The following is a 72089-nucleotide window of genomic DNA, read 5'->3' as shown; positions in this document are numbered from 1 at the left end:
ATTGATCATGAAAGTGTTCTCAAAGCTGGTAAAGGTGCAGCTAGTTTGAATGACTTTGTATACTGCAGGGTAGCTTGTGGATTTACTCCAGGTGGAACTAAAGTCTGATTTAACACTTGATTATATTTCACATCATTCATCCACATCTGTGAAGTAACTAAAGGTATTAAATACATGTAGTGGAGGAAAAGTACATGATTTACCTCTGAACTGTAGTGGAGTAGAAGTACAAAGTAGCATAAATTGTACCTAAGTACAGTACTTGAATAAATGTACTTAGTAACTTCCCTCCTCTGAAATCAGATATGACTTCAAGTCATGTGATAATTTCTTAGTATTTGATCCTTCAACTTGGCCTCAGGAAATGCAAGGACTTCACAGTTTTGGCAACAAGTTTTGGAGAAAGCAAATCGGAGGCTTAAAAAGAGACAGGGAGGTGCATCTTCATCATCTAGCATGCAAGAAGTGTAAATAGAGGACAGTGAAGGAGACACTGAGGAGGACAGTGAGGAAGACTGCACTTATTAAAACCACGCTTCATGTGGGGTGAGTACCAAACGCTGTCTCCTGGTACTCATCTGAGTAACTCACTAAAAAAGTTATGTGCACCCCTGTCTATAAGTCACAGAAGGTTTCAGAAGATGGGTCCTGAGTTTAGGTGCCCGGAGATGGCCTGATGTAGCTTGTCTAGTCCAATGGTCGTGCTCGTCTCTTGTGTAAACTGTTTGATCATAAAAATACAGTGTTTTTTTGCTAAATTGGACATTTTTTAGAAAAGTGATAACACGAGATTGCAGACGTTTCTCAACTGGAAGCCATGATAGGTTTCTATGCATAACTCCAATATGAGTGCGCTTCTAACAGCGGAGAGCGAGTCTGGCAGCCTTGTTTTGAGCTATTTGTAATTTCTGTATATGTGTTTTTGCTGCTGATGACCATATGACCGGACAGTACTCAAGATGTGACAAAACCAGAGACTGAATGACTTCTTTCAAAGTGGTTGGTGTTACATACTTTGTACATTTTCTCGTCACAGCTATGCTCCTTCCCATTTTAGTTACGATACTGTCTATTTGCTTTGTCCACTGTAAACCAGAATCAAGAACAATGCCAAGCAACTTAGTCTCTTTACCTGTTCCATGGCTGAGCAGCCCGAGTCAGGCTCAACTGAGGATTGCTGCTTAACATATGTCTGGATCCGAACACCATAGCTTTTGTTTTTGCAATGTTGAGTAGCAGTCTGTTATTGTTGACCCAGTCTGCTATGGCTTTCATCTCTATTTGAAGTAGATAGTGTAACTCACTGCATGTTGATGCTGTACTGTACATTGTGGAATCATCAGCATACATTATTACACTGGACTTATTTAATACGTAAGGAAGGCCATTTGTGAATATAGAATACAACAAAGGCCCAAGCGAGCTCCCCTGTGGGACCCCACACTGCAACGCCTTACTGTCAGAAAAGCTCCCATTGAAAAAGCCTCGCTGCCTTCTCCTCGTCAGGTAGCTCTCCATCCAACACATAGCAACAGAACCAAAGCCATAGCATTTGAGTTTGTTCACCAGCAGACTGTGATCGATCACATCGGAAGCTGCGCTAAAGTCTAACATGACAGCTCCTACAAGCCTCCTATCATCTGATCCAGATTTGAACACCGTCCTGACGTCAGGACAGTGTTCAAATCTGGATCAGTTTTTATCAGATCCGTTGCAGCCCCTTTTTTAGAGATTTGGGTATGGAGGAAAATAGAGAGGGTTGTGTTTTCTGACACTTGGTGAGTTCCCTGGAACACCGGGGACACATATTCATGTATAAAAGACGTACAAACGTGCATTTTGCATGATAGGTCCCCTTTAACTGAAGTGAGATGCACCTATAGATACACAATTGCAACGGCAGCGCAGAGACGCTTTGCTGCGTTTAAGGCATCTGTGTTACTTGTTAAATGAAACTCAACTAGCCACTGCCAAAATATCACATAAGAAAGGACTCTGGAAGAACTGTAACGGTTAACTATGGCTTGAAAATGCACTATTTAGTTGAACTAGACAAAATATACATAATAATTAAACCCTTTATATAAAATACATGCATTAACCAAGTCATACGAAACTAAATAAGGTTACGCTATTGTTACATCCATGTGCAAAAAAAGCTAACGTAATGCTAATGTTAGCTAGTTTAACCAACTCCATGCAGTCTTTGCTATTTTACTGAAATATAGATGTTACAAAGACAACACAACCGCCCCTCTAAATTGACAACGTTCACGGTACCTTCTGCCAACATTAGTCTAGCTCGCTGTTAGCTAGTTCTTGTAAATAAATGCTCACATGTGTAAGTTAGCCATCTACTCCGTCACTTTAGCACTTTGGAACTCGGTATTTTAAAGACACAAAACCAACTGGAGTGTGTGTTTAACAACAATATCAAGTTATTTTGAAATGCTGCATTTGTTGAAATTTCTAAAATAATTGGTTGAATAGGTGATAAGAGAGAAACTTACCGATACAGTCCTGGTCTGTCAGAAGCGAGGTGGGCGGGGCTTTTCAGAGCACTTTTTACACTACGTCTTTTAACCCCGAAGTTTTTCACCAACACTTTGGGGCTTGCGGCGCATTTGACTCTAGTAGGTGTTGTAATAACTCTGAAAGAGTCTATGAACTTTGACAATGAATATTTAACACTGGGGAATTTACTGTGTACGGACATATTTTACCAAAAAAGTCCTGACGTTTTCCATTAGTTTCACTACAAATGTGAGCTTTCATCAGATCAGATCATGTCTGCAGTGAAACAGGCGAACTCGTTACACCTCCAGGTATCAGCTCATACATATCAGAGCTAAGTGTTTTTGTTTTGTATGTAGCTTGATAAACTCACAAAACATACTCTCATGTAAACAGTACATTTACACATATAAAGAACTATCCATTTATGTATTTTAATTTTAATTCAAATATATTGAAAGTAGAACAAATAAAATAGAAACAATGCAAAATCAGCTGTTTGTCCGTCTGTCTCTAAACGGGACACCTCCCATCAGTCATCACTTCCGTAAACACTTCCACAAAAGCCTGTGATTGGTCCCGGTCACTATTAGTCATCCCAGGATGCATTGCAAGATCGAATCTGTTTGTGTCTAACGCCTAAAAACGTCTAAATCCACTTTAAATAATCATCAAATGTCAGTTTATAAGCTTTATAAAGTCTCCAGAAGACACTGATGATGCAAATACAACCATATGTGAGAGAGGTTTATCAGTTTAAAATGAGTCTGTAACTTTCTTGGCCTTGGAGATCATTTTCCACTTTCATCATACACTTTTACATCCTGGTGCTTTTAAACTCTATATTGAAATGGGATGAAGGACATCTGGATCTGAAGTGTTCAGAGAAACTAGCTGAGTTAACGTTAGCGTCAGCTGGACAACGTGCATGGAGAAACTCTATTCACTATTTGTATAGCTGTATATGTTTATATCAGAGGAGATATATGACAGATTGTATATTTAATGTTATTGAACGGCTGGAGGTCAGCGGGGTCACAGAGGGGGGGGGTCGTCATGTTTCCTGTCTCCTCCGACACTAACGAGCCCCGGTGGACCCCCTGGGTCTGTGTGGACACTCGGACACTAACGAGCTTCTCTAACGGGCTAATTAGCACACATTGCATCTTGGGAGGACAACTTGTAACCATGGTTACTGCTGTAAACAGCTGTGTGTGAACTCCTGGAGGCCAGTTGAATTTCAGCCAAATGACCAAGGACCTGATGGGGGGGCTAATTAGGTCTCAGTAATGAGCAGCAGGTAAACAACTCTAATTCTAATATTAAATAAAAATGTAACTTAATGTTTTTTTAGTAATATGTTGGTGTACGTATGTAAGAGTTGTAAAGGGATAAAATAATAATAAAATAACAAAAACAAGATAGAAAGGAAATGAGGAAGTGACAACTAGTTTAAAATGAATAAGGTATTTCACTGTTTGCATATATCAAATTATTATTGTGGGTAAAAGTACTATATACTATATGTGAAGTGAAATCAGTCAGATGTTGCAAAGTCATTTGGGGATTTCGGTTGATTTTAGAATATCACACTTTTATCGCCAAATGATAAATAGCTTGTAAAGACAGGGTGACAACTCCCTCCCTACGTCTCCCTGAATTAATGATTGACAGGCTGACCATAACGAGGCAGGGTCCGAGACTGGGGGTTACATCAGATCTCAAATAAACAGTAAAGTCTTGCCTTTCAGAATATCAAAATACTATCGGCAAATTCAGATAATAAATACGGTGTTCAAGTTAGTAAAGGTACGGTGACAAGCTGAACGACAGAGGCATTACAACAGGCTGTGTTTTTAGAAGAACCACCGGACAAAAACCTGCCTCTGCACAACATGGAAGCTCCTGTCAGCCATCTTTTCAGATAAGATGAGTAGGCGAACACCAGCTACTGGTTGACAGAGCAGTCACGGGAGACAGTTAGACCAGACACAGTAACTATGGATACTGGAATGCTAGGAGCTGTAAGAGGTCAACAGGACACTAATGGCGCATTTCCACTGCAGGGCCTCGTACGGCTTAGTACGGTATAATTAGGCCTTGGTAGGCCAGGCTCACTTTATGCTGCGTTTCCATTACAGTTTAGGAACTGGGGTAGTAACTATAGTAACGCAGTGTAGGCGGAGCCGTGACGTCAACTTCAATGCAAACCACAAAACCAAACATCAGCCGTTAGCTGTTAGCACTCAGAGCTCACAGCTCCTCATATCTGTTCAGAAACTAGACAAAAGTTAAACAAGTACAAACCACAGACTGCCTGTGTCATGGTGAATACAGTCGCTGCTTTATTTATGTCTGTATAGGCCGTTGTTGTGAGTGTGGACGGTCGGAGCATATACTGCGTTAGCTTAGCCAATCTCCATCTAGAAAACAAGCATTTTAAAAGGTGTTTCTCCTGCCGTCTGTCTGCAGACTTGTCAAAGCATTAATTCATGGTTTTTACTAACCGGTATCAGTATGTTGTTACTTCATAATTTTGAAACGTGTATTACAATTAAATCACGGTAAAATATGTTCATTGTGTTGTAGTTGTAGCCACTCATGTCACTAGTTTAGCATATTCAGCCTGGTTGTTGGCCCGGAAAGAACCACGATTTTGGAGGTACCCGTTAGTCGGAACTACCCCTAGTGGAAACGCAACAACAAACGGGCCGGGTTTGGCACGGCACGCTTAAACCGTGCTACGCGCTGCAGTGGAAATGCGCCATAAGATCCTTCATCCAGAAAGCAATGTGACTGAGGAAGACGACCCTAGAGGCCAACTCAAAGCCAACTGCACAAGTCACCATAAAGTGTGACATGTACCAAGGAGATGTTCTGTCCCCGCTGCTGTTCTGCAGAGGGCTGAACCCCCTCAGTCAGATCATCAACAAGAGAGGCTACAGATACCGGTTCCAAAAAGGATCGACCATCAGACACCTCCTCTACGTGATGACATCAAGCTGTACGACAGGAATGAACCAGACATCGACTCACTGATCCACATCACTAGGCTCTACAGCAACGTCATCTGAATGTCATTGGGACTAGATACGTGTGGTCAGATGGTAGCTGCAACATGGCATATGTATTTTTTCTTCTATGATACACTGTGACGTATTAAATGTAATCCTTGTGATTTTTTAATGCTGATAAAGGTATAACCTTGTATGTGATCAATAAGTAGATTTTCTGTGATCAATAAGTAGATTTTCAAAAGATTTATTGTCATATTCACATAAGCTACAGAGTAGGAATGGCAATGCAATTCTTATGACCCGAGCTCCTCCAACAATGCAACGTAATATGATCAAAAGGGTGGAATGTAATGGGAAATGTTATCATGCTGAGTGAGCCTTCAAAGTTCACCATGTGCTCTTCTTCAGCAGTTAAGATAACTTCTATCTATTGTGAGAGGGTGATGACCTTTAACCTCTACGGAATGCAGACATTAAGGCTCTCCATGCAGCAAGCAGATGTTTCCTGGACATCTTGACCACTCCCCTTCTTCCTTTACCTGTCTGATTTTGTGAATATAAGACCTTCAGTAAATCTCCTGACTTTTGTATTTCGCTGCAGACTGCTTGACAATCTGTAACGTTTTACCTTCTTGTGAGAATAAACTCTAAAAGACTGTCTTATTTCAAGAATCCTAATTTCAGTAAAACGGAAAGGTTTCTTCACCATTTTTTATAATTTGTTAGTTGGTCTCGGTTCATTTCCACCACACAGGTCAGCCTGAACCAGCCCTCACTGTAAGAGGAGAGTCTTCAGTCTATAGCAGCAGAACTAGCAGCTGGTCCCAGGTCAGCCTGAACCAGCCCTCACTGTAAGAGGAGAGTCTTCAGTCTATAGCAGCAGAACTAGGAGCTGGTCCCAGGTCAGTCTGAACCAGCCCTCACTGTAAGAGGAGAGTCTTCAGTCTATAGCAGCAGAACTAGGAGCTGGTCCCAGGTCAGTCTGAACCAGCCCTCACTATAAGAGGAGAGTCTTCAGTCTATAGCAGCAGAACTAGCAGCTGGTCCCAGGTCAGTCTGAACCCTCACTGTAAGAGGAGAGTCTTCAGTCTATAGCAGCAGAACTAGGAGCTGGTCTCAGGTCAGTCTGAACCAGCCCTCACTGTAAGAGGAGAGTCTTCAATCTATAGCAGCAGAACTAGCAGCTGGTCCCAGGTCAGTCTGAATCAGCCCTCACTGTAAGAGGAGAGTCTTCAGTCTATAGCAGCAGAACTAGGGGCTGGTCCCAGGTCAGTCTGAACCAGCCCTCACTGTAAGAGGAGAGTCTTCAGTCTATAGCAGCAGAACTAGGGGCAGGTCCCAGGTCAGTCTGAACCAGCCCTCACTGTAAGAGGAGAGTCTTCAGTCTATAGCAGCAGAACTAGGAGCTGGTCCCAGGTCAGCCTGAACCAGCCCTCACTATAAGAGGAGAGTCTTCAGTCTATAGCAGCAGAACTAGGAGCTGGTCCCAGGTCAGCCTGAACCAGCCCTCACTGTAAGAGGAGAGTCTTCAGTCTATAGCAGCAGAACTAGGAGCTGGTCCCAGGTCAGCCTGAACCAGCCCTCACTATAAGAGGAGAGTCTTCAGTCTATAGCAGCAGAACTAGCAGCTGGTCCCAGGTCAGTCTGAACCAGCCCTCACTGTAAGAGGAGAGTCTTCAGTCTATAGCAGCAGAACTAGGGGCAGGTCCCAGGTCAGTCTGAACCAGCCCTCACTGTAAGAGGAGAGTCTTCAGTCTATAGCAGCAGAACTAGCAGCTGGTCCCAGGTCAGTCTGAATCAGCCCTCATTATAAGAGGAGAGATCAAACTTTAGTTTGATCTTGATTTGATACGATGGTAGAGGGGGCCTGGCCTGTTGGGCTCTGGTGTTCTGGAAGCTTTAAAGCAGCAGAAGTCTCTGCAGCTGACAGAAGGGACTGCAGCAGTCTGCAGCACAGCAGGTGAGACACACTGCACTGTGTGATGTGCTCATGTTGCATTCATTTACAGTTCCTAACACACTCTGGGGGGGATGGTAAGTTAAGACTGTGAAGTTCAAATGTGCTCAGATATATCAACGTTTAACCTCTAAGAATGATGTCCAATTCAACTTCAGAAACTGTATCATATTTCATTCTTGGAGCTTATTTGAATATTGGATATTTGAGGTACTTGTGTTTCATGATAACTGCCATGGTGTACATTGTGATTGTTGTTGCCAACACGTCTCTGATTGTGGTTATCTGTGTGAACAGGAGCTTACATGAACCTATGTACCTTTTTCTGTGCAGCCTGTTTGTAAATGAACTGTATGGTAGTACAGGGTTGTTTCCATTCCTTCTGGTTCAGATCCTCTCTGACATTCACACTGTTTCTGCTCCGCTCTGCTTCCTGCAGATTTTCTGCTTGTACACATATGGAGGTATAGAGTTTTGTAATTTAGCCGTCATGTCTTATGACAGATATCTTGCTATCTGTTGTCCTCTGCAATATAACACACGTATGACTTCTAACAAGGCGCTTATCCTCATTATTCTGCTTTGGTTGTATAGTTTTGTGAAATCATTGATACCTTTATCTTTGAACATCCGTTTGACACTGTGTGGGAACATCATTAATAGTTTGTATTGTAATAACTACCTTATTGTAAAGTTGGCATGTTCTGACACTCAGGTGAACAACATTTATGGAGTGTTTGCTATTGCTCTCACCATCTTAGTCCCTGTGCTTCCAATCCTCTTCTCTTACATGAGGATCCTCAGAGTGTGTTTCTCTGGTTCCAAACAGACCAGACAGAAAGCTGTCAGTACCTGCACACCTCACCTTGTTTCCCTCCTCAACTTCTCTTTTGGCTGCGGCTTTGAAATACTTCAGACTAGATTTGATATGAGCGGTGTTCCCAGTGTGCTGCGTATTATTCTCTCACTGTATTTTCTCATCATACAGCCACTAATGAACCCCGTCATGTACGGACTGCAAATGTCCAAACTACGAAACATATGTCAACATGTGCTCTGTTCTAAACTGTTGTCTGGTAGGCCTGATAACTAAAGTGTGAATGACTCCTAAAACCATGTCTTAAATGTGCTGATTACAAATTGAATACATGTGACTGTGTTCATAGTGTTGATTATAATGTGTTATATATCCACATGATTTACAGACAGATGTCACCTTAATGTTTACACTGGGAAATATAAACCTATATTTATGGAGAGATGGAGATGAAAAAAATGCTTAAAAAGAAAATGAAATGTAGAATGTTTATAAAAATGAATTAACTTTATGAAGTTAAAGTGGCCAACACCTCTCCAACAGCAACCAAAGCATTAAAGTAGAAATGTGCACATTTTTGTATCTAGCTGCTGTTCATTTGCATTCATATTTTAATGCAATGTATTCATGTAAAGCCTTTGTTTGAATTGTAATGTAGTACAGAGCATATTACATTACATGTTACTTGTTAGACGCTTTTATCCAAAGCGACTTACATACTCAATACTGTGGACAATATATGTTGAAGGTATATCTTATGACATGTTTTTTATATGAAATAAACTCACTGGAAACGGTAACTGAGTGAATTGTGTGAGCAGGGCCAGGTTGCATGTTGATAAAACACTTAATGATATCTTTATGATGATTCATGTTGAAAGTCATCTGTAGGTTCACTAATAAATCATTAACAGATAAGTATATATACTGTCTATAAACTGTATATATACTTATATACAGTATATAGACACTTTAACAGGAAATGCACACACACAGAGATCTCTGTCCTGAGCCTGAGGGAAGGAGTGTTGATATACTCGCACAAATATATATATATATCAAAGTCAAAGTCAACTTTAATATCAATTTCAAAATATGTTTGTACACACAGAAAGATCGAAATACTGTTTCCCACAGTCCCGAGGTATAAAAAACACACATTAAAATACAAGAACACTCAATAATTACAAAAAAACACAAAATAACCGTTTACTTCAAGTAAGCAGGATATATATAAAAAAAGATGATAGTGCAAATGAGTGCAAACATTTCCATAGCAGCGTCAAAGTCACTGGTGCTGGATTGTTTGTGTGTGTGGGGGGTGATAAAGTCCCGGTCCAGTGGGGGCAGGTCGGAGAGGTGAGATATATGAATGTATAATAATAATAATAATGGGTTTCATTTGTAACGCACTTCATATTTGAAGTCAAGTCCCGAAGTGCTACACGCAGTGAGCATGGAACAATATAAAACAGCACACAACACGGTAGAATGAAGAGTACAAAAAAGCAGTAAAAAGAAACAATAAAAAAAAAAAAAAGGTCTGGGCTCTATTGAAGAGATGGGTTTTGAGGCCTTTTTTAAAAGCGTCCACGGTCTGTGGTGCTCTCATGTGGTCGGGGAGAGCGTTCCACAGACTGGGAGCAGCTGAGCAGAAGGTCCGGTCTCCCATAGTACGGAGCTTAGTCCTGGGGCGTTTGAGGATGTTGGATTTGCTGGAGCGGGAGGTCCGCAAGGAGGTATGGGGGGTGAGGAGTTCCTTGAGGTAGGGAGGGGCAGTTCCATGGACACACTGGTGGGTTAGGACGGAGACCTTGAATTCGATCCTCAGTTCCACGGGGAGCCAGTGTAATATATTTGTATAAACGTACATGTATTTATGTTCATCTTCTCTACGTTCCTGTGCAGATCAGGAAGGACTGTCCAGAGAGCGGGACTCAGATAAACAGCAGACTGACTCTAATGGCCACTACTGAGCACCCATTTGCTGTCGTGGGGAAGGGGCTACTGCAGCAGCGACTGTATTGTCAGTAAGTTACGCCCGGGATGGAAACAGTGCCTTGATGTTGTTCCATCTGTATTTATTTGCCTCTTCGTCCAGAGCCGGCAGTGATGGCCGTGTTGCCCGAGCCGAAAGAAGGAGGAGGAGGAAGTCTATGTGTAAGGCCCTAGCCAGCATGTTGATGTTTTTGTTATTATTCCTGTTTTTATTTAGTTTCTCTCATTTCAGTTTCAGCTTTCCTGCCCTTGATTGAACTCCACCTGCTTCCCATCCCGAATTAGCCTCACCTGTGCCCCATTATCATCACTCCCCCCGACTATTTAGTCTTTGTCCACATTCCCCTCAGTGCCAGTTCGTCTTTGTTACTCCTAGCGTTCCAGCAGTGTTTATTCCTAGTATCTTGATTCCACGTGTACCTGACCCAGCTTCGTGTCCTGACCCTGTTCCTGCCTCGTCTGTGTTGGTTGCCTTACTGACTGATCTCCCGTGTACCGAACCTCTGCTATAAAGACCCTTTTGCAACCTAAGCCTCTGTCCCTGAGTCGTGCTATTGAGTCCTCTACTGGTGTTCATTCAGTCAAGTAGTTATACAAATTCAGTTTCAATCACATTAGTATGCATAAAAAGTGACAGGTGCTGTGACAGGTCACACCTACTACTACTTATGCTAATGAGCCCCTTTGATATGCTAATGAGCCCCTTTGTTCGAGGTGTTATCGCGTGTAGGTGTGATATCACAGATAGGTGTGATATCCTTTGATGTGAGGGGTGAGGTGTTGTAACATGTAGGTGTGATATTCCCCCTTGTAGTAGATCCTTTGTTGTCTAATCTAATTAGCCTTTGATGTCTGCCATTTGTTGTCTAATCTAATTAGCCCTTTGATGTCTGTCCTTTGATGTAAGGGGGGTGAGGTGTTGTAACATGTAGGTGTGATATTCCCCCTTGTAGTAGATCCTTTGTTGTCTAATCTAATTAGCCTTTGATGTCTGACCTTTGTTGTCTAATCTAATTAGCCCTTTGATGTCTGTCCTTTGATGTAAGGGGGTGAGGTGTTGTAACATGTAGGTGTGATATCACACCGGAGTGTTATAAGCCTTTGATGTCAATCTAATTAGCCCTTTGATGTCAGTCCTTTGATGTAAGGGGGGTGAGGTGTTGTAACATGTAGGTGTGATATCACACCGGAGTGTTATAAGCCTTTGATGTCAATCTAATTAGCCCTATGATGTATGTCCTTTGATCAGTGTTTGTAACTAGTGTTAAGGTAGTCTCTTTGAAGTTGTGTGAGACTGTCTCGCACCCCCGTCCTCCTCCCACCCCTTCTGTCACCCTTCCTTTTGCTGTGATGTCAGAAGATAGAGGTGGGGGTGGAGTTAGGTAAAAAAGAAATCCGTGCAAACTAGATAAAAAGCCAGTAATTTCCACTCACCAAGTCACCTAAACTTTCAAAAACGAAAATGGCAAAGAGACGCATCGATATGGGTTTAATCAGCGAGACGCCTGTGACAGTCGGGAGCGCCAGTCAAGAAACGGATGCAGTATCTGTGCCGGGTTCAGACCCTCCGTCTGAGGTTCTTCATGAAAAATGGAGTCTGGATGTGTGAGACTGTCTCCCCTCACACCGCCTCCCACCTCTCCCCTCCCCCTGCCTGTCACCTCCTGATTTTGCTATCAGCCATTAATTCTCATTCACTAAGTCACCTAAAAAATTAGATTAGTTTTTAATAGGATTTGTGTTAACTATGGATGTTCTCTTAAGTTGTATGGCTTGTGAACTAATGTTTAATTACTTTACTAACTACAAGGGACTCTCTTTTTGAAAAGTTGGTAATACTAATTAAAAAATATGTTAATGACCCCCTGATATTGTATTTGTAATGTTTAATTACTTCACACAACTTTAAAAGCCCCTATGAAGTTGTTGTTAACTAAGGATGTTCTTTTGTCAACTAATGTTTAATTACTTTAACTACAACGAAGTCTCTTTGAAGAGGGTAATAATAATTTAAAGATCTTAATGACCCCTTGATCTTGTCTTTTTATTGTTTAATTACTTTATTAACTATAAGGAAGATTTACTGGTGTGCTTCCCTAGATGATGTAAATAGTCTAAGTGTCATGTTAGGGGGACATTACGGAACTCAGGAGTCCGCCCTTGGAGGCTTGGAGAGCGGATAAAGAGAGGTGTATTTACTGGTGTTGAGCCCTGGATGATGTAAATAGTCCAAGTGCCATGGTAGGGGGACATTACGGAACTCAGGAGTCCGCCCTTTGAGGCTTTGTTAACATTAATGCTTTTTGCTTTTGTTTTTGTTACTAAGATACTTTTTAGATACACTTTTGAAGTGAGCAATACTTTACAACTGGTAGAAAGTTAAGTACTTTGTATGGAATTGGGTTTTCTTTAGAGCTGTTTTCAGTGAGACAATGCAGTTTCTGATCATTTTAAGTTTCAAGGCTTTATGGCTTTATGGCATATGCCCATTAGCTACAGTGTAGATATGTCAATGAAAAACATAGGTCACAGGCTCCTCCAACAGTGCAACAAATATATATATATATATATATATATATATATATATACATATAGAGCACATAAAACAGATAAAATACTGCAATAGAATGTTTTGATATGACAGATTTGTGCGTAATTCTCTCACAAAGGAACTGTAAGATACACGTTTATGTATGGAAAACTTTATAACTTGGTAAAATATTCATTCATTTGTAATGAATTACTTGACTAACATTACTTTTTTTAAATATATGTTTTTAGATGCTTTACTTTGATTTCTTTCATGTTATTTTAACACAACATTACTTTTTTCATATTTTTCAACATACTGTGATATTTGTTTTTCTCTCCTTTTTCCATTATATTTTTGAATATACAGTGATTTTTATCAAAATACAACATGCAACTATTACATTATACAATATTACGACTTTTTGCGATATTTTCAACACAATATACTTGTACCTTTTTTTTTTTTTGTAGGGCTTCAGGATATTTGGCATGTCATGCATAAAACCGGTGTCATCTTTCCTGAAACTGACGTGCTGTCCGTTTTACAAACAAGTTATTTTTCTGCTTCTTCACCCTCTGAATTTTCCTCCCCGTCCCTCTTCCTTCAGCCATCACAACAACAATCAAGTCAGATCTGTAAAAATTAAACACCTCTTCCCAAAGCGTGACTTCCCTATTGAGGGGGTAGGGCAGTAGGGCCTAACCCGATTGGCCAAATATACTAGCATGCAGAACCAGAACGTATGGTATGTTTGAAAAAGACTATAGCTATAGTGTAGATATGTCAATGAAAAACATAGGTCACAGGCTCCTCCAACAGTGCAACAAATATATATATATATATAGAGCACATAAAACAGATAAAATACTGCAATAGAATGTTTTGATATGACAGATTTGTGCGTAATTCTCTCACAAAGGAACTGTAAGATACACGTTTATGTATGCAAAAAGTTAAAACTAGAAAAAATGAAATACTTTGTCTAAATAGATGTTATTTAAGAATGTGACTCTAAAAGGCAAGTTTGTGATTTTAACACTTTTCTACTGACACTAGGCAGATTTAGCTTGTAGGTCAGAGGGTGAATACAGGCATACTTGGTCATAGTATTTGGGGTGAGGTGAGGTGTTATCACGTGCAGGTGTGATATTCCCCCCTGTAGTCGATCCTTTGTTGTCTAATCTAATTAGCCTTTGATGTAACACATTTATTTTCTAAAAGACTGTGACTCTAAAAAGCAAGTTTTGTGATTTTAACACTTTTCTACTGACACTCGGCAGATTTAGGCTTTTTTCTCTTGCCAAGATACTTTTAGATACACTTTGAGGTATGCAAAAAGTTAAAACTAGAAAAATCAAATACTTTGTCTAAATAGATGTTATTTAAGAATGTGACTCTTAATGGCAGCTTTTTGATTTAAGTAAGACAATCCAGCTAAACAATGTCGTTGTTGATGACTTTACTGATTTTTGCTTTTTTTCCTGCTACCAAGATACTTATAGTTACACTTTAATGGATGCAAAACTTTACAACTGGTAGAATGTCAATCACTTTGTAACACATTTATTTTCTTAAAGACTGTGACTCTAAAAGGCAAGTTTGTGATTTTAACACTTATTTACTGACACGAGGCAGATTTTGGCTTTTTTTTCTCTTGCCAAGATACTTTTAGACACACTTTGAGGTATGCAAAACCTTAAAACTAGAAAATGAAGTACATTGTCTGATTAGATTTTTTCTTAAAGACTGTTTCTCTAAAAGGCGAGTTTATGATTTTAACACTTATTTACTGACACAAGGCCGATTTTGACTTTTTTCTCTTCTTGTGTTACCAAGATACTTTTAGATACACTTTGATGTATGCAACACTTAACAAAAGGGTATAATATGAAGTACTTTGTAAGGAATGGGGGTTTCTTTAATACCCCGTTTTTTTAAAAACACTTGTTCAGTTAAACAATGTAGGTTTTCTCTGATATTTTAGTTATTTTCAGCTACCAAGATACTTTTTTTGATACACTTTTATGTAGGAACATTTGACAACTGGTAGAATGTCCATTATTTTGTAACAAATGTATTTTCTTAAAGACTGTGACTCTAAAAGGGAAGTTGGTGATTTTAACACTTTATTTTTTCTCCCGTTGTCTTTCACTTACTTTTTGGATACAGTTTAAGTATGACAACTTTACAACTGGTAAAGTTAAGTACTTTTTCTGAACAGATTTTCTTTAAGACTGTGACTCTTAAAGGCACTCGGGGATTTTAGTAAGACAATCCAGTTTTATGGAAATAACTTAAATTATTTTTGTTTTTTCTCCGACAAAGATACTTATAGTTACACTTTAATGGATGCAAAACTTTATAACTTGGTAAAATATTCATTAATTTGTAATGAATTGAGTTTCTTTTTTGTTTTTGTTTTTCAACATACTATTGTACACATATATGTGTATGTGTATGTGTTTTCCATATATATATATTTTTCTGACAAACTATACTTTGACTTTTTCCGTAAAATCGTGACAAACTATTACTTATTCTTAAATTTGACCTCTTGCTGCTTGGTTGGAAATGATAGATGAAAAAGCTTTAAAGAACTTTGCTAAAAACTCTCAATTCTACAGATGACTCCCCCCACTCAACGCAATAAGTCCACCCCCCACTCAGCAAATCATCTAAAACGAAGGACCCCACTAAGACGACCGTTGAAAACTAGCCAGGGATCTGAGAAAAACCAAGTCTCCCCCCGCGAGTTGCAGCCAGGAACAAACTCCTGGACTACTATCATCACCACCATTGTGGACACCCAAATCTTGCAGTACTACTGCTGCTGATGTTACTCCTTGGGCCAAGACGTCTCTGTTTTTGAACATAGTGAAATCGGAGTTGGTTGATATTCTGGAGAGGGTGCTGCATCTGTACAGAGAAGAAATCTGCAATGGATGCCGAGTCAGTCACCCCGGCCAGAGGCAACACGATTGTCTGAATGACATTCCAGAATATTTCTTCAGAAACAATTACAACGCGTTAATGAAAAGACTTTGGCTCGCCGACTTCATTACTGCGATTGACCAGAGTCTTAATGATAAAAACATTTACACGGCTGAATGGAGGATCCAAGGCGCTTCGGAGGCTTTTCTGCACAATCTCAAAAACTGCAGACGCCTCACGGAGAGACTTGAAAAGATCCATGCCGAGCTGGATGGAGAAGAAGAAGACTAATAACCAGCGGTTGATTGAAGCCAGGGATTTTTTTTTCTTTTTTCGCTACTTTGACTTTTCTTTAAAGTAAAATAAAAATGGGTAACTACTATGGAAAACAATCTGTATATATCTATCAGAATGCAGTCAATACCTGTTTAATAAGTGTGTTGTTGATGACGATTGAAAACAGAATGAATAGTGATCCCCGTGTAAACAGAACGGCTGAAGTTTGTAAACTAGAAGACATTTTGGATATCGTTCATTCTGGCAGTACTATTCCGGGTCATTGGGAAACGATTGTAAACGAAACATTTAAAGTGGTACTGGAATCTTCATTTTCCGAAACATTCTGTAACATTACCGAATAAATGAAACAAACACCAAAAGTGTATCATGTGCTCGCATTGTATGCTCTGTTTGTAGATGTAATGCATCTTTGTGTCAAAAACAGCATACACATGAATACTTTGGCCGAAGTGCAAAAACTCCATTATAATATTTCCCTTCATCTGGGGGATTCTGTGCTGGAGAAGATCCTGGGGATGTTGCAATCAGTATAAATGTATTATTGATTCCTATGGGGTGAAAACAATAAATTGTAAATATGAAATTCTGCAAATAAAAAAAGTGTTTTTTTACATTTTAAAAAACTGTTGTCTTCAAATCATAGTATAGTATTTCCTATATATCATTTTTAAAAAGAGTCACAGTGTAGAATGTCCGAACATTTATTTTAAAAGTACTGGTAAAGTATGTTAAAAGTATCTTGAAAAAAGTCCAAGTATAGTATGTAGTTAAGAATTATATTATATAGTTTGTCTGCAATGTCAGTATAGGATCTATAAAAAAAAAAATGAGAGAAAGTCCTAGTATAGTTTGACAAAAAGATCCTGAAAAAGTCATGACATTGTGTGTTGAAATGGTTTTGAATAAACACATCAGTATTTTAAAAAGTAAAATTGTATCAAGTGCATCAGACAACTCAAATTACTCCATTTTAACCATATTATAAATAAGTAAAGAATGGTCATAGTATATAGCAGGGCTGTTTAATAGTTTTCAGTGTTTCAGTGTTTTGTGTTTAAGTGTTTCAGTGTTTCAGTGTCTCAGTGTTTTGTGTTTCTGTGTTTCAGTGTTTCAGTGTTTTGTGTTTCTGTGTTTCAGTGTTTCAGTGTTTTGTGTTTCTGTGTTTCTGTGTTTTTGTGTGTCAGTGTTTCAGTGTTTCAGTGTTTTGTGTTTTTTTGTGTTTCTGTGTTTCCGTGTTTCTGTGTGTCAGTGTTTCAGTATTTCATCTATCATTTCAGTGTTTCTGTAAGGCTACAGAAGTGGCTATAGCATTTGATGCAATTCTAAAAGATAGTCAGATTCCTAAAAAGTTACAAACGGATGCTGGAAAAGAATTATTTGTTTCTTCAGCAAGGCTTCAAAAAACTTGTTAAATAATTCTTCCGACCCCATAATTAACCCCGTCATGTACGGACTGCAAATGTCCAAACTACGAAACATATGTCAACATGTGCTCTGTTATAAACTGTTGTCTGGTAGGCCTGATAACTAAAGTGTGAATGCGTCCTAATATCCTGTCTTGCAATGTACTGATTAAAAACATTTGACTAAACATGTTTACACAGAGCAATATACAGATCTATATTTGTAAAAAGAGATGAAAAAAAAGCTTAAAAGCGTAATGAAATGTATTAGTTGTAGAATGTTTATAACAATTGTTTTAAGATTAATTAACTTTTGACTTTATGAAGTTAAAGTGGCCAACACCTCTCCAACAGCAACCAAAGCATTAAAGTAGAAATTTGAAAGTTTTTTATCTAATTCCTATTTTCAATACATTGTATTCATCTATCTATAGCTATCTATATCTATATATATATATCTATATACATATATATAGATATATATTATGACATGTTTATTATATGAAATAAACTCACTGGAAAAGGTAACTGAGTGAAATGTGTGAGCAGAGCCAGGTTTTGCACTCAATGATATCTTTATGATGATTCATGTTGATAGTTTAGTTTAGTAGCCGGGGTTGATCAGACTAGACACCGCTTGTGTCCCAGCATTATTCACCCTCAGATCTACCCCCTAATCCAAAGCCACAGTTTCCGTTTCCTCTGTAACATTTCTTCTCGTTTTCCTCTTGGCCCCCCCGGTGATGCCCAGTAGCTTAAACACTTTGCAAAGTGAGACCCTGAGAATCCTCACTAATGAATAATTAATACATACAATATATACATATATACATACAAACAACACACACACACACACACACACACACACACACACACACACACACACACACACACACACACACACACACACACACACACACACACACACACACACTGTATATATGTACAGTATATCTAAAGTATATATATATATATCTGTTAATGCTTTATTAGTGAACCTAAAGCTGGAAATTAGCGATGTTGGCTAAAGCTGCCCCATTTACAGTTTTTTGTGACAGTTGATCAACGGGGACTGCCAACGACACTTTAAACAAATAAACTATACACTATATTGACAAAATATATCCTCTTAATCATTGAATTCAGGAGTTTCCTTCAGTCCCATTGCCTCAGATGTTTAAAAGCAAGCACCTAGCCATGCAGTCTGCCTTTACAAACATGTGTGAAAGAATGGCTCGTTCTAAAGAGTTCACTGAATTCAACGTGGTTCTGTAACAGAATGCCACTGTTGCAACAAGTCAGTTTGTGTCTTCTCTCCTAGATATTCCACGATAAAATGTAAGTGGTGTTATTGCAAAGTGGAAACGTTTAGGATCCACAGCAACCAGGAAGAGGCATATTAGTCAACCAGAAATATGTGTAAAATATGATTTTAAAATAATTTGCGCAAAATATATGCTTTTCCTATACACTGTATGACTGAAATTCTGTTCTGGGGCGATGGAAAAATTGCCCCACGGAGGCGGGTCTCTGTAGCAGGTTAACCAATCGCTGATTCAAGATATGAATATATGCAGGGGTGCACATAACTGGTACGCAGGTACGCATGCGCGGCAAAAATCTGAAATGCGTAACGTCACTTTTGTCACTGTCCAAAAGACATTAAGCAGCTACTTTGGCGTTTTGCTCCCTGCTAAAAATCTTCTGACTTTCTTGGACTGATTGTACGGAGCCGCGCAGGCCTCAGGATTATCAAATACCTCCATCAGGATTATAAAGACCCCCATCAGGATTATAAAGACCCCCATCACCCCCCGTCTGGCATGCGGTACCACAGCATCAGGACTAAAACCACCAGACTCAGAGACAGTTTCATCCCACAGGCAATAAGACTATTAACCTGTTAAGCTCTGAGCCTGTTTTTCAGGTCTCAGGCTCGAAAATGACATTCGCAGAACAAATGACCATATCTTCCCTTCTAAAAGGGTTACATTAATAATCTTTATTCTCAAAGTAATGATAAACCTGTGAGTTGGATGTAGAAGAGTCAGAATCAATATAGATGTTTTTTATTTTAAAGAAAATTCAGATTGAACATAGTAAAAAACTGTAAATTATAGTGTCCGTCCAAAAATTATTTTGTACTTATAGTGAAAACTACCCTTGGATGATGGTAAGGTAGACTAAAAGCTTTAGGAATCCAAAGTACAACATATAATAAGTACCCTGTATCAAGATTGATGCAAAACAAGTGAAATTTGACCTTTTTAGAGAGATTTAGCCAAAAACCCCCACTTCTGGGGTCATTTGGGTGGATTTGACCTATCTCTGGCCCCCCTTGCTCGATTTTGATGAATGAAATCTCTTTATAACCGCTAGAGCCAATAGAATCGAGGGAAAGTTATATACACACCAAAACGTTAACAAATAAGGAGTGAGAGTGACGCGTGACCAAAACCGGAAGCTGCATACACTCTGGTGGCTACCATTAGCAGCTAACTTTTCCGCTCCGATTTTTACATAAAAAATTGAATTATGGATTATAAATAATTTGTTCAAAGGCACAGGTACATTATCAACCTATGGATCAACAGTTGTAGCATTTTTTTTCTTCGTTTTAATGCCATTGAACACGTCTTTTGACCTAATTGACAGCTACAGTGAGACGATCTGCCGTAAAAGCTCCGTAAAGGTGATGTCTGAGTTTGCTTCCCCTGTCGCAAGTTCGGATCGCTCAGTGATGATACTATACCTAAATAATCAGTGGAGTCTCAGCTTTAATCTGCTATATTGTATGTGCAGCTACGATAAGTAATAAGGGTATCTTTATCTTGAATTGTGTGCCACAGTGCGTTAGAATTTTTTCGCTCAGGGGTCATTTAGACGCTTCTTATGAGACTTGTGTTTTGTTTTGGTAAAAATGGTTCATATCTTCAGTTAGCTGAGATTCTTCCCGTTAATCTGGTGCTACAGATTAATAGTTTCATAAATGTTAAGAAGCCCTGAGACATTATCTCGAAAAAACAAAAACGGTGGGAGGGGTCCAATGGGGGGACCGCCGTGCTTAAGAGGTTAACTGCATGGAGACTGGCGCGTTCGGCTTCGGGACCACCATTTTTATTGTAAAAAAACAGGCTAAAGATTTGCTGTTGTGGGGAAGGGGCTACTGCAGCAGCGACTGTAATGTCAGTAAGTTACGGCCGGGATGGAAACAGTGCCTTGTTGTTGTTCCATCTGTATTTATTTGCCTCTTCGTCCAGAGCCGGCAGTGATGGCCGTGTTGCCCGAGCAGAAACTGTGGGAGGAGGAGGAGGAAGTCTATGAGGTTCAGCCTTCTCTCCAGGTGTTCAGATGGCTTGCTGGCGCCGAGTAGAGAGGAAAGTCAGACGGCTAGCTCAGCGGCGGAAAGTTTGAATGATTTCAACAGGTGGGTTTTAAACGTTTCATATTTATTCCCTGCAGGAAGGTTTTTGAGAAAGCTCGTTACTCTGGATGCTGTTGAACTGCTGAGGGCCGACAGCACATTAACACTTGGTTATGGCGTATCATATACACCGTACCAGTCTGCATCTTACACCCTGCTGTTATGTGCTGGACTGTCTCAGGGGCATCTTTACCCACCTGGGGTTCTGTCAGGTATGGTAGACCCTCTGCCTCTGTGCTATCGTTCAGACCAGCCTTTTCCAGCCAGAGGTATAATTTCTGGATATCAGCCTCTTCTTCTATCAGTCGGTAGTCTTGTAGGGTCTGGTCCTTCCATGATGGTTCCTTCCCCCTCCCTTCATTGGGTTTCTGCTGCCTGAGCCATTCACTCAGCATGTTGTCACTTTTGGCCATCTTCCCTATATACCAAGCGGCAAACTCTGGGGCAGAGCTGGGAGGCCAATAAGGAAGTGCCTCAAACTGCAGTTCATCTAGTGGCCAGTAGGAGCAGTCTGCAGAAGGGAGCAATTTCCATATACCCCCATGTTAAAATGCCCAACTTTACAGCAGAAATAAACATGTTTACATTGTGGTTCAAAAAAACATATTCTCTGTATAGTTAGATTAGGAATTGATATTTGATACTCCTGGTACCTGTCTTTGTTAATGCGTTTGTAAATTGTACCCCTGTCATTATGTTGTATGTGTCCTTTTTTGTTTTCTGTTACATGTGTAACCAATGTGCGGCAGGTCTCCCTTGAAAAAGAGATCGTTGATCTCAATGGGATTTTTACCTGGATAAATAAAGGCTACAAACAAACAAGATTCCCCCTTCATGACTTGGGGGGTGAATCTTTTCTCAACTCATCTGTTTGATTAATATTCAGTCTTAAAGTTATGCATAAAATAGGGCGTGGTCACTTTGAGTGACAGGTACGAGCCTCACTGTCGGCTAACAGCAATTTGTCAGCTCTGCTAGGCTCATAGGCTAGGCTTTGCTAGTTGTATTTACCGAACTTCACCCGACGGCCGTGTCCGTGGATTTCGTGTCTTTTGTTAAGTATAAGACAATTAAAATGTCTTGTTGTGCGGTTGATTGTACTAACCGACATTCCAAGATGTCTCCTTTGCACTTTTTTCGGTAAGTATAATTGTAATATTTTATATATATATATATATATAAATATGTCCAACCCGATAGCATTGATTAGCAGGTGTATTTGTTTAGCTTAGCTCGTTAAACAGCGAATTAACCGCGGTTGGTAAAGCTATGGCTCCGGCCGGTAGGTCTACCGACTGCCTGGTAGTTGCAGCCAAAGGAATTATGTTGAATACGCCACAATTGTTCTTATATGTTTGTGTACTAATTAGATATTATTTACGGGTGCAAACCTGTTAATATGTTAAGTAGGGGATAGTGTGCAGCAAGTCATTATTGAAGAAAGCCCGACGCGAGCTCCTCGCAGCTTCGGCTTTTTCCTTCATTAATGACCGCATTGAAAAAAAGAAAAAATGCGGACGTAAGCGTAAAGCTATGTATGGCTCGCAAAAAACTGAGGTTGAAAGGCCAGCAGACACTGAAGGCACAAGTTTCTTCCTTGGCAGGTGTTATAAAAGTACTTCAGAAGAAACTCCTTATTTCAACTGACTGTGCCTCTCTTCTTGATGGTCTTGATGAGGTTCCCCGAGAGGTCTTTGAGAGAATACAAAAAAAATAAGAAGTCAGTGTTTTCTGAAAACATGAAGCAATTTGCCACCACATTGCACTTCTACTCTCCAAAGGCCTATGACTATGTCAGAGAGAAGTTTCACTTGTCTTTGCCTCATCCTCAGACCATTCGAAAATGGTACAGTAGCATCTCGGCAGATCCTGGATTTACTGTTGCTGCATTCACAGCTTTAAAAAGTCAGGTTGCTGAAAGGAAAGAAGTAGGGAAATACACAGTTTGCTCATTAATGATGGATGAAATGTACATCCATAAGCAAACTGAGTTTGGGGGGGACCAAATTCATGAGTATGTTGACATTGGCTCTGGTGAAATTGAAAATGTGATTGCAGCCCAAGCATTGGTCCTTATGGTTGTTGCAATCAACGAATCTTGGAAGATCCCCATTGCTTACTTACTTATAAACAGCATGACTGGAACAGAGAGAGCATACCTCATCCGAGAGAGCCTTGTTAGGCTTCATGCAATTGGAGTAAGGGTTATCTCTTTGACATGCGATGGACCCTCCCAAAACTTTGCCATGATCAGGGAGCTTGGTGCCGAATTGGACATTTTTGACATGAGATCATTTTTTCTCCATCCTGAGGATCACACACCTGATCCTGGATCCATGTCATATGCTCAAGCTTCTTCGAAATGTCTTCTCAACAGTTGGGGTTCTGGTAAGAGAAGATGGCCAGCAGATAATGTGGAAGTACATTGAGGAGCTCCACAAGCTGCAGGAGAAGGAGGGCTTGCGTCTTGGCAACAAGCTAAAAATGGCGCACATCCAGTGGAGAAATCAGAAAATGAAGGTCAATCTTGCAGCCCAACTATTTAGCAGCAGTGTGGCAGATGCCCTTGAATATTCCGTAAAGGAGCTTAAGTATCCTCAGTTTACTGGAAGTGCAGCCACAGTTCAGTTCCTGCGCACAATTGATTTAGCTTTTGACGTCCTAAACAGCTGAAACCCACTCGGAAGAGGACACAAAGCACCCATCAAGCCAGCAACTAAACACCGTGCCACAGGTATTCTAGAAGAAGCTGAGTCCCTTCTCCGTGGGCTTAAAATGAAAGGAAAGGACAACAAACTTGTTCCTTTACATGCCAAACAGAAGAACACAGCCATCTGTGGTTTCATTGCTTGTGGGAGAAGTGTTATTGGCATCTACGAAGACCTGGTAGAGCAGCCAGCTGCCCCCTGGTACCTTCTGACCTACAAGCTAAGTCAGGTTCATTTGGAGCTGTTTTTCTCTGCAATCAGAGCGCGTGGAGGTTACAACAACAACCCCAATGTCAAGCAGTTCCGTGGGGCATGTAAGGCACCAGGTGAAAACTGTCTTCTTCGTGACAACACAACCATCCTTGACTCAATCCCTGCAAATGTGAACATGGCACACAGGTTGGGTATTGAGCCGGTGGAAGAGATTGTGACTGAGGATGACACCCTTGCTAACCTTCCTGAAGTTGACCATCTATATGAGTACAAAGAAGCGGCGATCTCATACATCGCAGGCTCCATTGTCAAAAAGATAGAACAGAAGATCACCTGCATGCCTTGCCCACATGCACTGACATCAGCTGACTCTGTGCATCCATTTGTAACTTTGAAGAACAGAGGTGGCCTACAGAAACCATCACCAGGCATCACTTCAGTTTGTCAAGTTACAGAAAGATGTTTTCAGCGGCTTCTAAATACCAATGAAGAAAAGGCTCCACAGGGAAGAGGAACTGAGTGTTCTGAGAAAAATCTCTTCCCACAGCTGCACAACCACATGTTTGACATGTGTGTTAGATTTGTTTTAAAGGGCCCATGTCATGGCCATTTCCACTGATCATAATTACATTGTTGAGGTATACTAAAATAGATTTATACTGTGCAATTTTCCAAACTCACATTGGTTTCGCATACAGCATCTCTGTCAAGCATGTGTATTCAGCAGTATTCACTTTCTCCACTAAACGACTCGTTGGAGCTCTTGCCCCCCCCTCCCTGTGAGCCTAGTGTGCTCCGATTGGTCAGCTCGGCCACTCGTTCTGATTAGTCAACCACCAGAGAGGCTGCGCCCATGTCAGTGCTTTTCCCGGCTGCTCTCAGCGTAACATCAGTCTTATCATGGCGTCGGTACAGCGGTATATTTTATATACATATATATTTTTAACTGTTGTTATAGAAGAGTGTGACGGCCCCAGGGCCTTTGTCTTACGGTGGAGCTGAAGAAGCTAATCAGCACGATCATGGACACCTCCGGACACTACGGCCCCAGTCTCTCTCCAAAGCGGCTGCAGGAAGACTAACTCTGCGATCCTCTCAACCACCTATCTTTGCATTTACCACAATAAATGTGCCGTGGTTTTGTAAACTCGTGTATGTCTCCTTGTCTTTCCGTTGTGGCCTACGAGCTACTCTCATAACAAAGAGTAAGTTATTTTTACCCGTTATAAACTACTACTGTTTGATGAGAAATCAAATCATGGTTTGCTATATATGAATTCAGGGAAGAAAGGATAGGCCTACTAAGTATTTCCATTAAACTTTATTTTTAGAAATGTACAAAATGAACATAAATATACATATATACACGGTATATCATCCATTCCTCCTCCTCTTGCCTGCGCACAGCCGGTGCGGTGCGGTGCCTTTTAGCACGAGGCCTCAGTAGTAGTAGAATCCCTTCCCCGTCATGGATTGTCCGCCAGGATCTGGCTGGACGAAATCAAATGCAAATCACAAAATATTAGAGAAACTTAGTTGTTTTAGATTCGTTAGTAGTAGTTGTGTAATGAACAGCTTGCCTGCTAATATGCTAACCTAGCTTTGTTTACCTTGGTAGCTAACACGATATGAACGTTAGCTTGGAGGAAAGGCAACTATAATGCAGTGTAATAAAACTACTATGAACAAAAGCTAGTGGTTCATATTAGGCTAGCAATAACGTGTTTATAATTGCAATCGTATACGGGTATTCTGCTACCATACAATGTAACTTGCATGAATACATTGTTTTGCGCTAGCATACAGCTAGCCTCGTTAGCTACATGCAGTATATGTACGGTCACAATGTACGGTAAACCGGAGTATACTGTATGAGTATTCCGTGTGTGTGACTGCAGACATTCTCCTGCCATGACAAACATGTAAGGCCATCTGCTGACATTGTAGTTGATATATTTAAACGCTAGCAACGTAGCATCACAAAAATGTTTTTCTGACCAAAACTAGCTCAAGCTCCGTGTGTTAGATCGCTACGCCAGCTATAATGTAATTACGTTTCGCGACTGACCGGCAAATCACCCGCAGTATACTGTCAATAGGTATTTTGTGTGTGAATGCAGACATTCTCCTGCTATGAGATACATGTATGCAAGGCCATCTGCTGATATTAGAGTTGATATATGGAAACTCTAGCAACTTAGTTAGCACAGTTAGCACTGTGTCAATGGCTTAGCAGTCCAACACAGTTTACACATTTAAACAGTCTTGTTTGATAAATACACAAATAACAATGCAAACTTACAGGTTGTATACCCAGATCTTCCCCTGCTCCAAACGGTCCAAACAAGCTGTGCATATCCGGCCTCAAACTGGGCAATGTTTTGGAAGCTTTCGTCTGTGAAATGCCGGTTCTTCGAACCTCTGGAGGAGGAACACGCCGCTGCTGGTGTGGCCATAGCTCTTCGGGATTGGTCCATTTCGTTCCGGGTACCGCATGACATCAGGCGGTACCCGGAACTAAATGGAAGACTCAAATGGGCAGTGACGTATCTCCAACGAGGCGTTTTGGGGAGGTATTTTCTGTGTTAGAGTTTTACTCGCTACAGGGTGTACTTTGAGGGTTTTGACTCTGCACACCGTTTACATGCATAAAAACCTTCATAACACACAAGGGGACGGGTAATAACCGGAAAAGCATGACATGGGAGCTTTAACATTTTAAAGTAAAATGCTTCAATCTGGTGCACTTTGAACGCCCAATTACTAGAGACCTGATCTAGGGGAACTCTAAACACCCATATGAAAAAGATCGGTTTGCATTTTATTAATCAAATAAGTATGTGAACATAGCCAATAACCTACCATAGCCAATAATAAATAAATGTAAGTTATTTAATTTTTGTGGTTCATTTATATCTTATTTTACCCAGTTAACATTTATTTATGCAACATTTTTAATATCTCCAGTTTTAAACGATATGTTTGGTTTACTGTCCTATAGTATACACTGGAATGATTTCAAACCTGTTTTTATTTATCCTAATAATTATAAAGGAGTGCCTTGGAAATATTTGTTTACATAAATTGTGACCAAACCGTTTGAGACCCACTGAGATAACTTAGACTATGAATTAGACTTAAGTGAACTATCTAAACTACAACTTTATTGAACATACAGTAACACAAATACTACAAATCCACATAATAAACAATCAAAAATCAAAAAGGGTCGCCTTTTTTTTTGGTACCTGGCTGGCGCCCCCTAGCAGCAGCGCGCATATTTCAGCGCTGCACCGCCGCTATTTGTATATAGGGGAAACACTGCTGTATAGTATGTTTGTGTATAATGTCAACCATCTGAAGTAATGTAAAGTAAGCCAGGAACATCAACTTACAGGCTGTGCAGTTTGGCGTGGAGGAGGTTGCCATCTTATTTTTCTTCTCAATGCTGAAATAAATAAAAATGGTTTAATCAATATAAAAGCGCCTTTCTTTTTCTACAGTCATATTTAATTTATACTCTCACAGCGCTGTTGAAACAGAAACAGTGAAATCTTGTGCTTCCCATTCGGCCGACTCTTCAGGACCTGCATTACTCTGTGAAGGTACTTAGCTATGGCTGCCTTTCTTGTGGCCTCGTCATTGGTTCCTATCTGCCTGTGGGATATTTGTAGCTGTCCTGAACATCTGCCATGTTGCCTTCGGGTAGAGCCACCCCTTCAGTTGGGACCATCTTGCCTCTCTTAGCTACCATCTGACCACACGTATCTAGTCCCAATGACATTCAGATGATGTTGCTGTAGAGCCTAGTGATGTGGAACAGTGAGTCGATGTCTGGTTCATTCCTGTCGTACAGGTTGATGTCATCACGTAGAGGAGGTGTCTGATGGTCGATCCTCTTTGGAACCGGTATCTGTAGCCTCTCTTGTTGATGATCTGACTGAGGGGGTTCAGCCCTCTGCAGAACAGCAGCGGGGACAGAACATCTCCTTGGTACATGTCACACTTTATGGTGACTTGTGCAGTTGGCTTTGAGTTGGCCTCTCGGGTCGTCTTCCTCAGTCACAATAGCCGCGTTCACACCGGAGTACTTTTCCCCGTACTTTTCGCGTTTAGTTCCGTTAGTACCCCTTATGTCGCGTTCACACCAAAAAGAGTACTTAGTGCCGGGAACTTTTACCCCCATTTTTAGTGCCTGCTGAGAGATGGTACTTTCCTGGGGGAAAAAAGTGCCCCAGTTCTGATTGGCTGGGCGAATTGCAAACCACGCCCCGTAAAACTCTGAAATGTTTTGTAGAGTCCCCATTTTATTATCCTCACATTAGCATTATTAGCATTAGCATTCGCCCAGCGCACAAACGCAGAGAGACTAACTTATGGCAACACTAAAAAAAACATGGGAGCGGTGGAGATGAGGAGGTGTCGGCGTTCTGGCGATTTACTCGGAAGGCTTCAGTGGAAGCTGCTGGGAGTCCCAGCAGCTTCCACTGAAGCCTTCCCCAACTCCGGGGACTTCCGGCCGGGGACTCCGGGTGGCAGTATACACTGTGAAGTGGTTTGCAGCCTGCCAGTAAACCCAAAGCAGAAGAAGACGAAGTGACGTCAGCGGCTCATTTGCGTAATCTTCCCTCAGGGAACTTATTCTGGTGTGAACGCGATCTGTACTAAGTGCCCTGGGGTAATAAGTGCCGGGGCACTAAGTGCCAGCACTAAGTACGGCAAAGTACTTGGTGTGAACGCGGCTATTGAGTTCTGGATGAAGGCTCTTAGTGTCCTGTTGACCGTACAGCTCCTAGCATTCCAGTATCCATAGTTAGTGTGTCTGGTCTAACTGTCTCCAGTGAAGGCTCTGTCAACCTGCTGGTGTTCGGCTACTCATCTTATCTGCATTCCCCCTTGGGAATTTTAGCCAACTAATCTAGAAGAGCATTTGTGAGGTCAGATGTTGAACGGGCCTGGTTCTCCGTTCTAGTTCAACCCAAAGGTGTTCAATGGGTTGAGGTCACGGCTCTGTGCGGCCAGTCAAGTTCTTCCACACCAAACTCACCCACCAGGCCTTTATGGACCTTGATTTGTGGGGCACAGTCATGCTGGAACAGAAAAGTTCTTCTTCCCCAATCTTTTAGATTTTTTTCTAGGTAGGGCTGTGCCACATGCAATCAATTTCAGCAAACATCCCAGTATGACTTAATGCAAAAAAACCTGGAGTTTTCAGTGTTGATTTACCAGTCTTAAATTGAAATGCCTCCATAAACAATTTAAGCATTTGAGACTATATGTACAAAAACATAAAAACAATGGCATTAGCAATACTTGCATTCATATATATATATGTATATTACAGAACAACGGTATAATCAACAGTAATACAAAAAGCTGAAGATGTAACAAACTAATAATAATTATTCTTATTCTTAAGATGTGGTGTACGTCTTTGACGTGCCTTTATAAACGGTGGCGGTCTTCAGGTGCTCCTCCAGCACAGTGTGCAGGAAACTAAATCCACCAATCTGTAGCGTAGCAGTTGCTTACTTGGGGCGATACAATAATCGCCCCTCCAGTAGTAGTTTTGAGGACGCTGATTGGCTACATCAGCGGTTCCCAACCTGTGGGCAGCGCCCCCTAGTGGTCCGTGAAGGCATTGCAAGTGGTCCGCCAATATTTAAAAAAAACAATTTAAATTTAAATTTTAAATTTTGTACAGGCTAAAGATACAAACATGGACATAACAATAACATATAGGAGACGACATTCCCATCTCAGACAAAAACACACAAAAACAGAAGAAATAAAGATACAGTCAGTAGGATCACTTCCACATTTCACAAACAAAAATAGGTTGACAACCAAAAACCACCAAAAAAACAACATGGCATGCATATTTATTGTTCCTTTAATCCCACTCTTCGTTAGAGCTAATTATTTCCCATTTCATGGCGTGTTGAGCCTTTGATTTTTTGTGGCAATAATTCTTTCCAAAATAAATTGTAATCTGTATCTACTCTTCAAACACCTTAAATTAAGATTACTCCTTGATTGACTTTTAAAAATATATATTTTAGCCAGAAGAATAGTTGTATTTATTAACTGTGTGCGGTCTTCATCTAAAAGCCCAAATAAAAATATTAAAGGGTGTAAATGTAAATTCAATATTTGCCTCCAAATCATTTGCAAAACATTATGATTGGTGTGGAAACATTTTCATTATTAAGATTTGTTTTTATTTGAACCTCTTTTCCTTTCTCTTTCTTGCTCTTCCTTAGCAACGGTCATTACAGTCCTTAGCAACAGTCATTATAGTCCTTGACAGCTCTCTTCTACTGGATTTACATGTCACATGTTCTGAATCGAACTTTATTTAGCCTCCGTATTGTTTAAGGTTGAATGTGGGCCGCAAACATTTTTTTGATTCTTAAGTGGGCCCTGAGTTGAAAGAGGTTGGGAACCGCTGGGCTACATTTTATGACATATATTCAGGGGTGCACATCACTTTTTTAGTGAGCTACTCAGATGAGTACCAGGAGACAGCGTTTGGTACTCACCCCACACGAAGCGTGGTGTTAATAAGTGCAGTCCTCCTCACTGTCCTCCTCAGTGTCTCCTTCACTGTCCTCTAGTTCCTCTTCTTGCATGGTAGATGATGAAGATGCTGCTCCCTGTCCCTGTTTAAGCCTCTGATTTGTTTTCTCCAAAACTTGTTGCCAAAACTGTCCTTGCATTTCCTGAGGCCAAGTTGAAGGATCAAATACTAAGAAATGATCACATGACTTGAAGTCATATCTGATTTCAGATGTGGGAAGTTACTAAGTACACTTATTCAAGTACTGTACTTAGGTACAATCTTGAGATTCTTATACTTTACTTGAGTATTTCTACTTGATGCTACTGTGTACTTCTACTCCTCTACAGTTCAGAGGTAAATTGTGTACTTCTACTCCACTACATGTATTTAATACCTTTAGTTACTTCACAGATGTGGATGAATGATGTGAAATCTAATCAAGTCTTAAATCAGACTTTAGTTCCACCTGGAGTAAATTCACAAGCTACCCTGCAGTATACAAAGTCATTCAAACTAGCTGCACCTTTACCAGCTTTGAGAACACTTTCATGATCAATCATTATAAAACATATCATATATATTATTCTGAAATGGACCAATCTGCACAATGACTACTTTTACTGTCTCTACTTTAACTATATTTTGATGATGATACTTTTCTACTTTTACTGTCGCTACTTTCACTATATTTTGATGAGAATACTTTTCTACTTTTACTTGAGGAACATTTTTAATTCCTACACAAGATCTGAGTACTTCTTCCACCTCTGTCTGATTGCAAACTCTTCCATTAACACCCTGAGTAAGTTTGCACCTGTGTGTTTGGTTTTGCTACACCTTGTTGAAAATAAAACTGCAGCAGCTTGACCACAGAGCGTGAACGTTGTGATCAGCTTTTGCGTAGTTCTCCAGTGTGTGCGGGGGGCACAGAATGTGCACAGGGGAGTCTCCCTCCGCAGCCAGTTGACGTAGTTTTGGTACAATTCTGTTGTTCATACCGACGTTAACATCAGCCCTGTCTGTGCACACGGTGAACAACTCTGTCGTCCAGTGATCTAAGTCTCTGCCTCCTGTAAAGCTTCTCAGGTCCGTCGGTTATGGCCTGCGCGGCTCCGTACAATCAGTCCAAGAAAGTCAGAAGATTTTTAGCAGGGAGCAAAACGCCAAAGTAGCTGCTTAATGTCTTTTGGACATGTTTACTCCACTGAGTGTTGACAAGAAACACGTGTAGACGAAATATGTGTTTTGTTTTGATGATCAATCAGGTACGCAAATCAGTGACAAAAGTGACGTTACGCATTTCAGATTTTTGCCGCACATGCGTACCTGCGTACCAGTTATGTGCACCCCTGCATATATTCATATCTTGAATCAGCGATTGGCTAACCTGCTACAGAGACCCGCCTCCGTGGGGCAATTTTTCCATCGCCCCAGCACAGAATTTCAGTCATACAGTGTATAGGAAAAGCATATATTTTGCGCAAATTATTTTAAAATCATATTTTACACATATTTCTGGTTGACTAATATGCCTCTTCCTGGTTGCTGTGGATCCTAAACGTTTCCACTTTGCAATAACACCACTTACATTTTATTGTGGAATATCTAGGAGAGAAGACACAAACTGACTTGTTGCAACAGTGGCATTCTGTTACAGAACCACGTTGAATTCAGTGAACTCTTTAGAACGAGCCATTCTTTCACACATGTTTGTAAAGGCAGACTGCATGGCTAGGTGCTTGCTTTTATACATCTGAGGCAATGGGACTGAAGGAAACTCCTGAATTCAATGATTAAGAGGATATATTTTGTCAATATAGTGTATAGTTTATTTGTTTAAAGTGTCGTTGGCAGTCCCCATTGATCAACTGTCACAAAAAACAGTAAATGGGGCAGCTTTAGCCAACATCGCTAATTTCCAGCTTTAGGTTCACTAATAAAGCATTAACAGATATATATATATATATACTTTAGATATACTGTACATATATACAGTGTGTGTGTGTGTGTGTGTGTTGTTTGTATGTATATATGTATATATTGTATGTATTAATTATTCATTAGTGAGGATTCTCAGGGTCTCACTTTGCAAAGTGTTTAAGCTACTGGGCATCACCGGGGGGGCCAAGAGGAAAAGGAGAAGAAATGTTACAGAGGAAACGGAAACTGTGGCTTTGGATTAGGGGGTAGATCTGAGGGTGAATAATGCTGGGACACAAGCGGTGTCTAGTCTGATCAACCCCGGCTACTAAACTAAACTATCAACATGAATCATCATAAAGATATCATTGATTGCAAAATCTGGCTCTGCTCACACATTTCACTCAGTTACCTTTTCCAGTGAGTTTATTTCATATAATAAACATGTCATAATATATATATCTATATGTATATAGATATATACACATATAGATATAGATAGCTATAGATAGATGAATACAATGTATTGAAAATAGGAATTAGATAAAAAACGTTCAAATTTCGACTTTAATGCTTTGGTTGCTGTTGGAGAGGTGTTGGCCACTTTAACTTCATAAAGTCAAAAGTTAATTAATCTTAAAACAATTGTTATAAACATTCTACAACTAATACATTTCATTACGCTTTTAAGCTTTTTTTTCATCTCTTTTTACAAATATAGATCTGTATATTGCTCTGTGTAAACATGTTTAGTCAAATGTTTTTAATCAGTACATTGCAAGACATGGTTTTAGGAGTCATTCACACTTTAGTTATCAGGCCTACCAGACAACAGTTTAGAACAGAGCACATGTTTACATATGTTTCGTAGTTTGGACATTTGCAGTCCGTACATGACGGGGTTCATGAGTGGCTGTATGATGAGAAAATACAGTGAGAGAATAATACGCAGCACACTGGGAACACCGCTCATATCAAATCTACTCTGAAGTATTTCAAAGCCGCAGCCAAAAGAGAAGTTGAGGAGGGAAACAAGGTGAGGTGTGCAGGTACTGACAGCTTTCTGTCTGGTCTGTTTGGAGCCAGAGAAACACACTCTGAGGATCCTCATGTAAGAGAAGAGGATTGGAAGCACAGGGACTAAGATGGTGAGAGCAGTAGCAAACACTCCATAAATGTTGTTCACCTGAGTGTCAGAACATGCCAACTTCACAATAAGGTGGTTATTACAATACAAACTATTAATGATGTTCCCACACAGTGTCAAACGGATGCTCAAAGATAAGGTTATCAAGAACTTCACAGAAGAGTACAACCAAAGCAGAATAATGAGGATAAGCGCCTTGTTAGAAGTCATACGTGTGTTATATTGCAGAGGACAACAGATAGCAAGATATCTGTCATAAGACATGACGGCTAAATTACAAAACTCTATACCTGCATATGTGTACAAGCAGAAAATCTGCAGGAAGCAGAGCGGAGCAGAAACAGTGTGAATGTCAGAGAGGATCTGAACCAGAAGGAATGGAAACAACCCTGTACTACCATACAGTTCATTTACAAACAGGCTGCACAGAAAAAGGTACATAGGTTCATGTAAGCTCCTGTTCACACAGATAACCACAATCAGAGACGTGTTGGCAACAACAATCACAATGTACACCATGGCAGTTATCATGAAACACAAGTACCTCAAATATCCAATATTCAAATAAGCTCCAAGAATGAAATATGATACAGTTTCTGAAGTTGAATTGGACATCATTCTTAGAGGTTAAACGTTGATATATCTGAGCACATTTGAACTTCACAGTCTTAACTTACCATCCCCCCCAGAGTGTGTCAGGAACTGTAAATGAATGCAACATGAGCACATCACACAGTGCAGTGTGTCTCACCTGCTGTGCTGCAGACTGCTGCAGTCCCTTCTGTCAGCTGCAGAGACTTCTGCTGCTTTAAAGCTTCCAGAACACCAGAGCCCAACAGGCCAGGCCCCCTCTACCATCATATCAAATCAAGATCAAACTAAAGTTACACCCAAACAGATGCATTAGAGATCTTATGACTTTATTTCTGATAGCTGCATGTCACCAACCTCGATGCTTCTAAGTGCCGGCGAACTGTCCTCAGAGCGAGGGTTTATGTTAATGTCCACAAACCACTTGACCCAAGACTCTCCTATAGAGCGTATAGTGAGGTCTGGTTCAGGCTGACCTGGGACCAGCTGCTAGTTCCGCTGCTATAGACTGAAGACTCTCCTCTGTGTCTAAACTTGCCTTTAATATTAGTAGTAGTAATGATACCCCTTCCATCACATTAGTATGCATAAAAAGTGACAGGTCACACCTACTACTACTTATGCTAATGAGGCCCTTTGATATGCTAATGAGACCCTTTGTTCGAGGTGTTATCGCGTGTAGCTGTGATATCACAGATAGGTGTGATATCCTTTGATGTGAGGGGTGAGGTTGTTGTAACATGTAGGTGTGATATTCCCCCTTGTAGTAGATCCTTTGTTGTCTAATCTAATTAGCCTTTGATGTCTGCCCTTTTATGTCAGTCCTTTGATGTAAGGGGGGTGAGGTGTTGTAACATGTAGGTGTGATATCACACCGACGTGTTATAAGCCTTTGATGTCAATCTAATTACCCTTTGATGTCTGTCCTTTGATGTAAGGGGGGTGAGGTGTTGTAACATGTCGGTGTGATATCACACCGGCATGTTATAAGCCTTTGATGTCAATCTAATTAGCCCTTTGATGTATGTCCTTTGATCAGTGTTTGTAACTAGTATTAAGGCAGTCTCTTTGAAGTTGTGTGAGACTGTCTCGCACCCCGTCCTCCTCCCACCCCGTCCCCCTCTCACCTCTTCTGTCACCCCACTTCCTTTTGCTCTGATGTCAGAAGATAGTGAGGGGTGGAGTTAGGTAAAAAAAGAAAATCCGTGCAAACTAGATAAAAAGTCATTTCCACTCACCAAGTCACCTAAACTTTCAAAAACGAAAATGGCAAAGAGACGCATCGATATGGGTTTAATCAGCGAGACGCCTGTGACAACTTACCGCCATCCGTCGGGAGCGCCAGTCAAGAAATGGATGCAGTATCTGTGCCGTGTTCAAACCCATCCGTCTGAGGTTCTTCATGAAAAATGGAGTCTGGAAAATGGAGATGTTTGGGGTTATGTGTTCAACTATATGGCGAATGAACTACATTTCTACAATCTGAAGAATGGAGAAACTTATGGACCCCGCAGTGTTAAAGCGACGTTGACCTCAACAGATTGGGCTGTGTTAACTCTGGTGTCTTCCAGAGATCTCCGTGCAACCGTTGTATCAGAAAAAGCAGTGCATCAAGAAACCATCGTGGATCCATTGTGGAGTCGTTCAGGCATCGTATGTGCAATGTCCATGATACCTGCATCAAAAAGCAAAGAAACGTAAACTGTGGTCTGGATGTGTGAGACTGTCTCCCATCACACCCATCCCCTCCCTCCCCTCCCCTCCCCCAACCTGTCACCTCCTGATTTTGCTATCAGCCATTAATTTTCACTCACTAAGTCACCTAAAACTTTTATTGTCCTCTCTAAATTAGATTAGTTTTAATATGATTTGTGTTAACTAAAGATCTTCTCTTTAGTTGTATGGCTTGCGAACTAATGTTTAATTACTTTATTAACTACAACGAAGTCTCTTTGAGAGGAAAATAATAATTTAAAGATCTTAATGACCCCATGGTATTGTCTTTTTATCTAGTTTGCACGAATTTCTTTTTTTACCTAACTCCACCCCTCACTATCTTCTGACATCACAGCAAAAGGAAGGGGGGTGACAGAAGAGGTGAGAGGGGGACGGGGTGGGAGGAGGACGGGGTGCGAGACAGTCTCACACAACTTCAAAGAGACTGCCTTAATACTAGTTACAAACACTGATCAAAGGACATACATCAAAGGGCTAATTAGATTGACATCAAAGGCTTATAACACGCCGGTGTGATATCACACCGACATGTTACAACACCTCACCCCCCTTACATCAAAGGACAGACATCAAAGGGTAATTAGATTGACATCAAAGGCTTATAACACGTCGGTGTGATATCACACCTACATGTTACAACACCTCACCCCCCTTACATCAAAGGACTGACATCAAAGGGCAGACATCAAAGGCTAATTAGATGAGACAACAAAGGGCAGACATCAAAGGCTAATTAGATTAGACAACAAAGGATCTACTACAAGGGGGAATATCACACCTACATGTTACAACACCTCACCCCTCACATCAAAGGATATCACACCTATCTGTGATATCACACCTACACGCGATAACACCGCGAACAAAGGGGCTCATTAGCATATCAAAGGGGCTCATTAGCATAAGTAGTAGTAGGTGTGACCTGTCACAGCACCTGTCACGTTTTATGCATACTAATGTGATGGAAGGGGTATCATTACTACTACTCACAGGCAATAAGACTATTAACCTGTTAAGCTCTGAGCCTGTTTTTCCAACCTGGTCTCACCAGAATGCGTGACTCCACCACGACTCCTTAACAGTGCGTGGTGGAGTCACGAACTTTGCTACATTTACGTGTCGGCACCACGCAAACAACCCCAATGTAAAGTGAATGAGGCTCCTTTGTCGTGGTGCACACACGCATTTCTACAACGTCCAGCAGTGAGCTTTTATTCTATAAAACGTTTTTATAATCTACTTTATAGCTTGTAGTAACTCACGGGAGGCTTCTTTTATTTCATTTGTATTCATAATAATTTTTATTTTTCGTCAGAATGTATTATGGTCCAATTTTTGTTCTCAAAAAACAGTGCATTGTGTGTAATACAACTGTGATTTTTATTAAATGAGTTCGTTTTTAAGGAAGGCCAGAGCTTCAGCTGTGTCAAATAGATTGTTCCCTTTAGTTAACGTTATTTAAAAGATAATTATATTCCTATTTGATCATGTCCCCTTTATTGTATTACGGACGCAGAGAGAAATGTGAGCGTCCATTCCCATTGGATAACGGAGGATTTTACACCCGGAAGTAAGTATTCTCCTTACTGTCCATTGATTTGACAGTGATATCTGCACTACTCATCAACTCAAAAACACCAGATTATCTTGTTAATTACACAACATTGATTGGTTTAAATTGTGTACAATGCTTTTGTAATTTTCCCCTTCGATTTGGAGAAACAAATATTTGTTCAGAGTTTAGGATGGCCGAAGACACTACACTACCCAGAATCCTCAGCTATTGTTCCGCTTTGCCTCAAGCTCTGTGATTGGTTGACCTCCAACTGCATTCCATATGGAAAAAAAAACGATAAGATAAAATCATACTTTATTCAGCAGTGCTTGCTTTACTCTTTGAAAGTCATCACATGAATGCATTGTAATTAATGGTTTGGCTGCATTAAATATTACACATCTGTTGTAGTTCTTTATTTATCTACAGAGATCGGGCCTCAGAATAGACCGGAAACTATTCTTTTACCGTTCTGTTTTAATTTCACAATAAAGTTAGTAGTAATAATTTGTTTTGATATTATTGTTTTTTATGAACTACTAGACCGCTGGGTCATGTTAAGACCATCTTTTCTGTGTTGCTGTGGGTTTTTTACATCGCTTTTGTGTTACAAATATCAAAACAATAACAGAATATATCCGTCGTAAACTAAACCAGAAACAGCAGTATATTTTATTTTGTTAACACTGTAAACTTGACAGCTTTTTAACCCGCACCTCCTACTGGTTAAAGCACGTTATTACACGTTTAGAGTCATTGCAATGCAGGTAGATTGTGTTGCTTGTTAATGACTGTTTTAAAATGCCTTTTTCTTAATGTCTTTCATTTTTGTAAAGCATTTTGAATGTGTTATATTTGATGAAAACATTTACAACATAAGAGTACATACTCTTAATATAGTGGGAAAGTGGAAGGTCAATGATATAAATAATATAGAATAGAAAATATCAAGAAGATACTGTAAGTGATCTCTACAATAAAACAGTTTAGTGCCTGATAGGAGGATGTGCAAAACAGACAAACTAATAAGGCTTTATTTAAACATTAAAGAATACTTTAGGTTAAGGTCTTCTTTCAAATAAGAAAAAAGCTTTGGGGGTATCTACAGATATTAAGCCTGACAAAGTACTTAACGTCTAATATATTGCATGGTTTGTTTTGGAACTTGACAATCAACTTTCCTGCAATGTTAACTATGTTGAAGCACTTATTTTAACTGATATTATACATATTAATTATACTCTTATAAGACGTATGTAGATAGTATAAGAAATGTGCAGAATATTAGGGACACGGAAGTTTAGGACACGTTCTAAGCACATGGTGTAGTCCCATAGCTGAGGATTCTGGGTAGTGTAGTGTCTTCTGCCATCCAAAAACTCAGAAAAAACATTTGTTTCTCCGAATCGAAAGGGGAAAATACAAAAGCATTGTACACAATTTAAACCAATCAATGTTGTGTAATTAACAAGGATAATCTGGTGTTTTTGAGTTGATGAGTAGTGCAGATATCACTGTAAAATCAATCGACAGTAAGGAGAATACTTACTTCCGGGTGTAAAATCCTCCGTTATCCAATGGGAATGGACGCTCACATTGCTCTCTGCGTCCGTAATACAATAAAGGGGACATGATCAAATAGGAATATAATTATCTTTTAAATAACGTTAACTAAAGGGAACAATCTCTTTGACACAGCTGAAGCTCTGGCCTTCCTTAAAAACTAACTAATTTAATAAAAATCACAGTTGTATTACACACAATGCACTGTTTATTGAGAACAAACATTGGTGAATAATGCACCATAATACATTCTGACGAAAAATAAAAATTATTATGAATACAAATAAAATAAAAGAAGCCTCTCGTGAGTTACTACAAGCTATAAAGTAGATTTTAAAAACGTTTTATAGAATAAAAGCTCACTGCTGGACGTTGTAGAAATGCGTGTGTGCACCACGACAAAGGAGCCTCATTCACTTTACATTGGGGTTGTTTGCGTGGTGCAGACACGTAAATGTAGCAAAGTTCGTGACTCCACCACGCACTGCGGTGTTAAGGAGTTGTGGTGGAGTCACGAACTCTGGTGAGACCAGGTTGGATTTTTCAGGTCTCAGGCTCGAAAATGACATTCCCAGAACAAATGACCATATCTTCCCTTCTAAAAGGGTTAAATTAATAATCTTTTTTCTCAAAGTAATGATAAACCTGTGAGTTGGATGTAGAAGTGTCAGAATCAATATAGATGTTTTTTATTTAAAAAAAAATTCAGATTGAACATAGTAAAAAACTGTAAATTATAGTGTCCGTCCAAAATTTTTTTTTACTTATAGTGAAAACTACCCTTGGATGATGGTAAGGTAGACTAAAAGCTTTAGGAATCCAAAGTACAACATATAATAAGTACCCTGTATCAAGATTGATGCAAAACAAGTGACATTTGACCTTTTTAGAGAGATTTAGCAAAAATAACTCCACCTCTGAGGTGATTTGGGTGGAAATGGGGGTTTTACCGTTTCTCTGGAACCCATTGGTCGATTTTGGTGATTGACATCTCTTTCTGACCGTTAGAGCCAATAGAATCGAAGGGGGAGTCCCCCACTCACACACATGGTAAAAAGAAAAGGTGGGGGCTTCGCGCATGCAGTTTTGCATCAGAGCGAACCTATACTCTAGCTCTGACATCTGGAAACGGAAAAGCAGTTTTAATGCTTATGGATTATCAGAAATCATTTCAAAGGGACACAGACACATTAGATTAACCCATGGATTAACTTCAGCAGCGTTTTTATCGTTTTAATGCCATTGAAGACCACTTTTGAGCAGACTACGACACAAGGTAACCATGTTAGCGTTTTTAGCTACCTAGCGCCACATGTTTTGATGTCTGTTTTTGTTTATAAAGTCGCGAGTTCGTATCATAGAGGGATAATGTATGTACCCATCGATTCTGTGTCACCTCACGATGTGAAACGATGTGTTGGATGTGCAGAAAAGATAAATAATAAAGTTTTGTGAGTGAATTTCGGTGCAGTAATCTGTTAGCATATTTTGCTCGTTGCTAATTCAGAGGCTCAGCGTTAGCATTGTGGGTTTTTAAAAAAAAAAAAATTAAAATGATCAGTTAGATGAGTTTCTTCCCGTTACATGGATATAAAACATTCATAGTTTATTAAATGAACATGCCCTCAGACACTGTTTCCTGCAAGATGTTGCAGCAGTGCCCCGGTACCGGGGTCTCTCGGGCTTAACAGGTTAAAAATCGAATTTATTATTATTATTATTATAAGCACACCCAACAGTCAGAGTTTTCCCCCCCCATAACCCCCAGGCGTAGGGAGGCGACCCTCTCGTCCACTGGGGTAAACTCCAACAAAGCAGCACCCAACCGTGGGCTTGTGAGTATCTCCACACCCGCCCAGCGCCTCACACCTTGGGCAACTCCAGAGAAGAATAGAGTCCAACCCCTATCAAGAAGTAAGGTTCCAGAGCCGACGCTGTGCGTAGAGGTGAGCTCCACCAGATCCAACTGGTAACGCTCCACCAGATCCAACTGGTAATGCTCCACCAGATCCAACTGGTAACGCTCCACCAGATCCAACTGGTAACGCTCCACCAGATCCAACTGGTAACGCTCCACCAGATCCAACTGGTAACGCTCCACCAGATCCAACTGGTAACGCTCCACCAGATCCAACTGGTAACACTCCACCAGATCCAACTGGTAACACTCCACCTCCCCACCAAATCCAACTGGTAACGCTCCACCAGATCCAACTGGTAACGCTCCACCTCCCCACCAGATCCAATTGGTAATGCTCCACCTCCCCACCAGATCCAACTGGTAACGCTCCACTAGATCCAACTGGTAACGCTCCACCAAATCCAACTGGTAACGCTCCACCAGATCCAACTGGTAACGCTCCACCTCCCCACCAGATCCAATTGGTAATGCTCCACCTCCCCACCAGATCCAACTGGTAATGCTCCACCTCCCCACCAGATCCAACTGGTAATGCTCCACCTCCCCACCAGATCCAACTGGTAACGCTCCACCTCCCCACCAGATCCAATTGGTAATGCTCCACCTCCCCACCAGATCAAACTGGTAATGCTCCACCTCCCCACCAGATCCAACTGGTAATGCTCCACCTCCCCACCAGATCCAACTGGTAAAGCTCCACCTCCCCACCAGATCCAACTGGTAACGCTCCACCTCCCCACCAGATCCAACTGGTAACGCTCCACCTCCCCACCAGATCCAACTGGTAACGCTCCACCAGATCCAACTGGTAACGCTCCACCAGATCCAACTGGTAACGCACCACCAGATCCAACTGGTAACGCTCCACCAGATCCACCTGGTAATGCTCCACCTCCCGCACAAGCTCCAGCTCCTTCCCCCCCATAGAGGTGACCTTCCCCCCGAGAGAGGTGACGTTCCACAGGGTCTGGTCCGTCGAGACCCTCTGCTTGCACCCTTCTGGCACCCGACCCCATCGCTGTGTCCCGTCGGACGTGGGCCATGGGACGGAGAAGCGGAGGTGAGCCCGTCCACCAGGCGCTTGCCGACGAGTCTTCCTACTGGGCCTGGTTCCAGAAGGAGGACCCCGGGCTTCCTCCGGGCCGGGTATCCTGTCTTCTTGTGTCGTCTTTTCAAGTAATATTCCATTTACTTGAATATATTCTTGCACTATTTTCTATTTTATTTGTATTTACTTGCGCATCTCAAAACATTCTATTGCACTATTTTATCTGTTTTATTTGTTTTATGTCCAATATATATTCATGTTGCTCTGTTGGAGGAGCCTTCAGTTTTTCATTGCCATATCTACACTGTAGCTGCAGAGCACATGATGATAAAAACTTGAAACTTGCAACTTGCTTCTTCTTCTCTCAAGTTTCTGACTTTTTTTGTAAAAAGTCAACATTTTAACTTATTCTGAAACAAATTCAGATCTTTTTCTCGAAATCTAAAAATTCTACCCGTTTAAACATTTTCTAAATACAGACTTTATTCTGAAAATCTTACATTTCTGTTTTCTAATATCGTGCAAGAGTGATTATTGACAACCTTGACTAAACAAGAATTCCTTAATCCATTAACCTTTACTTTATTGATATGTAATTATAAATTCATATTGCAGAACAGACTTCATTAGTCTATAGTTGTCCTTAGACATAAAGTGGTGCCCCCCTGAGAGGTGACTTGATGTACATTGAGGTATATTAATTAATATAATAATTATATTAAATACAAAATACTTTTGAATATCAATTCCATATGATAGGCATTTAAATGTACTTAAAAACTAAACTTGCTCCTAGTGGGTCAATAAAAGTGTTTTTTGATTATATCTTTTTGGAGTAGATACTGTATTAGAGTATGACAAAGGAGAGTATAAGAATATCAGATTTATCTTTTTTTTTTAACGGCGGTAAAGCATCAACATCTAGAACAAGTGCAAATTGACTGATATTGGTGTAAATATTCTAAAGGTCTGAGTTACATTAGATCATGAGCACTTCTCACATACAGTATGTGCATGACCGATCCTCACGATGCAGACACTAACGTATCCCTACTATACGGCCTTTAAACATTCACCACCAGCATTCATGATCAATCCACTTTATTAACAGGTTTTATTTTGAATCATTTAACCATCAAATCAGGGACAGTTTCATCCCACAGGCCATAAGACTGTTAAACACCTGAACTTTGAAACAACATCCATAACATTCATCTGGCTGCTACATAGACATTATTTATCTAATATATCATTCCATTTACTTGCATATAGACTCTTATTGCACTATTTCACTATTTCACTATTTCACTTTTTTTTTAAACTATTTTTCTTTTTGTATTTACTATTTACTTGCACTATATTTTTCTGTCTATCTGTTTTATTGTGTTGCTCTGTTGCAGGAGCCTGTGACCTAAGATTTTCATCGTCATAACTACACTGTAGCTATGTTCGTATGACCAATAAAAAAACCTTGAACCTTGAACCATCATCACTATCATCAGGGTGTCTAATTTGTAAGATACACAAGAAGTTCTGCACATTATTTTACCAAAAAGCAAGACTTCTGCAAATGTCACGTATTTTGGTTACATTCAGTCCGTACAATAGAGGGTTGAAGAGCGGTTGGCATGATCGTTGGCAACGATAAGATAATTCTCACAATATTGGGTATTTTCCTCATATTAAACCTGCCCTGCACTATCTCAAAGAAAGCCCCGAAGGAGAAGTTGATGAGTGAAGCGAGGTGAGGTGTGCAGGTGCTGACAGCTTTCTGTCTGCTCTGCTTACAACCAGAGAAACACACTCTGAGGATCCTCATGTACGAGTACACGATCAGTATTATAAGAGCTGCTATGACAGTAAATATGTAAACCAGTCCACACACATTAATGACTGTAGTGTCAGAGCAGGCCAGCTTAACAATGGAGTAGTTATCACAGTACACTTTGTTAATGATGTTCCCACACAGCTGCAGAGGGACGCTCAGAGACATCATGACCACACTCGCCAGAACACTGTACAACCACACAAACACCGTGAGGAACGCAACCCTGTTAGAAGTCATACGTGTATTATATTGCAGGGGATAACAGATAGCAAGATATCTGTCATAAGACATGATTCCTAAGGTAAACAGTTCCACACTGCCGTATGTATGCACAGAGAAAACCTGCAGGAAGCAGAGCGGAGCAGAAACAGTGTGAATGTCAGAGAGGATCTGAACCAGAAGGAATGGAAACAACCCTGTACTACCACACAGTTCATTTACAAACAGGCTGCACAGAAAAAGGTACATAGGTTCATGTAAGCTCCTGTTCACACAGATAACCACAATCAGCAACACGTTGGCACCTATAATACACACATATAAACACATGACAATCATGAAGAACAAGTACTTAAAAACCCCCGTGTCGAAGTATGACACCATAGTGAAATATGAAATGTGAGTAGAGTTCACCATGATTCTCCTGTGGTTCGTTAAGCATCACAACATTATGCAGTGCATTACCTGGATGTAGATGTCACTTTAAACATGGCAATAACAGTGACCACATGTTCCTCATCATGAGAACACATAAAACAGATGATATTAATGTGTATAATACAGAGATCCAGAGAGTGTGAGGTGCTGCTCTCCTCACTGAGCTGAAACTCTGAGCTGCTGCTTTTACCTTCTGTCTGCAGCTCACTGACGTCATCCTTCAGGGATCCTCCTTCTGTAACTCAGTCTGCATTTGACTGATTTATGTTTTATTTATGACAGCAATATCTTGACCTCGTATTACCGCTGTTATACGGACTAGCATCGTCCCTTGCTTTTTGATATTCTTTTTCCACCATGAGCACCGACAGTAAGATAGCTTGCTCTGGAAACCTGTATGAATGAGCTTCAGTGTGACAGCTGTAAAGAGAGGTGGACGATCCACATACAGAGATAAACACTAACACATGTACATATTAACGTCACAGAATCGATGACAGCAGCATCCAGCGCCCATCTGATGGATCCGCTTCAACAGACGGGCGTTCAGGCTTCGTTCTGATGGTTTCCGTCTGAGAGACACGGTCAAAACAAGCTTCTTCTCCAATGTCTATAGTGACAAGACGCTGATTCTCACAAGAGTTTAGGTGTTTTGAACTTGAAGTGCTCGGAGCGGCAGCACAGACACTGGGAAAAGACGCTGGAGCTCAGGAAAAGATGCTGTACGAACACAGGGCCGTACAATACCATAAAGAACCCCAGAGGAAGTGGAGCGTACCTCACTGAACACGTAGTGAGATATATGTTATGATATGATCCAATACAATATCTTCAAAACCCTCAAATGTACTTTTGATCTGGGACTAAACTTTGGATTTGATTTCAGGACTGATGGCAGTCTAACCTCATGAAGTCGTGGGACCCTGTTTCTTTGATGGAAACACAGATGGTGTTACATGTTGTCGTGGCAGGTTGGTTCATAGAGTTTGCAGAGTGTCATTGGGTGGAGCAGCTTCTGTCTGAAGGTGGGGGAACATGTTATTATGTCAGTCAGGGCAGTCTTTTACATTACTGTTTTTAACCCCCCTAGGGTCATGGTTTAAACCCCCCCCCTCCCCATACTGGCTCCTGTTTCAGGAGACTCTTTGTCTAAAGGAGCCTGAGAGGCCTCTTTCTGAACCCCCCCCCCCAAACAGCTTTCTAATGGGCACAGCCAGCAGCAGGTTTTCAGGTTTCCACTGAAATACAAACTCCATCTCCAAGCGTCTCCGAGCATGTGACCTATTGCAATTATTGGTTCAATGGTACACCGTCAGGATCTCTTGGCCTCCGTGTTTTGCGTGACGCGTTGTGTCGACACTTTAATGGTGCGTTCTATAGACTGAAGACTCTCTTATAAAGCTTATAGTGAGGGCTGGTTCAGACTGACCTGGGACCAGCTGCTATTTCTGCTGCTATAGACTGAAGACTCTCCTCTTATAGTGAGGGCTGGTTCAGACTGACCTGGGACCAGCTGCTAGTTCTGCTGCTATAGACTGAATAATCTCCTCTTATAGTGAGGGCTGGTTCAGACTGACCTGGGACCAGCTCCTAGTTCTGCTGCAATAGACTGAAGACTCTCCTCTTACAGTGAGGGCTGGTTCAGACTGACCTGGACCAGCTCCTAGTTCTGCTGCAATAGACTGAAGACTCTCCTCTTACAGTGAGGGCTGGTTCAGACTGACCTGGACCAGCTCCTAGTTCTGCTGCAATAGACTGAAGACTCTCCTCTTACAGTGAGGGCTGGTTCAGGCTGACCTGGGACCAGCTCCTAGTTCTGCTGCTATAGACTGAAGACTCTCCTCGTATAGTGAGGGCTGGTTCAGACTGACCTGGACCAGCTCCTAGTTCTGCATGTTGCTCTGTTGGAGGAGCCTTCAGTTTTACATTGCCATATCTACACTGTAGCTGCTGAGCACATGATGATAAAGACTTGAAACTTGCTTCTTCTTCTCTCAACTTTCTGACTTTTTTGTAAAAAGTCAACATTTTAACTTATTCTGAAACTAATTCAGACCTTTTTCTCTAAATCTCAAAATTCTACCCGTTTAACCTTTAGCCCGAGAGGGCCCTAATCCCAACCAAGTCTCACGGCATTTCGTGTTATAGTCACAACATTTAATTCGTGTTCACCAAGACGATTATCCCCTTTTTTTCATGCAGAACGATTTTAAAAGCAATGTATTTCTATTGGTAATGTGTTTCGTGCCTGCAACACGTCTTTTTCTCCGGTCGGGTCGTGGAAGACCGGAAGCTGTGTGGTTAATAAAAACATGTTCTTACTCAATATCAAGCCACGATTATTGCTTTTATTTTAAATCGTATAATTTCGGACTTTTGTTGCCGTCTTTGAGGAAAATAAATGGCTCAGAGCCTCAGGATACTGAAATCTGTATTTTTTAAATCTTTTTTTACTTCTTATTTGTTATTCTTTTCAAAATAACACACTGTTATTTACTCAACAATAACACACAATTATCCTTGTTTTTATTTATTGGTTTAATTCCATAATCTCTGGCTTTTTTGACGTCTGTCAGGAACTGAATTTCAAAATAAAGTCCTAAACAATACCAGAAACAGACTTAGGACTTTTCAAAAATCCTCAGCGGTGATTGGATGTTTTAGCCGCAATGCACGTAGGGATATGGTGTTTATGCACACGTTTCTTTCATGTCAGAAAGCACGATTTTCAAAGTAATGCATTTCAATTAAAGAATTGTTCGTGTCTCCTCTTCGTGTCTCGGGAAGCCGGAAGCTGTATTATTTTCTAATGTTTGTTTTTTTAACCATAACGGGTACTTTACACAACATTGAGTCAAACTTATCCTTGTTTTAATCCTTGTTTTATTTATGTTAAATTGTTATTGTCGGTTAATTGTCCATTTTATTTATTAAGGTTTAAGATATCATTAGTCTTTTTTTATTATTATCATGCTAGATGTTTAAACTTTTCTGCATTTTATAAGGAAATTTAGACTTTTTTGTTTTTGTCTGTAGGCTACTTCGGTTATTAAAGAGTTATCGTGTCAAAATATAGGAAATATATTAATACTTTATTGTATAATCGGTACAGGAAATTACATAATTCAAAGCACCACCTATTGGCCAAAGACCGCTACCACCGTCATTGCGATCTATCCTCTGACAAAGTAAGTTGTGTCACTAAAGTCTGATGCATGTTTTGCTTAGATTTAATAATTGGGGCTTTTTTTTTTAGCCTTTACTCGCATGGTTCATCACACATAATGAACTGTTCTAAGTCTGAGAAATGCTTTCACCATTATCAGCAAAGCAACATTAAGGTGACATTATTCTTGCGGGCGGCTAGCTAGCTAGCTCACGTTCAACATAAGCTTAAACTAGTTTAGCTACATTTATATCAGCTCATAAGTGGTGTGGGAAAAACTATTTGTCTTAATTACGGCTACATTCGTCGGTGTTAAAGTGTGAGTTATACGTTATCTTAATCGCTTTTGTTTTACACATGACATAGTACTAACGCTGCCGAGCGGACATTTAACATATGTTTGGGGGGAGGGGCATTGTCCATGTGCACGTCCATGTGCATGTTACGCGCCTTTGACACGTATGAAACAAGAAATACGAAAATGAACTCACTCAGTCTGTCTGAAGTAGTTAAACCATCACAATGTGCATTTAAAAAAGCTAGTTTCACTACATAATTCACTTTTTCTGTTCTCTCCTGCAGCTCCTGTAGCCACACCACAAACCCATACACTGATCTACACCATCATAAAACCAACGGCACTTTTAAGAGCCAAACTCAACCTATCTCCCTATCTCCCTATCTCCTTATCTCCCTATCTCCTTCTCCGTATTAGGTGCCTTACAAATAATGGACGTCCGCTCTCGGGAGCGTCGGAGTGGTGTGGTCACCCTAAGTGACAGACCTAAAGTATCCGGGATTCAGGCACCTTCCCTGGCTTGTACATTTTTGGTGATGCGGCCTGGAGGTATCAGACTATTTTAAACAACTTTTCCCCGCCTTTCAAACACTTATTCCTGGGTTTTAGCCAGTCATTTTGCACGCTATCGTTTAACATTGACGCGTCAACGCGGAGAGCGTCAATGTTAAATGATATCGTGCAAAATGACTGGCTAAAACTCTCTTCCAGACATTTAAAAATACTTTCCCCGACCATTTAAACATTATTTCTGGCTTGTAAAGTGCAGTTATGCGCCCTGGAGGTATCAGACTATTTCAAACAACTTTTCCCCGCCTTTCAAACACTTATTCCTGGGTACAAGTGTTATCTTTTCCCCCTGGGTGTGTGCTAAAAGTGAAGCCAAGGTCCTAGAGATTCGGCAATAGTACCGTTGGATGCGGGGTACGTGGAAATGGGGGGGTACAGAAAAGCCTGAACCGAACAGAGCTTGTTATCAAAAGTTATGAATTAGTAGCAATATTTCACAATTTTCCCTGGAGCTCTCCGGGGTGCTGGAGAGTCATTTTCAGGCTTCTCTCTGCACCTATTCCTGGGTAAATCTGTTATATTTCCCCCCTGGGTGTGTGTGTGTGTGTGTGAGACAAGTGAACTGAGTCAGCCTGCCAACAAGCAGCAGTCTGCTGTCATTTTAAACATGTTCCCCGACTTTTTAACACACTTTTACCCACATTTTGAGCACTCATTCCTGGGTCAATGTGTCATCTCTTCACCCTGGTCCTGCATTAAAACAGTTCCCCCGACTTTAAACACTAATGTGCCCATGATTCAGACACTTATTCCTGGCTAAATCTGTTATCTTTCCCCCCCTGGGTGTGTGTGAGACAAGTGAACTGAGTCAGCCTGCTAACAACCACCAGTCTGCTGTCATTTGAAACATGTTCCCCGACCTTTTAACACACTTTTTACCCAAGTTATGCGCCCTGGAGGTATCAGACTATTTTAAACAACTTTTCCCCGCCTTTCAAACACTTATTCCGGGGTTTTAGTCAGTCATTTTGCGAGATATCATTTAACATTGACAGTCTCCTGAAAAAGCACATATTCTGTGCATTTTCAGGAGAGCGTCAATGTTAAATGATATCGTGCAAAATGACTGGCTAAAACTCTCTTCCAGACATTTAAAAATACTTTCCCCGACCATTTAAACATTATTTCTGGCTTGTAAGGTGCAGTTATGCGCCCTGGAGGTATTATACTATTTCAAACAACTTTTCCCCGCCTTTCAAACACTTATTCCTGGATACAAGTGTTATCTTTTCCCCCCTGGGTGTGTGTGAGACAGGTGAACTGAGTCAGCCTGCCAACAAGCAGCAGTCTGCTGTCATTTTAAACAGTTCCCCCGACTTTTTAACACACTTTTACCCACGTTTTGAGCACTCATTCCTGGGTCAATGTGTCATCTCTTCACCCTGGTCCTGAATTAAAACAGTTCCCCAACTTTTTAACACACTTTTACCCACGTTTTGAGCACTTATTCCTGGGTCAATGTGTCACCTCTTCACCCTGGTCCTGAATTAAAACAGTTCCCCCGACTTTAAGCACTAATGTGCCCATGATTCAGACACTTATTCCTGGCTAAATGTGTTCTCTTTTCCCCCCTGGGTGTGTGTGAGACAAGTGAACTGAGTCAGCCTGCCAACAAGCAGCAGTCTGCTGTCATTTGAAACATGTTCCCCCGACTTTTAACACACTTTTACCCATGTTTTGAGCACTTATTCCTGGGTAGAAAAGACATGTGCTGTAGCCTGGTTCTCTCCCAGTACTGGGTACTAGTTAATGCCACTATCACCACCACATTTAAACCAGATGAACTGGTAGTTATCCGGGGTGCTGGAGAGTCATTTTCAGGCTCCTCTCCACAATTGTCCCCATAAAATGATTTTAAATCATTATTTTTGCATTTAAATGCATTTATTCTATCATTTATATGGTTCCCCAACACAATGCACATAATCTGGAGCTCATTGGGGTCCTGCATATAATTTAATCAGGCGTTTTAACACTTTTTCCCATGAAAATGATTTTTAATCACTATCATGGGGCTATGAAAATCAAATTCTGGGTAATGCAGAGCACAATTGCACCTTTTACTATTTAAATGTATTTGTATTATATATATTTGGGCTAGAAAGGTGACCTCTCTGGGTGATTTAGTCAGTTTATGGAGCTTAGCCCACAAATCCTGGATGATCCAGGCCGAATTTGGGTGCTCATAGGCGGCCTGCCAGGCGCCCCCACCCGTGGAAAGCAAAATAAAGTGAAGAAAACGGTTAATTATATCTTAAAATAATCAAAAATGAAGTTTTGAAAAATTGTCAAAAAAATGACAGAGTGCCAACGGGAGAAGGGGCCAGACTATTGGCGCTTCAGGCCGATTTTTCCCCTTCTCCGATGGTTGGTGCAACGGAGAAGGGGAAAAGGTTCCGGGGCTTCATTTCCCCTTCCCTGTGAAAAAAATTCATCCATACTTTTCAGCCTACCGTCTGCACAAAATCAGAAACCCGGTTTTTGGGTGCACTCAGAAAAAAAACGGCTGTTTCTAATCTTGGAAGAATGTATCCGATGAAAGTGCACTTTGGCTCGGATGAATTTGATGCCTCAAGGCCCCCTAGCCTGGTTCTCAAAATACTTTAAGTTTGACTCTGGATGAATGCAAGGGCAGTTTGCAGGGGACTTTGTCTGCATTATGATGCACTATTTTGGGATAGTTTTCTCAATTTAAACACGGACTGGAGATGGCTCGGACCCTTCTATGTGACCCTGGAGGATATGACCGAGAGATGACAGACTCTCTTGCGGGGTCATGATGCACTATATTGGGACACAATTTTCTCATTTTGACCCCTTTTCCTGGTTCTCACAAAAGTTAACTCTGATTATTTTGCCCATGGAGGAATGCCAGGGGAGTCGACAGGGGACTCCCGCGGGGTCATGATGCACTATATTGGGACACAATTTTCTCATTTTGACCTCTTTTCCTGGTTCTCACAAAAGTTGACTCTGATTATTTTGCCCATGGAGGAATGCCAGGGGAGTCGACAGGGGACTCCTGCGGGGTCATGTGGCACTATTTCCAGGTACTTTTTTTCATTTTCACCCAAATTTCCCTGGATGAAATATATATATATATATATTTTTGTTTTTAGCCCATTTTCACCCAGTTCTGGCCACAGCGTTGCCTGGAGGATAGGACCGAGATATGACAGACTCTCTGGCCGCCTCACAAGTCACTATTGTCGGACACTTTCTTTGCTTTACCCCGGTTCTATCACTCTTTCCTCCTTTGACCATACAACCCGTTTCCTGCTGGGGTGGTGCCTGGTTGCGGGGCACCCCAAACCCTCTCATGGTCGGGGCACCATGCATTGATGCATCGGACCCAATGTTGCCATCACCAGCCCCGCGTTAGTGCGGAGGTGGGACCATCCAACCCGGTGGTAACCCAAGCCCTCCCTTGGTCTGTGCATCATGAATTGATGCATCGGACCCAATGTTGCCATCACCAGCCCCGCGTTTGTGCGGAGCTGGGACCATCTGACCCGGTGGTAACCCAATACCTCCCTTGGTCCATGCACCATGAATTGATGCATCGGACCCAGTGTCGCAATCACCGGTCACGCTAACGCATATAAACGTAGAACTAGAACATAATTTTGATCAAATTCATTGTGTGTGTTTCAGTAAGGATGTCATCCGAATGCCCGGTGTGCAGACTCTTCTATCTGGCGTTGAACAAAAACCTTAAGCACAAGCATGCAGTGCGGAACTTGGAGGAGAGGGGAATCCTCCTGAAAATAGCCAGTGGAAGGATAAATGTTCGGACCAAACCCTGTCCCATCGCTGGGTGTTCGTACGCTGGGAAGAGACTGGACCGTCATGTAAAACATGACCACCCTGAGTTCTCCCGACATGAGGCACATCAGGTCATGGCAAGGCTGAAGCATAGTGTGGCACTGCAGTTGCTCCATGACCTCCGTGAGACTAACCCCATCATTGGAATGGCTACATCATTGGATATAGACAATGAGGAGGAATACCCTGGGCACCCTCCACCCTTCTCCCCACATACCGAGTGTGACAACGAGGACTGCAGGCAGGTGATGCTGGAAAATGTGGCATTGAGGGCTCAGAAGGATGCCCTCAATGATGAGGTGAAGACCCTGCGCTCCAGGCTGAAAAAGGAGCTAAAACCCAGGAAGCAGAGTGCTGCTGTGCTTGAGGAAGAGGACGAATGTATACGATTTAAGGGCCTGGCAATCCCAAGTACCTCCGGCATAAACACAGTAGCTTCAGGCAGCAATACCCCTGTGAAGAGCCCGGTGAAGACTGTCATGCTTGCAGTAGCCTCCGGTGAGAAGAGACCGGTCAAGAACCCTGTGAAGAGCCCGGTGAAGACTGTCATGCTTGCAGTAGCCTCCGGTGGGAAGAGACCGGTCAAGAACCCTGTGAAGAGCCCGGTGAAGACTGTCATATTCCCAGTTTCCTCCGGTAGCGAGACCCCTGTGAAGAGCCCGGTGAAGACTGTCATGTTTGCAGTAGCCTCCAGTAGCGAGACCCCTGTGAAGAGCCCGGTGAAGACTGTCATGCAGTCCCCAGTAGCCTCCGGTAGCGAGAACCCTGTATGCCGGAAGACCCGTGCGTCTAAGCTGGCTAAGGACTTGCCCTCTCCCTCAAATTACTGGTCCACTGGGTATGGACGGGGGAATACCATGCGTGAAATCACGTTGCCTAAAAGCATGGAGGCGTACCTTCAGACATACTGGGATCATTGTTTGGGTGTCGCTCCGACAGTAAAACAGAAAGACAATGTTCTGTCGAAGATCAGCCGGATAAAGAACTTCATAGTATACATGGCCCATGGTGTTAACCGCCTGTCAGACTGGCTGTTCCTAAGAAACATGAAGATGATCCGTGGCTGGAGCAAGTATATTGCAAAGTCGGGCCGGGCAGTCACAACATCAGAGTTCTTCCTGAAGAATGTGAACCAATTCATGGGGTACATGTCTGAGTCAAAGCCCCGGGGGTGCAGGCTCACCCAGTCTGATATGACCCACATAATGAGAGAGGTGAAAGCCAACATGAAACACTTGAATAAGGCAGTCACTCTACACCAGTTTAAGGTGAAGAGGAACAAACTGGATCGTCTGCCGAGCCAGGCGGAGCTTCTCGCCGCCATGGCGGCCGCTGAGAAGCGCATCCCAGAGCTCCTCGACCTGATGGCCGGCAAGCCGACCTCAACCACCCAGAAGCTTCTCTATGGCTAACTCACCCTCCATTGGAGCCTCCTGTATGGCCACCGTCCGGGCGTGTACGCAAACATGAAAAACAGTGAGGTCTTAGAGGCGGCCAAAAGGGGAACTGCTGAGGGCTACATCATCCATGTGCAGGATCAGACATATGGCGAAGCACAGCTGACGCTTATAGTAGAGGAGTTTAGCTGGGTCATGCGGTGGATGGGGATTAAAGAGGCATTGCTGGGTCCTCAGAATGAATTCTTCCTTTTCACAAGGGGGATTCGGGCCTCCAAGAACCTGAACGCTCACTTGAAGAGGGCATGGGCTGATGCTGGGCTAGAAACAGCCGTCACCTTCACAATCCTGCGCACTGCCCTGGCTGACAATATCAAGCATCACCAAGATCCAGAAAGCCGGTCGATTCTCGCCAGGTTTATGTGTCATGACATAACCACGTCGGACCGGTTCTACGCGAATGCGCCTGGAATAAAGGAGGCATTGAAAATCTGCTCCATGTTCAGGGCGTCATCGGTTGCGGCAGCAGCTGCATCAGCATCAGAAGGATGTCTACCGCTGTCAGATGGGGAGACCTCCGAAGAGGGCTCCGGGGCTGAGAGCAGCAGACAAGACCCCAACGATACCTCTTCTTCAGAGCACGAGCAACCTGATGGGTCATTGGAGCGGCAGCAGCAGCGGAAGCGGAAGCGGGAGGGAAAGAGGCCAATGAAGTCGGGACCGGGGCTGGTTGACACTCTTGATGATGGGGCAGGGGCCGTGGACTCAACCTGTTTGCCCTGGTGCACCGTACGAATTAGACCCCTAATATGGTCCCCGGAACCCCGCTAAACATTGTGAATATGTATACCGTGTATATAGTTTTTGTTCAAATAAATTGTTATAATTATTATTATAATCCTGGGTATACATTTTGTAAATAGTACAATACCTCCAGGGCGCATAACTGCACTTTACAAGCCAGGGAAGGTGCCTGAATCCTGGGTATACATTTTGTAAATAGTACAATACCTCCAGGGCGCATAACTGCACTTTACAAGCCAGGGAAGGTGCCTGAATCCTGGGTATACGTTTTGTAAATAGTGCAATACCTCCAGGGTGCATAACTGCACTTTACAAGCCAGGGAAGGTGCCTGAATCCTGGGTATACATTTTGTAAATAGTACAATACCTCCAGGGTGCATAACTGCACTTTACAAGCCAGGGAAGGTGCCTGAATCCTGAAAAAAAGTTAAAGTGTTTGAACCTCCAGCCCAGAAGGGGGGTGGTGGTGCCAATAAGAAAGCAGAATTTGGATGCTGATGGGCGGACATAAAAGCACCACAAAATCCACCCCCCTTTAGGGTCACCAGGGGCACGAGGTTCTGGTGGGTGTGAATACCTGGGTTTAGTCCGTGGGGGAGTGCTTAACTGCGGGGGCCCGGGGACTCACGGTGTGCAAGGTTATGGAGGTGCCACTGTTATGGGGACATGCTGGGGGTCATTAGTCCGTCCTTTGGGGGTCTGTGAGCGGGCAAAGAGAGGTGATTTTCCCGGTCTCTGTCCTGGAGGTCTGAAATAAACAGAGTGCCACTGTTATGGAGACATGCTGGAGGTCTCTAGGCCATCCTTTGGGGGCCTGTAGGCCGGCAAAGAGACGGGATTTTGCCGGACTCTCTCCTGGAATTGTGAAATAAACTAAGTCCCCAGACCTCTTGTTTACCGGACCCAGGGGACCCCCCCCCGAGACCCCCGATGCGTCCCCCTATTTTAGAAACCCGAGTAAATGTGTGGTTAAGTTACCACAGTAAATGTGGTTAACCGGCTGTCGGTCTTATGCGGAGACGGCGTCAATCTGCTCAATCTACTAACTATTGGGTAGCAGAATGGTGGGTATTCAGCATCCCACTTTCCTTCAGCGCTGTCCTTGGTGCTGAAGTGTGAAATAAACAGAGTGCCACATTTTGTAAATAGCAGAATACCTCCAGGGCGCATAACTGCACTTTACAAGCCAGGGAAGGTGCCTGAATCCTGGGTATACATTTTGTAAATAGTAGAATACCTCCAGGGCGCATAACTGCACGTTACAAGCCAGGGAAGGTGCCTGAATCCTGGGTAAACATTGTTTAATTGTTTAAGTGTTTTTAATTGTATGGAACAGTGTTTTGTTTCTTTCAAAACTCTCCCGTCATTGGCCGGATACATGGGGACGATTTTATATTCACTATGACCGTTAATATTCCAGTGAGACGAAGTACGTCCGGTGACGGGAGTGATCCCATGTTAATTTTGTCCGAAAACCAGAGCATTCCATTATTCAAGGGTGGTTTTCACTATAAGTAATTTTTTTTTTTTGGACGGACACTATAATTTACATTTTTTTACTGTGTTCAATCTGAATTAACTTTAAAATAAAAACATCTATATTGATTCTGACACTTCTACATCCAACTCACAGGTCTATCATTGCTTTGAGAAAAAAGATTATTAATTTACCCCTTTTATAAGTGAAGATATGGTAATTTGTTCTGGGAATGTCATTTTCGACCCTGAGACCTGAAAAACAGGCTCAGGGTTTAACAGGTTAAACATTTTCTAAATACAGACTTTTTTCTGAAAATCTTACATTTCTGTTTTTTAATATCGTATAAGAGTGATTATTGACAACCTTGACTAAACAAGAATTCCTAAATCCATTAAACTTTACTTTATTGATATGTAATTATGTATTTTTAAATTCATATTGCAGTATATTTGATAAGACTTCATTAGTTAGTCTATAGTTGTCCTTAGATATAAAGTGGTGCCTCCCTGAGAGGTGACTTGATGTACATTAAGTTATATTCATTAGTATAATAATTATATTAAATAAATACAAAATACTTTTGAATATCAATTCCATATGATAGGCATTTAAATGTACTTTAAGCACTTATCTTTCGTGTCACTAAGTATCAACCCCTATTTGTGATTTAATGAATATTAATAGTTGTATTAATATATTTTATCTGTTAAAAACTAAACTTGCTCCTAGTGGGTCAATAAAAGTGTTTTTTGATTATATCTTTTTGGAGTAGATACTGTATTAGAGTATGACAAAGGAGAGTTTAAGAATATCAGATTTATCTTTTTTTTTTAACGGCGGTAAAGCATCAACATCTAGAACAAGTGCAAATTGACTGATATTGGTGTAAATATTCTAAAGGTCTGAGTTACATTAGATCATGAGCACTTCTCACATACAGTATGTGCATGACCGATCCTCACGATGCAGACACTAACGTATCCCTACTATACGGCCTTTAAACATTCACCACCAGCATTCATGATCAATCCACTTTATTAACAGGTTTTATTTTGAATCATTTAACCATCAAATCAGGGACAGTTTCATCCCACAGGCCATAAGACTGTTAAACACCTGAACTTTGAAACAACATCCATAACATTCATCTGGCTGCTACATAGACATTATTTATCTAATATATCATTCCATTTACTTGCATATAGACTCTTATTGCACTATTTCACTATTTCACTTTTTTTTAAAACTATTTTTCTTTTTGTATTTACTATTTACTTGCACTATATTTTTCTGTCTATCTGTTTTATTGTGTTGCTCTGTTGCAGGAGCCTGTGACCTAAGATTTTCATCGTCATAACTACACTGTAGCTATGTTCGTATGACCAATAAAAAAACCTTGAACCTTGAACCATCATCACTATCATCAGGGTGTCTAATTTGTAAGATACACAAGAAGTTCTGCACATTATTTTACCAAAAAGCAAGACTTCTGCAAATGTCACGTATTTTGGTTACATTCAGTCCGTACAATAGAGGGTTGAAGAGCGGTTGGCATGAGAGCCAGTACAACGATAAGATAATTCTCACAATATTGGGTATTTTCCTCATATTAAACCTGCCCTGCACTATCTCAAAGAAAGCCCCGAAGGAGAAGTTGATGAGTGAAGCGAGGTGAGGTGTGCAGGTGCTGACAGCTTTCTGTCTGCTCTGCTTACAACCAGAGAAACACACTCTGAGGATCCTCATGTACGAGTACACGATCAGTATTATAAGAGCTGCTATGACAGTAAATATGTAAACCAGCCCACACACATTAATGACTGTAGTGTCAGAGCAGGCCAGCTTAACAATGGAGTAGTTATCACAGTACACTTTGTTAATGATGTTCCCACACAGCTGCAGAGGGACGCTCAGAGACATCATGACCACACTCGCCAGAACACTGTACAACCACACAAACACCGTGAGGAACGCAACCCTGTTAGAAGTCATACGTGTATTATATTGCAGGGGATAACAGATAGCAAGATATCTGTCATAAGACATGATTCCTAAGGTAAACAGTTCCACACTGCCGTATGTATGCACAGAGAAAACCTGCAGGAAGCAGAGCGGAGCAGAAACAGTGTGAATGTCAGAGAGGATCTGAACCAGAAGGAATGGAAACAAAGCTGTACTACCACACAGTTCATTTACAAACAGGCTGCACAGAAAAAGGTACATAGGTTCATGTAAGCTCCTGTTCACACAGATAACCACAATCAGCAACACATTGGCACCTATAATACACACATATAAACACATGACAATCATGAAGAACAAGTACTTAAAAACCCCCGTGTCGAAGTATGACACCATAGTGAAATATGAAATGTGAGTAGAGTTCACCATGATTCTCCTGTGGTTCTTTAAGCATCACAACACGAGCAGTGCATTACCTGGATGTAGATGTCACTTTAAACATGGCAATAACAGTGAAGACATGTTCTTCATCATGAGAACACATAAGACAGATGATATTAATGTGTATAATACAGAGATCCAGAGTGGGTGAGGTGCTGCTCTCCTCACTGAGCTGAAACTCTGAGCTGCTGCTTTTACCTTCTGTCTGCAGCTCACTGACGTCATCCTTCAGGGATCCTCCTTCTGTAACTCAGTCTGCATTTGACTGATTTATGTTTTATTTATGACAGCAATATCTTGACCTCGTATTACCGCTGTTATACGGACTAGCATCGTCCCTTGCTTTTTGATATTCTTTTTCCACCATGAGCACCGACAGTAAGATAGCTTGCTCTGGAAACCTGTATGAATGAGCTTCAGTGTGACAGCTGTAAAGAGAGGTGGACGATCCACATACAGAGATAAACACTAACACATGTACATATTAACGTCACAGAATCGATGACAGCAGCATCCAGCGCCCATCTGATGGATCCGCTTCAACAGACGGGCGTTCAGGCTTCGTTCTGATGGTTTCTGTCTGAGAGACACGGTCAAAACAAGCTTCTTCTCCAATGTCTATAGTGACAAGACGCTGATTCTCACAAGAGTTTAGGTGTTTTGAACTTGAAGTGCTCGGAGCGGCAGCACAGACACTGGGAAAAGACGCTGGAGCTCAGGAAAAGATGCTGTACGAACACAGGGCCGTACAATACCATAGAGAACCCCAGAGGAAGTGGAGCGTACCTCACTGAACACGTAGTGAGATATATGTTATGATATGATCCAATACAATATCTTCAAAACCCTCAAATGTACTTTTGATCTGGGACTAAACTTTGGATTTGATTTCAGGACTGATGGCAGTCTAACCTCATGAAGTCGTGGGACCCTGTTTCTTTGATGGAAACACAGATGGTGTTACATGTTGTCGTGGCAGGTTGGTTCATAGAGTTTGCAGAGTGTCATTGGGTGGAGCAGCTTCTGTCTGAAGGTGGGGGAACATGTTATTATGTCAGTCAGGGCATTCTTTTACATTACTGGTTCTAACCCCCGTGGGTCATGGTTTAAACCCCCCCCCTCCCCCATACTGGCTCCTGTTTCAGGAGACTCTTTGTCTAAAGGAGCCTGAGAGGCCTCTTTCTTAACCCCCCCCCCCCCAACAGCGTTCTAATGGGCACAGCCAGCAGCAGGTTTTCAGGTTTCCACTGAAATACAAACTCCATCTCCAAGCGTCTCCGAGCATGTGACCTATTGCAATGATTGGTTCAATGGTACACCATCAGGATCTCTTGGCCTCCGTGTTTTGCGTGACGCGTTGTGTCGACACTTTAATGGTGCGTTCTATAGACTGAAGACTCTCTTATAAAGCTTATAGTGAGGGCTGGTTCAGGCTGACCTGGGACCAGCTGCTAGTTCTGCTGCTATAGACTGAAGACTCTCCTCTTATAGTGAGGGCTGGTTCAGACTGACCTGGACCAGCGCCTAGTTCTGCATGTTGCTCTGTTGGAGGAGCCTTCAGTTTTACATTGCCATATCTACACTGTAGCTGCTGAGCACATGATGATAAAGACTTGGAACTTGCTTCTTCTTCTCTCAAGTTTCTGACTTTTTTGTAAAAAGTCAACATTTTAACTTATTCTGAAACTAATTCAGACCTTTTTCTCTAAATCTCAAAATTCTACCCGTTTAACCTTTAGCCCGAGAGGGCCCTAATCCCAACCAAGTCTCACGGCATTTCGTGTTATAGTCACAACATTTAATCTATTGATTCATGTTCACCAAGACGATTATCCCCTTTTTTTCATGTCACACAGAACGATTTTAAAAGCAATGTATTTCTATTGGTACAGATGGAGCATCTTATTTCAGACAGTTTGAAACGCGAGGGTCGTGATTGGTCCGTGATTGGTCCGTGATCGGCCCGTGATCGGTTCGTGATGAAGAGCCGGCCCCCAGTCTGACTTGATACCGCCCCTGTGATAAATACATTTAATTATTGTGAAGCCAGCTGCAATGGATCATTGATCCACCAGGGGGTGCAGTGGGGTTCCACACTGGAGCTCATGTGAAATCAACTTCGATACAGTAAGCTGGATGTACAGTATGTCTGGTACTAATGTATAGCGGATCTTTGTTAAGATCCATATGTCACGGATAGGATCATAGTCTGTGCTAAATAAGACATGTAATCATTTACAAAACATCACCATGTTGTTATTTAACAAAATAATGTTGTTTAGTCGAAAAAAAAACGAACGAGAGGAAATGCAGCCGGCTCTCGATTTTTAATCCTAATTTAATCATCATCTTCACCACGATCATTTATGTTTATGTTCGCCGAATTGACATGAAATCACTGACAAATATGAATATACTGTATTCAACTTCATTAAAATGTTATTAACGTGCCTAAACTCAGTAATTCACTAAAAATATTTATATTTTAATGGAGCCTTGTCAGGCAGATCAAGATCCCGACGCGTAGCGGAGCGATCTTGATCCCTGGGTGTTATTTTTCCCCATAATGACCAAGTCACTGCAAATTATCCCGCTTATTACATGGCCACATTCTCAACAAAGTAACGACATGACTCCCAATATTAATTGAAATGCTTTTATGGATTTAGAAAATGTTTTTATTGATTTAAAAAATAGTTGTATGTATTGATTTAAATGTACATGCATCCGCTAAGAAAAATAGTCCGTTGTTACCGTTTTTTAAACAGTCAGAATGAAACGGCAGCTCTCAGCTGTGTGTTTACACACCTAATGGCCCATCAGCCACAGCTCTCTCCCCCCCCTGATCTTTCTTTTCCAACAGTTAAGTTAACTGTAGGTTACTCTGAGTGACAAGCTTACAGGTAGTGAAGTAACACTTTTTTTTTGTGAGTCACGACCTGGCTGTTTCATTCTAACATAACGCTCCAAATATGACTGTTTCCACTCGGACTTCAATACAGCAACACCATTGTTTGGTTTCCATGGTAGCGTGTCTCTTTAGTAGCGTGCACTCCTTTCCTGTAAATTACAGGTCCAGCCAGGTAAAACAGTGCACTTCTCTTTCCCGCACTACTGTGACAGACCATGGGGCTGGTCAGCCACTAACATATTCATATTTCTCTTCTCAAAAAGAGAAATATGAACGTTAGTTTTTAACTGAAATGATCAAATAAAGTCAAAATGTCACAGTGTTTACAAACATTGACCATACCGTTCACCAGCCCCCACCCCCCCTATGTTGAGTATACTCTTTGTTTAAAACGAATTGGCCATCGGAATGTGTGTGTCCCAACCCCCCCCCTGTGATATCTCTTCTCCAGCAGTCTGTAGGTTTGTGTTCGCATATTTATGCTGTCGCAGTTCCTGTTGTTTCTATCGCGCATTGCCGGTATGAAAGGGTCTGTGCCGGAAATATCAAACATTTCATAAAAGTCATAGCTACCCACGTATAATATATAAACAAAGTCTTGGCTTTCAGAATATGAAACTTTTATTTCCAAAATCACACGATAAATACATTTGTGAAGCTTGATGACAGGCACCTCACTCGCAATCTGCTCCTCCGCAGCGCCGCACCCCTCCCTCCGGCTGAAATTATGAATGTACAGTAAGGCATAGTAATCATAGATAACACGGCAGGGTCCGTTACAGTTTGTTTTCATCTGATTTCAAATAAACAAAGTCTTGGCTTTCAGAATATTAAACTTGTTTCGGCAAATTTAGATGATAAATACAACTATGAAGCTTGTAACGGCATAATTACTTAAGCGGAGAACGGAGTAATTTAACGTTACAGCAGGCATAACAACAGCCGGTGTTTATTTTATTATTATATATAGTCGTTATTCATTTGTTTTAAAGCTCAATAAGGAAGATTTAAACTTTCACACACGTTGACCGGCGAAAAACTCTGCCCGGTTCCCTCGGCCCCCACCACGTTGAATAAACAGAAGGCTGCTTTTGTGGAGGAAGTTACAGCGCTACGTACAGGCTCGGCATATGCAGCTTTTTCCAGCGGTATCCATAAATCTCTTAATTTTGACCTCAAAGTGCACCAGATTGATGCATTTAACTTCAATATAAAGAAAAACATCTTCTGTTGTAACAACAATAACATTATAAATAGTAACATAGCTGAACATGGTATTGCACATTTAGCTTTCAGTGTTACTGACCTGAGATGTTTTTATTACATGAATTAAGGTGACTGAGGCTTTTTAACATAGACTTTTCAGTGTCCCACATACCCACATACCGTTCACCATCCCCCTGTTTGCCTACATGTAAATGGGTGGCATTTAGTACCTACCCCCCTCTGAGTGAATACCTGTTGTACCTGTCCGGGGCTAAGCCCATAGGACGATGCTCTGATGTCATCACCCTCGCACATTTGTCATATGTTTACAAAAAAAACGATGTTAACACTTTCTCGTTCTTAATAAATGCTATATTTAGGGTCGATATGTGTTGAATTTACTTTAAAATAGCAGATCACTGTGACCGTGTTGGTAAGTTTTTAGGGAAATGTTGTAATATTGCAACGTTGGCCTTAGGTGGGAGCAGAATTTCTGTATTTCTACTCACATTGTCTGAATAAATATATTGAACAACTAAGGGTTAATTTGCAGGATTGATTGCTTACTTAGCCCTATATCAGTATATAGCATGAATAATAATCACACATCACTCATATTTGTTATGAATAATCATTTATCATTTATTAAATAGTAAGTCGCTTTGGATAAAAGCGTCAGCTAAATGCAATTTATGAAAGCCTCACTCAGGATTTCTTTACCAAGTGTTTTTATTGCTCTTGGGGCATTAAAAACAAGATTTTAACTTTAGTTTTTTATATAATATCTGCATTTTCTCTTTTGAAAAACTAAGTCTTAGTTTGGCCATAGTTATTTAATATATAAAGACTATATATTATTGAATTAAAAGATTAGATATACTTTATTTGATCTAAAATATTGATGTGTTCAAATGCTCTTCTAAACAAAACTGAAAGTCCATGAAAGTTCTCTTCCTGTTTTTGTGAAGGAAGCGCCATCTCCTGGTTAAATCCTGAAATTGAAAATCTGGCAACGCCCTCTTGGAAAATAGTGGGAGGGCTTAACATTCCCAGATACTGGTCTTTGGCAGGTCTTAGGCAGGTAGCTGGCAGGTAGTAGGCAGGAAGCTGTAAGCTGGAGTCTGAAATAAGATGCTCCATCTGTAATGTCTTTCGTGCCTGCAACACATATTTTTCTCCGGTCGGGTCGTGGAAGACCGGAAGCTGTGTGGTTCATAAAAACATGTTCTTACTCAATATCAAGCCACAATTATTGCTTTTATTTTAAATCGTATAATTTCGGACTTTTGTTGCCGTATAAAAATAAATAAATATATATATATATTCAGGATACTGAAATTTGTATTTTTTTAATCTTTTTTTCCTTCTAATTTGTTATTCTTTTCAAAATAACACACTGTTATTTACTCAACAATAACACACAATTATCCTTGTTTTTATTTATTGGTTTAATTCCATAATCTCTGGCTTTTTTGACGTCTGTCAGGAACTGAATTTCAAAATAAAGTCCTAAACAATACCAGAAACAGACTTAGGACTTTTCGAAAATCCTCAGCGGTGATTGGATGTTTTAGCCGCAATGCACGTAGGGATATGGTGTTTATGCACACGTTTCTTTCGTGTCAGAAAGCACGATTTTCAAAGTAATGCATTTAAATTAAAGAATTGTTCGTGTCTCCTCCACGTGTCTCGGGAAGCCGGAAGCTGTATTATTTTCTAATGTTTTTTTTTTTAACCATAACGGGTACTTTACACAACATTGAGTCAAACTTATCCTTGTTTTGTTTATGTTAAATTGTTATTGTCGATCAATTGTCCATTTTATTTATTAAGGTTTAGGATATTTGCCAGGAGAAGGGAGACAGTCGGAAGCCGGAAGCTGTATTATTTTCAATTACATTTTTTATTTTTTTAACCATAACGGGTACTTTACACAACATTGAGTCAAACTTATCCTTGTTTTAATCCTTGTTTTATTTATGTTAAATTGTTATTGTCGGTTAATTGTCCATTTTATTTATTAAGGTTTAAGATATCATTAGTCTTTTTTTATTATTATCATGCTAGATGTTTAAACTTTTCTGCATTTTATAAGGCAATTTAGACTTTTTTGTTTTTGTCTGTAGGCTACTTTGGTTATTAAAGAGTTATCGTGTCAAAATATAGGAAATATATTAATATTTTATTGTATAATCAGTACAGGAAATGACATAATTCAAAGCACCACCTATTGGCCAAAGACCGCTACCACAGTCATTGCGATCTATCCTCTGCAACCCGGTATCACGGCAAGACGTGAACATGTGACGATCTACCACGCTGGGAGACGTGAATATGTCACAGTTTCGTCCCTTCAAACGTGACAGTTACACAGTATTGTTAACATGGCCCAACCAGTGGAGAAATACCTGGAAGTGCCAAGCAAATGCTCTACCAAGACTATTGGTCGGTTTTTATTGTCAAAATGAGATGTTTTTAATTTATTTTTTAATCGTCACACTCGATTTCGCCGATTTTCTTGTTGCCCTAGCTGGTCGACACCTCTTTTAGCAGAAACAAAGGCTACATTAATGTATTAAATCAATGTTAATCCATGTGGAATTAACGGACGTGACGTTGTGCGATTGCGTTGCCAGGCAACAGCTTCGGTGTGCTTGCTTTTCTCTTTGAAAGTCATCACATAACGGCATTGTAATACACGGTTCGGCTGCATTACATATTACATATCTGCCATAGTTCTGTATTTATAGAGCCCTGATGAGAAGACTTCTGGACAAACAGGAACTGCCGCCAAAACTGAAAACGTGACGTGGATCATAAATATATCAGCAATTAAACAACATCTTACATTTCTTTTCACACAATACGTCTCCTTGCAGTATCAATACTAATTCGGCTGACTTTTATATTTGATCCAATTAGTAGATAGGCTGTATGTATATCCTAGATATATAAGTTGATAGTAGGCTGATTTAGTAATTGTTTTAATGTGACTGTTGAAACTCAGGTCAGAGTCCATGACTACACCTATATTTCTGGCTTTATCTGTTTTTTTTAACATTGTATGATGAGTTGGCACCTCAGCTCAAAACATACAAAAACACAGAAGAATAGAAAGTTAACCCATTGAAATTATATGAGAGTAGCGCTACAAACTACAATTCCCATTAGATACGCACCAAAAAATGGTTACGAAGTACACAGAGCTGACATATTTGTAGTTCTTCCGGCGTGTGTGCGTGGACTCGTTCGACTTGTCCTGCGTTGACGGCCGTATAGGCTCCATTCCCTTTCAGAAAGCCGTCAATCGGGTGCGATCCGAAACCAAACCCTGTGTTTAAAAAAATATACAATACGAATTTGCACTTTTGCCTCCTTAGCAACGGCAGTATCATTTGTCTAGTACTTCCGGGTGGCGATCTGAGTTTGGGTACCGTATCTGTGACGTGACAAAGGGTCGCCGTGACAACGTGGTGATGAGATGTGGATAACTTTCCAGATAAAGACCATCCTGATACTCGAGTAGTGGTTTTCAATAAGTGAAAAAGAAAATTCAAAGTAATCACTACCATTTTAATATCTCAAGAATTTAAATATGTCCCCAAAAGCTTTCAAATGTAGTAGCAAAACCACAGTGATCCAGATCCAGATCAGATTCATCTTATTTCTAATAGAAACATATTAAATATGACTCAAATGGAGCATATAAACAAGAGAATAAATGTGCAAAAACAAAACTGGAGTTCAAATAAGAGATTTTATTTGTATGCATTATCCCGGAGAATTCTTCGGTTGCCAGGAATGAGCCCACTCCTTGCCACTGAAAACAGAATGGAATAATGTTAGTTACAGGTACTGGTTTCGTCTTTCCGAAAAGCATAAACCATGTGTGAAGCAAACATCTTATAACTCAATTTATATAAGTAAATGTTTCATTTTCCATTTATTAACGACCACCACCATTTAGAAAAAGTGAACATAAAAATGAAAACACATTTTCAAACAAACAATAAAAACAAACAAAAATACATACATTAACAACAATGAAGTTAACCAATCATTTGTTCCTACACTACTTCAGCTGCTTCAGAATAACAGCAGTGAAATATATAAGAGGACTGGTGGTAGATCTGGATGTTTTGCATTTGTTAAATATCATGTGTTTGTTCTCCAACATGGGACTACATCAGATGACATGAAGCCAAGTAACTGGAAGATATATACCATACTGGACAGGGCTCCCACTCCACCAACATCTCTGCTTTTCCCTATCAAGAGAAGAAAACAAATCTCTAATTTCGGAAAGACCAAACGCATATTAGCTATTTAGCAAACAATTGTGGTGGAAGTTTGTAAATCATAAAGCACACCCTATGCATTACTTTTATTCCTGTCTAACCTTTCTCATTCTTTCTCTTATTACACTCCTGATGGGGAAAGTTTCTAGGCGAGTGTGGTAGGAGCAATCTGTGAACATCAAAGCAGGTTCCACATACAGTATTAGTCATATTAGAAATAAAATAAATACAACTATGAACACTTAAGTAGCAACCAGACTTGCACGATGAAAAGTGACGACACACTTATCACTGGTCAAAAGTTACTGTATACATCATTGAAATGGAACCAAGCTGCTCTCAGTCCTAACATGGGATGCTTGTTTGAATGGCCATACCACTGCTGAGCCTGAGATGACCAAAGAAAATACTGCACTGCTGCTTCCTTTACTGCCTAGCATTCTCATCACCACCTTATCAACTATGACTGTATGTATTTTACTCTAATTAGACAATTAAAGCCCTTTGGATTTTTGGATAATGTATCAGTTATAAGTAGTCACAATATAGCGTTGTTAACTCACTGAAGAAGCATCAATCACTGCGTTTACATGCACTTTGCTAAAGTAGATTTATTAGAATACCAATCAATTCAACTCATGCAAATGTTTATAATCAGTCAAAATACTTAATACTGTTAACATACCTGACTTTTTCTTTTTGCGTCTAGGACCAAGTACTGTGTCCCTCACGGACCCTGTCCTGACAGCTGTGGGTTGAAGAAGAAATATTACTATATACATACAGTATACCAAGTTAAGCTTAAACTCAAGTTTCAAAATACATCCCACAAATGCAGCATCACATGATGCAATAGGTGTTAGGTACAGATATCTTTTTGTTATTGCGATTTAATTGAGGTTGATCTATGAAGTCTAGGTGTTTTGTTGTCTTGCCTATATAATTGACTCCATACTTTATGTGTAAGGAATAGTTTGATAAATATTAACATGTTGTGCTGTAACGTTAAATGAATTTAACTTTGATTCAAAAACCTAAGTTTATTCCCCGCATATTCATTATGGGACAGTGTCATATCTAAATGCAGTTCTTGAGTATAAAGTTTAAATATGCTGCATGACGTTGTTGCATGAGTTGCTTCGAAGTGTACCCCTAGGGTCAGGGATTGCTTTAGGTAGACCACAATATTAATGATATCAACCTCTCGTACAATATATGGACATGAGCCAAATCATTTTGATGTAATCGACCTACTGCCCAACGCTACAATGTAAGACCCTTTCTGTGTGTAAACAAAATGACATAGGAGTTTTATTTTGTGATTTATCAAATGTATAGTAAGCCTGCTGTTGCTTTGCATTTTTGTGTGAAAAAGGTATAACCATATAGTAACCACATGTCTGTTCAGGAATGAAAGACTGTATTTTTCTAAATGTTTAATATTTATTTATATCTGAGTACCTAAGGATATACACATACCCAAGTATCCCATTTTCCTTTCATATTCATGAAGTTGTAGGTGAAATTGTTATTTAGATTAAGCTATTGTTGTAATTATTATTTACCTATTGGAACAATCATTATTCCCAAAAATAACTTCTAGTATTCACTGATAGACAGTCACATGTTTCAGCACTTGTTAAGAGAAGTGCAATTAGGTGATTTTAGATATTGTAGAAGCATGACTTCTATCGGAAAACACTCTTGACTTTTATAATTATAAAAGCTGCAAATCTCAGAGAACAAATGTCACTGTGTGTGCTGTGTGCTCTGCATGTGTGACCATTAAAGAGGGTTTCATCCCTCCCATTCGATCTATCTATTTTATTACCTGGCCCCTCCGTGGCGGTAGCCTGTCTCATCATCCTGCTGGGGCTGCTCCTCCTGCCCCACCTCTGTGATGGTGCACTGCTTCACGGGGGGGGGGGTCTTCAGCACCTCCACCTGCATGGTGCTTGTCTCCGGCACCTGGCTCTCTGTGGTCCCTGCCTCCTGCCAGTTGTTTGTTGGTTCCGATGGGTCACAGGGTGTGAGGTTCAGCGTGACTCTCTCTTCATTTGAATATATATATATATTTGTATATATATATATAATATCTGCATGTATATTTTCTATTTCGACATGTATATTTTCTATTTTCTATTTTATTTTATTTTTCTTTCTATTCTTGTATATTTTGTAGTTTTGTTTTATTGTAAAATGCTTTTTATGCTGCTGTAACAACAACAATTTCTCTGAGCCCCATTTATTTTCCTCAAAGACGGCAACAAAAGTCCGAAATTATACGATTTAAAATAAAAGCAATAATTGGCTTGATATTGAGTAAGAACATGTTTTTATGAACCACACAGCTTCCGGTCTTCCACGACCCGACCGGAGAAAAAGACGTGTTGCAGGCACGAAAGACATTACCAATAGAAATACATTGTGACACGAAAAAAAGGGATAATCGTCTTGGTGAACACGAATCAATAGATTAAATGTCGAACTCAAGGTAAAGATACCCTTATTACTTATCGTAACTGCACATACAAGATATCCGATTAAAGCTGAGATTCCACAGATTATATAAGTATTGGTATCATCACTGAGCGATCAGAACTCGCGACAGGGGAAGCAAACACAGACATCACAACATGTAGCATTACGGAGCAAACACGGGAGATCGTCTCACCTTAGCTGTTATTCTGATAAAAAGTCATGTTCAATGGCATTAAAACGATAAAAAAGCTGCTAATAGCTGCTAATGGTAGCCACCAGAGTGTATGCAGCTTCCGGTTTTGGCTACGCGTCACTCTCACTCCTTATTTGGTAACGTGTGTGTGTATGTGGAACCTCCCCTCGATTCCATTGGCTCTAGCTGTAAAAAAGAGATGTCAATCATCAACATCGACCAAGGGGGGCCAGAGATAGGCCAAATCCACCCAAATGACCCCAGACGTGTTTCTTTTGTGCTAAATCTCTCTAAAAAGGTCAAATTTCACTTGTTTTGCATCAATCTTAATACAGGTGTAGCAGGATGAGTAGTACATGCTGTGGTAAGGCATATTCATCTAAGCCTATCACCGCCAGGGGGCACCCTATAAAGGGGCAGAGGCTTCTAGCTGGCGGCCTCTTGTTCGTTGGTGCCCAGACCTACCCACTTCCGTTCTTGCCGTGTTTTGCTTCCGCCACCGGCGTAGGTATGTTGTAGGAGAATAGCTGGCTTCAGGTAAAGTTCCGCAAATTCTCCATCATACTTACGTGTAGTCACGTTTTGTTTTGTATAGCGGAGGGTTTTCCTGGCGATGCCTGTCAAGTAGCCGTAACGTAGAGAGCATGAAACTCTCTCCTCTCTGCCTGATCGGTATGTACGGCGATTTGTTCAGTCCATTCACCACACCTTTTCTGAACATTAATATTATACTTGTGTGTTTATTATTAATCTAGGGCCAAGCTAAGGCTTTAAAGAACCGCTGCTGTTTTGCTGTACCGAAAAAGACGCGTTTCTGATGGCAGGGTCATCACCTGTACTGCTGATCCTGTGTGCTGCTAAGTGCCAATTCATTGTCTGCTTCTGGCTATCGTGTGTGTGCCGGTTTGGCATTGCCTACGGCAGTATCATCACCTGTCCTACTGATCCTGTGCTGCTAAAGTGCTAATCAATTGTCTGCTTCTGGCTATCGTGTCTGTGTAACCGGTGTGGTTAAGCGGTCTCTGCGTTGTGTTGATAATGGACGAGACCCGAGCCAGCGTAAAGTTGAGACGATCTCTGTTTAATGACTGACAGATAAAAACGATCAGTTTCCCTCAGTGACTCCTCTCACGTGCAACGTTTACAAAAAGGGCCGAGGAAACGGGAGGGACACAATATATAGGGGGGAAAGTCCTCACAACAATGAACTCCTGAGCACAGCGACCACACTTCAGAGGTTCCGCCCACTGATCTCCGTCCATGCCAGGTATTTAACATTCAATAAAATGAAGAACACAGAATAAAATAATATAAAACACAGAATTTGTGTGATTATACAAAACAAAATTAAATAAACCCCACTGCATATTTACATCTGTTACATCTGGACCGGTTTGGCATTGCCTACGGCAGTATCATCACCTGTCCTACTGATCCTGTGCTGCTAAACGCTACCTCAATTGTTCACTTTTGGCTACTGTGGTTGGGCCGGTTTAGCGTTGCCTACTCTGTAGGTCCGCTCCCCTAGTGGGATTTTAGTGACTGGACTACTGGGCTAACTCCTTCTGTTTAGTTATTCTTTCCTTCACCAATTTAAACTATTTTGTTTACTTTCTTTTTCATTAATAGTTTATTTTGTTTATTCCTATTTTCTTTCTTTACTTTTGGCTTATTTACATCTAGTGTCGATATATCTTTGGTACCCCTTGTTAGTTTTCCCTTTTGGATATAGCCCTGTGTGACTGTTTTTAAATTGTATTTTTACTATTGTACACAAATAAACTGTTCTATTTTTGATAATTGAAACACGTCTCTTGTTCCATGAGTAACCGAACCTGTGTGTCCTAGTGACTTAAAACTTGTTATATTTCCCTGGGTGAAATTCCCGGGGTGGCGTTGTCGGACTTAGTGGTTTAACCAAACTACTGTTAAATCAATACATTTCTTCTGCGGCTACTGCCACACAAGGTACTTATTATATGTTATAGTTTGGATTCCTAAAGAGAAAAAAGATTATTAATGTAACCCTTTTAGAAATGAAGATATGGTCATTTGTTCTGGGAATGTCATTTTCGAGCCTGAGACCTGAAAAACAGGCTCAGGGCTCAACAGGTTCATGAACCCAGATTCAACAGATTCTGAAGCGTTTTGTATTTGCAGCGTTTGGTTCCTGCAGCTTTTAGTAAACGCAAGTTTCCTCAAGTGAAGAATGTTCTCTAAACGCTGCATGTGTTGTTGATGAAGATGTTTCTTCATGTGGAACCTCTAGGTTTTTATATCTGCATCCTTTCTGAAGCTGCAGCAAGTTTCTCCTGATGGAAGTTATTTAGATCTGTTAGCCTCCATTTATTCAGCCTCAGAAGAAACAACACGTTATTAATATATTCTATACTTTATCTTTATACTTCATTACATGTCCACCTCTCTTTAATCCCATAATGTACATATTGTCATGTCCACATCTACAGATAGGGAACATTTTAAAGCTTTATTTATGGGTTTTATTTTACATAGAGGCCAACAATCCAGGTACTAATTCCCTATTCTATCCCACGTTACCTGACACACACACACACACACACACACACACACACACACACACACACACACACACACACATACACACACACACACACACACACACACACACACACACACACACACACACACACACACACACACACACACACACACACACACAGCCAGGTCTCTC

At 40.8% G+C, this 72089-nt stretch overlaps 4 protein-coding genes and 1 long non-coding RNA gene across 5 annotated transcripts; 2 read left to right on the top strand and 3 right to left on the bottom strand.

The window, feature by feature from the left end:
* The first annotated feature begins 7267 nt into the window (after positions 1-7267).
* LOC117496722 (olfactory receptor 10A6-like) lies at positions 7268-8585 on the top strand. Its single transcript, XM_034148459.1, has one exon. It carries the CDS (start codon positions 7625-7627, stop codon positions 8579-8581), a length of 957 nt encoding a protein of 318 aa, XP_034004350.1. The 5' UTR covers positions 7268-7624; the 3' UTR covers positions 8582-8585.
* A 1634-nt stretch (positions 8586-10219) lies between these two features.
* Positions 10220-10834, top strand: LOC117496721. Its single transcript, XR_004557319.1, has 2 exons — positions 10220-10335; positions 10407-10834. It is a non-coding gene; the product is annotated as an uncharacterized LOC117496721 (long non-coding RNA).
* Positions 10835-33105: 22271 nt separating this feature from the next.
* Positions 33106-34082, bottom strand: LOC117496736 (olfactory receptor 10A6-like). The gene has a single exon (XM_034148474.1). It carries the CDS (start codon positions 34060-34062, stop codon positions 33106-33108), a length of 957 nt encoding a protein of 318 aa, XP_034004365.1. The 5' UTR covers positions 34063-34082.
* Positions 34083-43432: 9350 nt separating this feature from the next.
* Positions 43433-44290, bottom strand: LOC117496720 (olfactory receptor 4D10-like). Its single transcript, XM_034148458.1, has one exon. The coding sequence runs from the start codon at positions 44288-44290 to the stop codon at positions 43433-43435; it is 858 nt and encodes a 285-aa protein (XP_034004349.1).
* A 13064-nt stretch (positions 44291-57354) lies between these two features.
* Positions 57355-58275, bottom strand: LOC117496735 (olfactory receptor 142-like). Its single transcript, XM_034148473.1, has one exon. It carries the CDS (start codon positions 58273-58275, stop codon positions 57355-57357), a length of 921 nt encoding a protein of 306 aa, XP_034004364.1.
* Between the last annotated feature and the right edge of the window lie 13814 nt (positions 58276-72089).

This window comes from Trematomus bernacchii, unplaced genomic scaffold (assembly GCF_902827165.1).
Source record: "Trematomus bernacchii unplaced genomic scaffold, fTreBer1.1, whole genome shotgun sequence".
NCBI lineage: Eukaryota > Metazoa > Chordata > Actinopteri > Perciformes > Nototheniidae > Trematomus > Trematomus bernacchii.
Note: the sequence above shows the minus strand (reverse complement) of the source record. Positions and strands in the feature narration are given on the sequence as shown.

What these genes read in the sequence shown, in the direction of transcription:
- LOC117496736 (XM_034148474.1), bottom strand. Translation starts at nt 34,062, where the DNA reads ATGATGTCCAATTCAACTTCAGAAACTGTATCATATTTCATTCTTGGA.
- LOC117496722 (XM_034148459.1), top strand. Translation starts at nt 7,625, where the DNA reads ATGATGTCCAATTCAACTTCAGAAACTGTATCATATTTCATTCTTGGA.
- LOC117496720 (XM_034148458.1), bottom strand. Translation starts at nt 44,290, where the DNA reads ATGGTGTCATACTTCGACACGGGGGTTTTTAAGTACTTGTTCTTCATG.
- LOC117496735 (XM_034148473.1), bottom strand. Translation starts at nt 58,275, where the DNA reads ATGGTGAACTCTACTCACATTTCATATTTCACTATGGTGTCATACTTC.